Here is a 70,347-nt window from a genome sequence, read left to right as displayed (position 1 = left end):
TTTCCGGGTGGACGTGCCTGGCCTCGTCTGACCGTTGCTGCTGGGCCAAAGGTGGCAGCTGTGCTGTCTCACCTCAGAGATACCTTTGGCCGGCTGGATGCTGCAGCTAGGCACTCGGAACAAATCCAGGCATAGTAGAAACTCAGTTTACCTCTGGTGGAAAAGGTTCAGGCGACAGTGAAGAGAAAAAGGAGAGGATTCTATCAAAGAGTTTTCATCCAGAGTTTTATTCCAGGATGATAGACCTCTGAATCTTGTAACAGCTCCCAACAGAATCCCGACTGCATGGTCCCATCTCCTTTTAAGCCTGGGGACAGGGGGAGGGGAAAGCAGAGGTTGGCACACCTGGGGGGTTGGGATAGGTGAAACAGGAAATGGCATCACACTGCAACATGCGTCAACAGAGAAAACCGGGAGTGCGCAAGTCTCTTCCATCTGTGTCTGTGGTGACCTTTGAGATTAAGTGGGACAAAGTCAATTGCTTGTGGTCCCTCTGTGTATCTCCATGTTTGGTAATGCTGCTTGTTTGGTAAATCTGCTTGTAGCACGGCAGCAGGGGAAAAAGCCTCTCAGCTCTGCAGGTGCGATAAGCTGCCTCTGATGCACAGAAAAACTGCATGTTGTCTTTATGAGGCAGAAAAGAACTGGTTTAGCAGTGAGAGAAGGTGGAATGATTCTTCTGATCTTTCCTTCTGTCTCGTACAGGCAGATCTCTGTGGCTCATAGGTGTGCCCCCGACTGGCAGCAAACGGGGGAATCCCCGGCGCCACAGCCAGGTGGGGCCATGAGATGCCGGGATCCACCGGGAGCACAGCCCTGGGTGGGCTCACCTGCAAAGTGTGGGCAGATTGTGTCTTGGAGGTAGGTGCCACAGGCAAATCCATCAGTTTTGCCTCACTGGTGGCCAGGTCACGGAGGATGCTCTGCGGTTTGATATCCCGCTGCAGGACCCCACAGCTGCTGCAGTCTTGCACAGCCTCAGCACCTGGAGGAACAGCCCCTGCACCACCTCCTCCAACATGGAGCCCCCATGCCAGAAGGAAATCAAAGAGGTCCTGCAACTGCTCAGGGCACTCCATCACCAACAAGAAGTTATTAGGGAGCTCACATCAATCCATGAGCTGAACAACACCATGGAACCCAGTGGACACTTTGTCCAGCAGCTCCATCTCCCTGGGTACATGGGTTCCGTCGGGCTGCAAGAAGACCACAAAGCTGTCAGTGAGGCTGATGCCGTGCCAGGGGTCTAGAAGCCCTCACCCAGCTCAGGATGCTCTGAGCCCTGCACTGAGCTCACACCGCTCTCCCTCCAGGCGTCCTGGCGGCTTCCACTCTGCTGAGCCTGGGCTTACCCTTCCTGTCTTGTGCCGGGTTCTGACGCTGGCCCCGGTCACTCACCAGCTCGCCCTAATGACGGATGCGATCCCGCAGCACACTTTTGATGGCCACCTGCGAGCCAAGGGGAGCAGCAGGCTGAGCTCGGATCCCGCCCTGCTGAGCCCCGTCCTCCACCTCCACCGCCCACCGCCATCCCCTCCACCCACCGGGGTATCGTCCGCCGTCCACATCCCCGAGCAGATGTTGCTGAAGCCGCTGTGCAGCAGCAGCAGCAGCAGCAAACCCAGCAGAATCGCTCTTGCAGGGCCTCCTGCGCTTTCTCTGCGGGTGAGACGTGGCTGTCGGCGTTCGGGCCGGGGCTGGGAATGGTCCCCGGCACCACCCTACGGCTCCCCAAGCGCCCCGGGCTGGGCTTCCCCATCTGAACGGGACACCGGCGGCTCGGGGCGGGCGGCTGCTCTCTCCAGCTGCGGAGCTCGGTCCGGGCAAAGCGCTGCCGACTCCTCTATGGACTTCATCATTTGAGCAATGCTGCTCCAATCCGCAGACCATGAAACAAAAAGGGAAAAATCACCCACTTGCAAGAATGCCCAGAGTGTGCAGTGAAAAGAGGAAAAAAATGGACCCTTGTACAAGTCCCAGACTTAGATGCAACTCAAATGGAAAAATAAAGACGCTTGCATGACTTTGCAGGCTGTGCAAAAAAAGGAGAACGGAAGGACACTTACACTAGTTCTCAGACTGTACAGCAAAACAGGGGGGAAAAAAAGGGACACCTGCACAAATCCCCAGACTGTACAAGAGAAAGGAAGAAAAAGGGAGACCTGCATGTGTCTGCAGACTCTACAATCGCAGAGAACAAAAAGGATGCCTGCACACACCCTGCTGGGCAAGAGACACCCCCTTTTTACCTGAAGCTTTTGGCAGGAGCTTTACCAAACATTTGGCATCTTTATGCCATTTTGGTTTCAATAAGCTGCCCCAGCAAAAAACTTCTACTTACCCGTCGCACCATTAAAAACTTTGTGCGATAACACCAACAAGAAAGCCCTGCCAACTGCTCTGTGGGTTCACTCCATCATTTGATCAGTGCTGCTCGAGTCTGCAGGCCAGGAAACAAAATGGAACAAGAACCCACTTGCACAAGTCCCCAGACTGTGCAAGGAAAAGGGGAAAAAGGGGACACCCGCAGCAATCGGCCAACTGTAGAAGAAGAAGGCAAAAATAAAAGACACCTGCACATATCTGAAAACCCTACAATCACAGAGGATGGAAAAAAGGATGCCTGCATTTGTCCACAGATTTTACAACAGTAGGCGACACAAAGGACTCCTTTGGCAGGGCGCACACTGTCCCAAAGCAGCACAAAACCTGCTTGCAGTGCATAACCCATAGCTCAAAGGATCCAAGAGTAACACAGAACAGGCACCAAGCCCACACCCCCTGTACTTTGGCCACCAGTGCTTCTGACTAAAACTAGTTCCCTAAATTGGAATGCCTGTCATTCCTGCCCATTTCCTGCATGGACTAACATCAACCAGCACATCCTAGGGCTCCCTGAAGGAAGAACGACTTTCTGCTGGGGAAAAAATGCTGACCTACAAACCACCCATATGTGTTTGCAGGACACTGGAGCAGCGTTTGTGTTGTCAATATGGCAGGGACATGTCCTCTGCATGGGGCAGTGCCCATGTCCTGTGCATGGCAATCGGTGCCCTTGGAGCAGCCCTCACAGTGGGGCTGCACCCATGGGTGCATTTGCCCGTTCTCTCCTCTTCCACCAGCTCCCAAGTCAGCCCTTCTCTTGAAAAAGTTCTCTATCCAACACTGAGCTCGTGGTGCCTTTGCAAAAAACCCACTTCCTTTGGCTTGTGGGAAACCTGCAAGTTCAGATTCCTCCGTGGATGTCGGTTTGAAATCTCTGTCATGCCCATTTTGGATACCTGCTGCACAGTACTGCATTTTTCAGTCATTTGCTGCACTCTCATTTCTGGCCTGCAGGAGCTGAGTCAATTGATCCTGGTTTTCCTCAGCTAACTTAGTCTTTTCTTTTCTGGCCTGCACAGCTCACTGAACCCCAAACTCCACATCTACCGAGGACAGCTGCAAGCACCAAATGGGGCAGACGATCCCAAGTGCAGGTTCTGTGGAATTCTCCTCCATCATTTCGTTCTAGACCTCCTCAGAACATGCCTCAGGCGCCAGCCTCACGGGTAACAGGAGAAGGCCGCAAGTCAAGAGCAGCAGTTCAGCCAATGGCTACAGGAAGCAGAGGAATTTGGAAGGCAGGTGAGTGCTGGAGATGGTGGAGGCCTGCCAAGCTGCCTGCTCTTGTCTTCCTGCTGAAATCCTGAACTGCAGTGATCTTGAGAGCACTACTTGAGCCTAATTCCCACTGGAATCAGCATTTCTTACATGGATTGGCATTTGCTGAGGAACAGCTTATACTGCTCATCCTCTTGGCAGCTAACCCGGGCCATGTGTTAGAAAGGAGGAAGCTAAGTGAGTCTGTGGCGTTTCCTGGCAGGAACAAAGCCCTGTGACAGCAAGCAGCATTCTCAGGCTGCTCTCAGGGGAAAATCCCAACAAGCTGAAGACACCTGGCTAAAGGACTGAATACGATTGTGAGCTATGCTGGCTTGCAATAGCAAGGTCCTAAACATGAAGGTAAGGGGCACATAGTGTCCTCGTGTCCACTTTCTGCATCTTTCTGGGAAGCAGAGGAATCCTGCCTCCGCCTGTGAGGAATTCAGCCTGGGAACTAATAGTTCCCTTCTGGTTTGGCTTTTGTCCTTTCTTCTTTTGGACAGCATTGCTTTGTAACATCAGCTGAGCCTGTCCCCAGGGTGCCTGATTTGACCCTGTCAGCAAAGGAAATGCAGGAAGCCTGGAGAGGAGCACCTGTGCTTGAGGAGGCTGTGTGGCCTGCTAGCTCAGCACAGGACTGGGAATGAAAACAGCTAAATCCTGCACTCCATGGGAAGGTTCCCTTGCCGGTCAGCGTGCGCTGAAGCTGTGCTTTGCCCTGGCGCTGTGCCTTGCGGACGGACAGTCCCGTGCGTGGCTGTGCAGCTGCCCGAGGCTCTCCTCCCTCACAGAGGGGCCCAGCCCCGCCCCGGGCGCCCCCTGGCGGCTGCCCCGCCCCGCCGGCCCCGCGCAGGGGCGCTCCCTTCCCATGGCGCCGCCCAGCGGCAGCCGCCCCTCACTGCAGGCAAGGAGGAGGGACCGGGCCCTGCTGCTGCTCCTGTCACGTGTCTCCTTTCTTTTCCAAGACAGAAGAAGGCTCGAAAGGAAGCGTTTTCCAGCTGTGTCCCTCTGCTTTACTTGGTGGGGGCCGACAGTCTCCCCTGAAGGTGGCCCTAGTGCATCCATAAGTGCTGGTGCAGGAAAAGGCGCCCTCCTTCTCCCACCAGCTGTCATTAGTGCCTCAAAAGCACCGCCCAGCTCTGGAAGGAGAAACAGCCCAAGGCACAGTGGTGCCATCCCTGCTCAGCCGGGGCTGTCTCGCACAGCAGCAGCAGCAGCAGCAGCAGCAGCAGCAGCAGCAGCAGCAGGGCTTGCCTTGGCTTCACCTGGGAAGCCAGAAGCCTCTGTAAATCAGCACGTTCCCAGGCTGCATCAGCTCCTGATGCTGGGTGAATCCTGCTAGCTCTGACCATTTCCAAAATGTTATAGAGGCAGAAGTGTAGACATACATGCAGAGCAACCAGCGTCCAATAAATGTGTATAACTATGGGGGTTTCTGTGGCATTATTAGGGCTTTCATGCTGATAGTGCCTCCTGCACAGCCTGTGTGCAATGCCATTGCTTCCTCCCCAAGCTGTCACCCCCATTCTCTGGCTGTGGTTGCATCTCAAAGCACAGTTGCCCAAGTTCCTGAGTTCCAGCTCTCAGGCTGGAGCACCAATCTGTGCTGTTGCACATGAACAAATGATATGTCTCCACTTCACTTTGCTGACAGAGACCACTTTTGCTAAGACTATATAGGATGTAGAAAGTAGAGGAAAAAATTGGTTGGAAACTCTTGGGGTGGGGGCAGGCTGCTAGAGCTTTCTGTTGCTTTCCTTTGAGGAAACGGCAGTGTTTTGTCAATGGCGGGCAGAAAACGGTATGCATGGCACTGGGGACAGTTTTAAGAGTGCTGCATACGTGAAACTCTTCCCTGATCTCTAGCCTAGAGGAAATTGAGGTCACCCAGCAACATTTTAAAGCTTGGGGATTATGACACCAGTAAGGCGCAAATGTGCTGTCTGTAGATCCAAAGGTGTTCCCCATCTAATCAGAGATTTCTTGAGAATTGTCCTGACTTTCAGTCTGACACACAGAGGGAATCTGCATCAGGACAATATGCAGCCTCCCACATGTCACATGTGGTGCCTGACCAGCTGCTCACTCCGCTACACTTGCTGGGCTCATGCCAGTGGTGGTCCTGGGGCTGGGAAACACCTGGACTTGTGTAGAGCCCTTCCAAAATGCTACCATGGCTGCAAAAGCAGGCAAAGAGCAAAAGCCCAGATCTTTCTCCATTCTTTTTAGTTTTTAACAGAGAAAGAAAATCACTGGTGGTTTTCCAGGCACTTGCTGCTAATGCTGAAGCAATTATTTTTAGGAGGGAGACAAAAACTGGTTTCAAGGGCAGAGGAGAGGAGGGGGAAAGAAGCTTCCGAACTTTGGAAAGCTTGTGGTGGCTCTGTTTTCCTGAGCCTGCCTTCCTCAGGTGTGCCCACCAGCGGAGCTATTTGGTCTCTGCCTCATAACTCCCTTTTAGCTGGGACTTGCCCATTTTGGTGCACTGGTTTCCTCCCCCCACCAGCTTCTACGTCGTCCCACACTGGGATTTAACGTTCTTTTCCTTCTTCCTGTGCATCCATTAGAGTCAGATCCCTGTGACTGCCAGATGCCTACTGCAGGGAAGCTGCCAGAAGTGAGGCACAGGCCCCAAAAGCTTCTTTGAGGTGCTGTCATTGTGCAGCAGCAGTGTGCTGCATGTGCAGCAGGTTGGTTACTTGGCTTTTTCTCCCCACTTAGGTGTCATTCTTCCTTCAGCAAGCCCTACAATTTCCTGGTTGATGTTAGCCATGCAGCAAATGGGCAGGAATGACAGGCATTCCAATGGAGGGAACTCTCTGGGATATGAGCAAAGCACAATTTCATCCACAGAATTTAAGCAATTCTTCTTGGTTTTAGTCAGAAGTGCTGCTGGGCAGAAGGGCACGTGGCCTTTGGTTTCCTCACATCCTGGCTCTTTCTCAGTGTTCAGCTTGGCATACAGGCTGTATGGGCTTGGTGCCTGTTTTGTGTTACTCTTGGATCCTTTCAGCTGTGGGTTACGGACTGCAAGGGGGTTTTGTGCTGCTTTGGGACAGAGGAGAACTTTCCGAGCTTTTCTTTTGCGTTAGCTGTAGAGAAGGTTTGGTTGCTATGCATGAATTCACAGACCAGCCCAGAGCAGCTGCTATTGTGATGTCAGCAGTGGGCTGCCACGTCACAGCCTTGTCAGCAGGAGGTTGTTCTGCTGCCTGCAAGGCCTCAGCGTCCAGAGCAGCTCTTGGCATGCTCGATGCAGGAGGATCACCTCGACTGAGCTGTTCTCAGCTTACAGCGGGTGTCCTTTTGTTCCTGTATTTTCTTGCACAGTCCGTGGACTCGTGTCTTGTTTTTCCCCTTTTTCCTTGCACGGTCTTAAGACCTGTGCAAGTGGGGTTTTTTTCCATTTTGTTTCCTGGCCTACGGACTCGAGCAGCACTGCTCAAGCGATGGAGCGAGTCCGTAGAGCACTCAGCAGCGCCTTTTCATTGGCGGCTTCTCGGAAAGCCTTTCGTCGTTTGACTGGTAAATAGAAGATTTTTTTCCCCTTGGGGTAGCGTGTTGGATCAAAAATGGCATCAAGATGCCATAGGTTTGGTAAAGTTCCTGTCAACAGCTTCAGCTGCAAAAGGGGTGTCTCTTGCCGAGCAGAGTGTAGGATCTTCCAAAATGCAGACTGGGAGAGCTTTGCAGGCATCCTTCTAAAAACTGTGCGCTTCTCTGCAGAGCTGAGGAAGAGCATCTTTTTTCTGCATTCCCTCCTTAAAGGATGTGCCTGTTTTACTGGGCCCCTCTGTGTGCTACAAGAGCCACTGGCTTTGCACTGAAGGGCAAAGTGCCGAGCAGTTTGTGTGTGCTCCTGAAGCCCGGAGCTGGGCCTGTGCTGTGTCCCAACAGCGCTGCAAGTGCTAAGAGGGGTTTGCTGGAAGCTTTTGTGGGCAATTGTTTACAGCAACCACGTGGGACATCCTGCAAGCTTTTTACAAAGATTAAAAGCAAATCCAGGAAAGAGAGGAGAAAAAAGCTGCTTTAGCTGTAGGCTGGACAATGAGCTCCCATGTAGGCACTGAATGCAAAGGAACAATTTGCATCTTCATGACCAAGTTCCTAGTTCCTTAGTGGCAAAGCCGAGCAAAAGGTAGACACAGCCTAGGGTACTGGTTTGCAGTCCTGCTTGCTGTGCTAAAGAAGTGTTGCTCCTGGAGGGATGTTGTGAAAGGAAAATGCTCTCTGCTTGGGTGGACTTGTTCTGTGGGATTCCTCAGCACAAACAGTTTTCTAACAGCACTTGGTTCTTTTTCCCTTGCCCCTGGCAGGTCGCCTCAGACGTGGAAGGAGTGAAGGGCAGGGTTTGGTGAGTGGGATGGGCACCCTTGACATTCCTGGTGTCTAAGGATTGTGGAGAAAGCTGTGGGCATGGCCTGTTGCAGTGGAGTGCCAGCCAGGCAGGCCAAAAGAGAGTCCACCTTAACGTCTGCATGAAGACTACCAGAAGGATTCCATCAGTTTCCTCCTTTTCACCTGAAGAGCTTTGAACTAATGAAAGTCAAGCTTTGCAGACAGGAGGCTGCATGCTGATTGATGCCAGGCTGAAATATCTCCTTCAGAAGCATGTGCAATCCTGTCTAAACATTCGTCTCATTAGCCCACTTGAATTGAGTTTTAATGACTGAGCATCCCACTTTTATCCAAATTCATGACTCCTGCTCAGGACAGCTGGGAATAGAGCTCAGGAGAAGTCAGGTTCCAAATGACAGGTTCCTCCCTGTCCCTCATGCTGCTGCCTGTCTGCAGAGCAGCACCGCAGCAGCAGAACCTGCTCTGGCTCGCTCTCTTCCTCCAGAGGCTAAAGGGGAGGCAAAGGACAACAAAGGTGTTGTCAGTCCAGGGCCTGAGCATACTGCAGCAATCAGTGGCAGCTTTGGTTGGTTCAGTGCAAAGCTTTGGTGCAGTGCAGGGCTGCAAGTTTCTGAGCAGGCAGCACTTGCCCTTTGTGGCTGAGGATGCTGTGGGCTGGAGTCCTGCCATGACCTAGCTCTTCAGCCCAGCCACGGACCACCCACGTGAAATGGCATCTGAACTTTCACATGCAGGCATCATTGTCCTGGCATTCTCACAGGGACTGTGAACTTCCCTTGGTGTCAGATATGCGGTAGCATGATGTCCTTTAGGGCCACTGCTGTGAAAGGCAGCCCCTTTGTGCCCAGAGTCTGTGCAGGCTCCCTGCTGTCAGCAGAGAGAGAGGTCCCAAGGCGCAGTTCACAGCCTTGTGGGGTGTGGAGGAGCCACTGTTGCCTGCAGGGACCTACCCCTCTCCACGCCCTATCTAGGTAGCTACAGGCACTGCTTCAACTGCACCCTTAACTTGGACGTGACCCACGTTTGTTGAGAAGACTCCTGAGCAGCTCTGCGTGGCAGAGACAAAGTCTGTCTGTGAAGGGCTGGAATGCAGTTCCTATTGGCTGCTCTCTAAGGCCTGAAATCCTGAGGGGAAGCCACTTGAGCAGAGCAGAGCAGGGGAATGTTCCCTGCTTCTACTCAGACACTTCCAGAGCAACTCAAGGGTTAGTTGGGACATAAACACCACATAAATACCACATGAACAGCCCCACACATGAGCTTTTGCCTTCAGGTGAGCTGTGTCACTGCTTGCTGCTTCTGCTAGCTCTCAGGAGCCAACTTGCCTGCTCCTTATTGCTTGTTTGTGCTTTTTCCCTGCCCATTCCTTGCAGGCCCCACTAGGAGAGGTTCTTGCCAGTCAGGACTCCTCGGCCCAGGCAGGAAAGGCGGAGCGGCAGGAGAGCACGGATGCGGTGCGCGGCATCCAGGAGTTCAGGTGTGTGTTAAGCTTTTTCGCTTTCTCTCAGCAAGGGTGGGCATTGCTGGGCTTTAGGAAGCCAAGTGTCAAAGAACAAATTTGGCTTTCTCATCCTTTGACTTGCTCAGCACAGACAGGGGAAGGCAGCCCAGGGCAGGTCTGGCTGCTGACCCAGCTAGAGCAGAGCTGCCTGCTGGGACTCACTTCTTAAACCTTGACAAAAAGCATTCTGAACTAGACCAGAGTAAAAAGCAAGGGAGGTTCAGGCTGCCCTTAAGGACAGCAAAGCATTGAACTGCAAAGGCAGTCGTGCAGCAGAACAAGCACCTCAGAGAGCTTGTGCAGATTCCACCCCTGGAAATTCAAAAGTCCCAGATGGACAGAGCCTTTAGCAGCCTGTCCAGATGCTAACCCCAAGTGCTTGGAACTGAAGACTGGGCTAGATGCTTCCTAGGGTCTCTGCCAGCCTAAACCATCCTTTGATAATTGGATTGGAAAATCACACCCACCTCCTCCCCAAGTTATAGCTTGCAGGCTCTTTCCTTATTTCACTAGTGAGAGCAATAGGAATTGTGGGAGTATTCATCTGGACTTCCCAAGTGTGTCTTAGCCAAAGAAAACCTTTTGCAAGTCTGGTATCCACTGTAATCAGAAAGGAGCAGGCAGGAAGCTCTGTAATCAGCAGGCAGGAAGCTGTTATACTGAGAGTACCTGAGCTTTCTGGAAGTGTTCTGTGGCTTCTGGAAGCTAGTTTGACTTCCTCAGTGGTGACTCTTTCACCAGCACGAATGACAGAGATGCTGGTCTAGGGAGGGAATTGCAGCATTCTCTTGAGGTGGAAGTAGGGGGCTGTTGGAAGCCCCTGAGACTGCCTTACGTGGGACATGGTATGTAGTCGTGGTCTTGCAAGGAGACCGTGTTGCAATTAAAGGCTTGTTTGTCTGTTTGCTTGTCGTAGATGGAAGGAGTTGGCTGCATTTGAGAGACAGTGCCACTCCTCACTAGAAACGATGTCTGAAGTGGTGGCAGAGACGGAGCAGGATGAATGGCAGTCTCAAAGGGATCTGCTGAAGGAAGCCGTTCCTCTGGCAGTGCCAAAGGTATGCTCCCCTTATTCCTAGGCAGCACTTGTGGTAGAGGGATTTGTCCTAGCAAGACCCCCCCCCGCCGAATGCTGCTTCTGGCAGCAAGCTGAGACAGAGACTGTGCTGTTGTTGTTGCTGTTCCTCTTGAAAAATGGTGCCCCCCCACTTCCAGGTTTGCCACCCACAGCGGCCAGCCCGCAGGGGTCTGGAGAAGCTGCTCCAGGAGTTCTCTCGCCAAGGGCACACACTGTCCCAGGTGTGCAGAGAGAAGGCGGTGCTGGCGCAAGAGAATGCTGCCCTGGAAGCCCGACTGGCAGCCACAGAGCGGGACCTACAAGGCCTTTCAGAGCAGCTGGCAGAGGCCAGGTAAGGGCAGGGAGGAGACCCTGGGTGGGACATTATTGAAGGTCTGTAATTACAAAGGTGCTGGGCATGATGTCAGGATTTACAGCCTGCTGTGTGCTCTCCAGATGGTTCTCACATGGAGTATAAAGGAGACACAAGCAAAGAGAAAAGGATACTGTCATCTGAATGTTTTTTTTCCTGCCAGCTCAAGCACTCAAAGCTCTTTTTGGGCACCTGCTTGGGACACCTTGCACATTCCTACACTTTGCACGAGTGCAAAGCAAGCCAACTTGGCAATGAATTGAATAGCAGGGAAACCGAGCAGATGTTTGCAGAAAATGGAAGTTTCCCTCCGGTTTTGCTTTCTTCTTGGGTGCAGCTGATAGTCGATTTTTCCACGACAAGCAGTTTGACATGGGATTTTTTAAATTCAAGGCTCTTCCATGTGAATGTTGTGAGGAGGGTGCTGACGCTTCAGGTGAAGCTGGAGGGTCATGCTGAAAATCTTGACAGCCTTCAGAGCTCACTCTTGTGAAGCATAGTGCCAGAGCAAGATCGGCTTACAAACACCAGCAGCAGCAGAAGGGAAAGGCCTTGTGACTTCTTGACAGTGTCTGGGGATTCTTGATGAGCGCTGATTCTTGCCCACTTGTCCGCCCACCTGTGTAACTTGTCAAGGTCCCTTTGGCTGCTGCTTCTTCCTTTTTAAAGAGTACCAAGATATTTGGGCACTGCTGGCTTAGTTAGCCAAAAATAATGGTAGTGAGTGGTCTTGTTCATCAAATTCCAGTCATTTAAATGGCAGGAAACGGTCCCTACCCTGAGATAGTTCTTGTTCAGATAAAAACCTAGTTCTGCTTCCCTACTCATGCTGCTGAAAGCCGGAGGCTTCACTATATCGTTTGGTGAATTCCCTTAGTCCCTTTTACTCAGAGAGTGCCTGGCAAACAAAGTACCGATCTGTACACAATGAATGGCACGAAACATTGACGAGTCAGCCAGGAGAGCACTGTTCTGTCCCCCTGCAGAGTGACTTGGAAGTGCTGATGAGCTCAGGGCTGTGAGCAGAGGCTGGGCTTTTGCTCCTTTGCAGATACTTGGTGGGCACACCCACGTGTCAGGCAACAGCAATTTGAGCTTTGGCTGCTGAGCTCAAACTCAGCTGGGCTAGGTCATGAGGGAAGGCTGCCCAGTCACCCGGAGGGGCCTGCTTTACTATGTGAAGTGGTAAAATAGTCCTGCTGTATCTGAGTTGCCATGCAAGCCGTTTTCCATACTAAGGTGTAGGGATCTTAAGATACAGGTTACTGGAGAAACTGTCCCTGTGTGCCAGGAACAATTGCTCTTCATCTTCACACCTTGTAGGTCAGAGAAGGAGAGCCTGCAAAGCAGCCTGCTGAAGGCTCAGCAGCAGATATCGGAGCTGGAGATGGCCAGGAGCTGTGTGCAAGCCCAAGTGCGCGCAGCCACGCAGGCCCAGGAGGCCATACTCGGTGAGAGCCTCGTGCACTTTGTTTCTGCTGATGGCCCTGCCTAGTGCAGTTGCTCCCAAGCCAGCTCTGTCCGCAAGGCTCCTGAGGAGTGAAGGAGCTGAGGGCAGGTCCCTCCTTGCCTGAAACAGAAAGGGCTTCACTTCAGCACATTCCTCTGCTTGTGGAGTCTCTGACTCTTGCCATGTGTCATGTTTGCAGAGGATGTGAGGGGCCTTCGTCGTGAGCTGCTGGCTCTAAGATCTCTCAACCAGCAGCAAAGTGAACACATGGCTCAACAGCTCCGCTGGGTAGGGGAGCAGTGCGGGAAGGCTCTGAGACTCTGGCAATCTGCTCAGCAAGTGGAAGAAAAAAAGCTCCTGCAAAAACTGGTAAGAAACACTACACACCTGAAGATTTCAGGCAACTTTGGAGGGCTGGCTTAGCAGAAGAGCAGCCTGAGTATGTGACATGGCCGTAAGCATCTGCTGTGGGCTATACCTTGCTGAGCCAGGCAGCAGGGGGCTTCAAGGGCTCATAGTCCAAGGTCTGTGAAGACCCAGAGGATAATGCTGGGATAGTATATGCAGCCACAGGTTCAGGATGGGCATAACCTGGAGGTTGGTGGACCCACCACCCAAAGCATGGCAGCGAAGGGGCAGGATCTTCCCCACAGCCTCGTGCCATGCAGCAGACGGCTGCTGAGCTTGCTGCCAACTGCAGTGCCAGCAACTGGGTTCCTTGCTTTCTGTCCTTCCATGGTGGACAGAGGTCTTCCCTTTGAGCCTGAAGCAGATGCACCAGGCCCCATGTTGCTGGTGTTTCAGCTGGTGGCCTGCCTAGTGACTGGGTCATCGAGGTGCTGGCCTCGTCCTCGTCCTGCAGTCCATCTGCAGCTCTTCCTTGATCAAAGGGCAGGGGGACTTTGAGAACAGAGCCTCTGAGAAGAGGCAGAAATCCTGAGGAGAGAAGGGCCAGACAACAGGAAGCCAACAGAGCAGGGAAGAAAGGTGGCATCTCCTTCCTTCCACCTGCTGACACTCCCTCTAACTTTTGGTTAGAACAGCATTGCTGGAAGGCACAAAGTCACTACTAATGTGCACTTTTCAGGTGGGGGGGGGGTTGTTGGAGGGTTGAAGCTTCCATTTTTTCTTTGGAGATCCTTGCAGGGACTTCATCTGGAACTGTCTCTCCCCCTCATCAGGAGAGACAACTGGCACAACAGCATTTGGAGGCACTGGAGCAGCTGGAGGAACGGGCCAACTTCCTGGCTGAGGTACAGAGAGAGCAGGAGAAAAGGCTGCTTGAGATGAAGCAGGAAATTGCCATCATGCAAGCTGAACAAGATACCAAGCAGAGCCAGTCAAGAGGCACAGATTGTGGAAAGCGAGTTTGTGTGCTGTTTTGGACTCCTCTGCTCTCCTTATGGGCGCTGCTTCTCTGGACACTGTCTGTCTGGATGGGATTGTCTCTTAGCTGACCCTTCATGAAAATGAGAATGAGAACAAAATGCTTTTGGAAAGCGTGAGCACAGTAGTCTTGCTTGCCACACAAGTGGTGGGTGGGAAGTTTAAAGCTGTCTTCATTTGTGTGCAGGTCCTGCAGGAAGAGCAGCGTCAGAAGGCTGCTGTCCTACACAGGGTGTACTGGCTGCAGAGAGAGCTAAACCAAAGGGAGCAGCTGTGGCAGGTGCTGAAGGAGGAGTGGGAGAATGGGCAGGTGAGCCTGACTAGCCAGCTAGCAGAGGGAAGGGCAGTGATGGGGCATGAACTGGACATCTCAGGCAAGGGGAGGCAAGGACTACTGCAGACACTGGGAGCACAGAGTCTGGCAGGTTCCAGAGGCGCTGAGCACCAGGAAGAAGAGCTAGGATGGAAGGGTTAGAGCTGGGTAGAGAAGAAGAAGAAGTGTCTGAATAGAAGTGCTTTTGAGACTGGAAAAGAGGAAACCTGAGCATGATGGCAGGTGCCAGTAAGATTTCTCCTGATGGAATATGAAGGACAAGCTGCAGGCAGAACTGCAGGAAGCTCAGAGGAAGATGAAGGCAATGGAGAAGAGGCACCAAGAAGAAATGGAAAGGATGCACAAGGTCCTGCTGCAGTACAGGCTGGCTGACCAAAAGCAGGTGAGTGAAAGAGCAGGAGGCACTGCACTCATGCAACAAGTGGTCTCTGCCCTTGTTTGCCTTTCCCCTGCAGAGCAGCAGGTGGATGGGGAAATGTCTCTGAGCGCCATGCTCTGTGGTCTCCATGGCAGCTGGTCAGAAGGACACTTACTGGGCCTCTGAATCTCAGTTGCTGCCCTGGGCAGCAGGGCTGGTGCCTTGGCCGGTGGGCCAGCAATCCTGTGCATGTATTTCTGCTGGCCTCCTAGAGCTTGCTTTTTTTTTTGAGGGGTTTGTTCAGGTGAGCATGGTGACCCACACAGATTCTGAACAAGTTGTCCCTGTCCATGGTGAATGCAGTCCGCAGAACGGGGTGAAATGTACAGTTATTCTTTCCCTGTCACAGTCTCTCCTATGGCTGGCTGTAACAAGCTGTAGTCTCTGACTGCTCTTTAGGTTTGACTTGAGGAGGAAGAGTTGACAGCTCAGCTTGCAGCCTAACACCAGTGTTGTTCCTAAGGGCTTGCCTTTGAAATGCTGTGTCTGGGCCATCGCTGCCAGGCGCCCTTCTGACACAAACAAATTTCTTGTCCCAGATGGACGCAGGATCTGCCATCAAAGCTGCCGCAGCAGCAGCATCCTCTGAAGAAGCCTCCTCTCCGCAGCCTGAAAACCGGAGCATGAGCAGTTCGCCCCGCTCAAGCCAGGAGAGAGAGAAGCACTTCCTGAAGCTGCTGAGTACGTCCTGGGGATTTCTTGTGCAATCCAGCAGTGTATTATAGTGTGTGTGCCTCAGCATGAGCTGTAGCACATGTTCCTCCTCACTCTTGTGTCAGACAGACATTTGCACTCCCTACAGAAGCCAGTGGTGTGCTTGGGGGCAGCCAGGGAGCACTTGGAGGCATTCCTTTTGCCTTTGAGGCAAAAGGTGGGAGTGGGTGGGCTTTGCCTGAGCTTCCCTGTGCAGTAAAGACAAGAGCTGGGATTGTGTCCCAAGCAGCAGAAGGCTGCAGCCTAGCCAATGACTCAGTGAAGGTGTGTGTGTGCTAACTGATGAGAACACTTGGCTTCCTAGATTCCCTTTAGACTCCTGACTGGTAACCAGTCATTGGAGACAAAAGACTTCAGAGAAATCGATTGGCTGTGCAGCTGGTTTAATGCTGGTGTTGTTTCTATGACTGTTGGTACTTCTACTATTCCTTCTACGGTTTGGTTTGATAAGAATTCTACATTTTGGTTAGCCTGACCTCCTTGAAGAGAACATCAGGTGACAGCACAAATAAGAGTGGAAGATGTCTTTTCAGTACCCCCTACAAGTTAAAAAGTTACATTCTTAGAACAATCTCAAGCTATCAGAGAGGAAGAACTGTTTTCAAAGTGCCCCTAAAGAAGAAAACCAGGACACTTTTCTTACAATCCCTAGTTGGTATTTTAGTTGTGTCCTTAGGAAGATGCATCAAAGAGACACATCTATGTGGCATGGTCAGATAAAACTGCCCTGCAGGCAATTCTCAGGAGGAAGCCTGCAGCCCCTCTGCTGCATGTTCCTCCAGTAGCAGGCACTTTGTCACTGCTAATGCCCAGCTGGTAAATATTCTTGGAACACTGAGCATTGGCTCAGTGTTCCAATCCCTGCACAGAGTCCTGCACTCTAGGAAAGCACACCAAGGCTTAGTGACTCTGCAGTACAACCGAGTTGCTTCTTACAACTAGTAAGAGCTGCCAGTGCAGTGCTGTCAGAGAATAACCGGTCAGGTACAGAACAGAGCCCAGTTTACTCAGTGTCTGCCATCAGCTGCTGGGACAAAAGGGGGGTTGGATTGACTCCTCCAGGGGTCTGAATTCAAAGACAACCATGTTCTGTCTTGAGTGGGGTCAGCTGTAGCAGCGGGGTGGGTTTAGATGCTGGTTGCTGCTACCTATTTCCCAATAAGCATCTCCTGGGGAAAAGCCACTTGGGTAAACATTCAGGCAGGCAGTCAAGTCCACACACACCACACTCACCACAGCAAGCTCAGTGCACAGAGGCAGAGAGGCCTTTTATAAGGTCAGTTTCAGCGAGGTTTATTTGAGCACGCCCGAGGGGAACCAGAAGACAAGAGATGAGCCACATCCTCTGCACAAGGTTCCAGTAGGGGCAGGTACGAGGGCGGTACCAAGGGGGAAGGCAAAGGGAATTGGCTCTCAGGAAGAAGGGGCCGTCCACCAGGGGTATCACAACCAATGAGGAAATAGGGGAAGGAGAAACCAGGGAAAGTTGGGACCTATGGGGAAGGGAAGTGGGATGTATCGGTGTTATGCAAGAGTCCATGAGGAAGACTTTTCTGTCTGCCCAGGTAGGGTGGAACTCTATTGTAAGTATTCCTCCCTTCATGGGAGGGCTCTGGGGATTTCCCTGAGGGCCAAGGAATCAGAGGATTCCACAGTCAACAGCTTGTAACACAGCTGGCTCTGGCTCTGGCTTCTTCACAGTGGCTGTCAGTGGCCATTGGTGGGCTTTGCCCAGCTTTTTGTCATACCTGCCCTGCCACTGACAGTGGTGTGACTGCAGAGGCTGCAGCCTTCCTTAGCTGTGAGGTTTCAGCTGCCTTCACCTGGACTCGTGAGAGGATCAGCATCTCATTTGTGCAGGTGTCTGTGTCACGGCAGCGCCTGAGGAGCGGTGCTGTCCTTGTGGCCCGTCTGGGCTGTGCCCTGTGGGAAGATGGGACGCGTGGGTGGTGTCCAAGGGGCCGAGTGCAATGCTAGTGACTGCTTCTGCTGCTAGTGACTGCTTCAGCCCAGGCTGAAGACAAGGACTTGTAGCTCTTCGCTACATGGGGAACAGGCAAAGTGGTCTTCAGAACTTAGCCTGCTCATAAATGAAAAGGGTTCTATTTCTTACAGCCATTGTTCTTGGATGTAGCACAGCATGAGCTGCTGTTCTCTAAAAATGTCAAGGCATTCTTTAAGCAAACTGCTGAGAAGTAGAGAAAATCCCCTCCTTTCCTGGAATTCGCTTTGCAATATTCTTTCTGATCCGAAAAAAAGAGGATGTTGATAAAAATTCGTCCCAGATGTTAGGGTGCATTTAATCCTTGGAAGTATGAAACCTTTTGTTGAATCTCACAAGAGAGTGTTTCTTGCCAAGAAAATGAAGGGTCCAGAGTTTTCAGCCCTCCTTCCCATTTGTAGATGACAACCACTTGCCTTGGTGTCCATTCTTTTCTGGTCTCTGTCTGTTCTGATGGTTTTTCCATGGGCTTAGTTTCCCTTCAAGGCAACCCTCCAAAGGAGTGTGGGAGAATCAGACTCTGTGCAGGCCAGAGCTGCCTGTCTTGCTGGGGCTGCTGTCGTTGTTGTTGTTCTTGTTGATGTTATTGTTAGCCAAGCGACCAGAAATTGCTCAGAGCCCCAGAGAGTGGAGCTGGGTTTCAGCTGTCCAGGAAGTCAGGATCTCTGTTTTGAAGTTTGCTTCTTGCAATTTGTTTCTTTCAGGGCGTGTTGTGAGTGTGGGAGGTCCGGAAAAGAAGTACACGGGATGGAGACGTATTGGCAGTGGGTGAGTGCAGCCAGGCTTACTTCTACAGAACCATGGGCCAGGAAGTTTGGTGGTGCAATATCCCATGGAAAGTCAGGCAAGCTGCAAGCATCTTCAGACCCTGGCTTTAGATTGTCCCTGTCTCAGTGCTGAGGCAGTACAAGGCTTCATCAAAGATTATGAATCTTTGGATGCTGACAATGTCTTGGCTGCCTCAAGGAGCAGGACCTGGAAGCCCTCCCGTCCGTCCAAGATATGCCACCAGATTGCCTGTTTTTCCGGGAGCCATGGTTTTGCATGATTCCAAGTAATATGGCCACACTCATGAAAGAAGAAAAACCTGAGAGAGCAGTTTCCCACCTGATAGCTGTCAGATAACAGCTCTCAGTAGCATTTCTTAGTAGTATTTTGCTGGATATTCAGTGGTCAGGAAAATAAGAAAGGCTGTGTGGTGTTGCCTGAGTTTGGCAGGTAGGATCACAAGAGAGGGGCGAGAAGGCCCGGCAGGACTGTGTGTTTCATTGGCTGGGCAGGCGTGCCACAGGCACAGACACGAGAAGGAAAAGGCAAAGAACACCCCTGCATGCATAATCTAGTGTGTACGTTTGAGATTTGTAGCGGTCCATTTTCTTCCTGTTGGACCCAGCTTTTCTCTGGGACACTCTGCATGGCAGAGGGCTGCTGGGCCGCTGGGCCATTGGCTGAAGAGCAGACAAAGCCCAGTGTTTTAGAGGCACTGCAGGCAGCAGAGAGCTTCTGCCTGGGCTGCCTTTTGTTTCTGAGCACTGAACAACTTCTCTGTTTTTGCCTCTGCTCTTTTTCTAGGGGTTTTGGAACTGTTTATAAGGCCTTCAGTGCTGCCACAGGACAAGCGGTAAGTGCCCACGCGGATTTTGCAGCTCTTGAGTGCTTTCCCTTGGGATGTGATCTGTGGCCAGAGCTTTGGGCTGCCTGTCTTTGCTGCAAAGGCTGTCCCGCAGAAGCAGCCTGTCTAGAGGCAGGCTGCAAAATGCATTTTGGACAGACTTTGTCCTTCCTACCCACCTGAATGAATGCAAAGATGGCAGTGGTGTCTTTCAGAGAAGGACACCCTAGCTTGGACTTACTGGATGAATCTGCATAGATTAGCTGATGGCAAGAGCATTCATTCCGGCCCAATTCCTCTTAAGCACAGGTTCAGACAGATATTTTGTTTTCCATCATGTGGTTCAGTTGGAAAATATCATGCAAGACCTTAAGAAGGAGAGATCTGGTGTGGAGCACAGTTTTGCCTTTCAGTCCTAGGGAACCTAGTTGACATACACGCACACACACAGAGATCAATATGAAGGAGTTGTTGAAGAGCCTTAAATAGTACAACCTTGTGTTGATCCTGTGTGGGTGACATTCCACTAGAGAGATGCTGTCTGTACCGCACAGACATGGCGGTGTCTTGGAGAGTCCTGCTGCTCTTTGGGGCTAAAAGTTCAGAGTCCTGAATTCAGGTTTTTGGCTCTCAGCACATACATTCCATCTTCCTTAATAGTAAGGAATTAGATAACGAAGTTCCTTATCCACCTGCAGTGCTGGGCTCAGGAACTGCACTTGGAGGGAGGGGAGGTCTAGGAGGCGTCCAAAAGGCCTAAGCCCTTAGGTGCTTATAACCTGGGGTGCATCCACAGTGTACCACAGAAAGGGTTATTAATTTATAAACCCACTAAATAATTACAAGTCGAAGCCATGTGCAAGATTGTTCTTTGGAGTTGCGAAACCCAAACTGAAGAAGTTAGGATGTGCTAGGATTGTAACTTACTTTGAGTCACTTTGGAGTTCTTCTTTGGACAGCGTTTTCCCTGTCACATATGTGTTTACTTTGGCACACAATGGAAATGGCAGCCGTCTCTGAAAGGCTGGTCAAAGCCCCTAGAAATGCTAACGTATTGCCAGTGGTTTCAATTTGTCTTCAAAGGAGCAAAATTATTTTTGGCTTGCAAAACATGTGTAAGCGATAATAGTAGTGCTAAGCAAAGTCTATTTGAGAAGTCTGTGGGTGCAGAGAGTGCTGTTAGCACTTTGTGGTTGATGGTTCAGAGTCCCTTTTGACCGAGGTGACAAGGCACCCAGGCCCGTGAGTTCACAGAGAAAGAGGCTCTGGTGATGTCTGTCCCTCACTGCTTTCAACGTCATCATAGGTGGCCGTAAAGCAACTTAATCTCCAGCACCAGGGTTGTGAGGAAGTGGTAAAGGAAATCCTGGTCATGCGGGAACTTAGGAACCCCAACATTGTCACCTACATTGAAAGGTAAGTAGTTCTGACAGAAAATGGATCTTTCAATTAACATCAATCCACTCCTGTATGAGGCATGGCAGGAGATTGCATTTTGTCCCCATCAGTGGTTCCTGGCATAAACAGCTTGAAGATTGATCTCAGAAACCTGGCTCTCTTACTAAGCCAGCAGCCTGTATGTTCACTGGCTGCACGTTTTGCTGTTTTGGGGCGTGATTTTTTCCAAGTGATGGAGGAGAAGTGCTGAGAAAGCATCCCAGAGATGATTTCCCTTGCACCATTCCCATTATTTTTCATTGCCTTGCATGCCAAAAGACTAGGCTAGGAGGCACATAATTTGCCAGGTTTGAAATGGTTTTTCCTGTTTGTACTTTCCTTTCTGCAAAGTGTTCCAAAGGGTGTTGGCAGTGCTGGACACCCACGTGCCCTGAGTAAAAGCTGTGAAAACTGTGTCTCCTTGCTGCTGGAGCTGATGGTGCAGTTTGTGTATGAAGATGATGAAGCAGCTGCTGGGATGCGTCCGCTTCCGGATTTATCTTTGCCCTCACCAAACTGCCTTTTTCCCCTTCTTGCCACCTAAGCCGTCTCGTTTTCCACGGGTGTGCCTTCCTCATTGAGGCAGCACAGATGACGGGGCCCTGGATGGCCTGGGTGGAGTGTGTCTTCATTTGATTCCGTCTTCATTTCCCAGTGACCTGGAAACAAAACTCAGCTGCAGTCTTTTCTTCCATATGGCAATTTAGCTGTGCACATTCAGCTCCACGCTGTTGCTTTCATCTTGCAGCTACCTTGTCAATGAGGCTGTCCTGCTGGTGTTGGAATATATGGATGGAGGCTCCTTAGCTGATGTGGTCAGCCTGGGAAGGATGGCTGTAGGACACATAGCAACAGTGTGTCGGGAGGTAAGGGGTCCTGCTTGTGCTTGGGGATGGCTTGGACGGGCTCGTAGTTCAAAAGTGATGCTAAGTGAGCGATTCCATGTTCAGAGCTTTCTTTCTGTGTTGCTCTCATGCTTCAGAGAAGAAGGGGCATCTGCACTGAACTGCCTGTCAGAGTCCCTGCCCTTACTGTAGTCTGTTCTTTACTCTGAGTTACCGTTGTTGAACTCCCTGTCTCTTTTTCATTTTTATTTTCTGTTCTGCCCTTTTCCTCTCCAAGCCTTTGCCCCAAACCTTTCTGCATTGCCTTCTTTGCCTGTAAGTGCAAAGGTGCTGGTGTGCAAGTTTTCAACCAGCGGCAAAGCCAAAGAGAGACTCACCTGTCACAGGTCTCCACTTCAAAGGATGGCATAGCACCCAGCATGGTGCTTGCCGCTGAAAACTGACAAATGAGCTACTTCCAGGTTCTGTCGAGGCAGACATATAACCCTTGTCCTGCAGCCTCCCGCCCGACAGTGATCCCCTTGGTACCCAAGGCAGGGACTTTTTCTCTTTTGGCAAACCCTTGTTTGTCCTCCAGATAGGGAGAGAGCATCCGCTGCAGCAGCGGTCATTCTGACTGCCCTTGCAGGGGACAGTCTCCAGCAAGGACTGACATTTCCCCGTCAATAGCTAATATGCCTCCTTTGGAAAGATCCTGCTCTCCGAGTCTTGCAGCAGCAAGCTCCTCCTCTTTCCTGCACTCGCTGCTCCTTTGAGATCTGTGAACCTTCAGGAGCAGCCTCCATTTGCGTGTGATGCAATCAGATCAGGCTAACTTTTGGCTTCCTGTTTCTTTTTTCTCTCACAGTGCCTGCAAGGCCTGGCTTTCCTTCATGCCAACCAGGTGATCCACAGAGACATCAGAAGTGACAACATCCTTCTGGGCCGGGATGGCTCCGTCAAGTTGGGTGGGTATTCCCGGTCAGGCGCAGCGCTCCGGGGAGGCGGTGTGGGGCTGCTTGGGAGTGGCTGCCGGGTGCCCAGCAGTGGCGCTGGTGAGAGTGCAGGGAGCACTCTGCAAGCCCAGGGCACAGCTGGAGGGTGCCGGGTGGTCTAGAGGGCAACAAGGTGCCAAGAGTAACTCTGGTTTCTGTGTGTGTTCCTTCCAAAAGGAGAGAGTTACAGTGTAAACGTCCAGGGGAATGAGGAAAAGCCATGGTGGGAGGGTTGTTAAGTGGACAATTGCCCATGTCCTTGGCTGCAGCCCTGAGGAAAGAGAGCCCAGCTGCTTTTCCAGCACGATTCAGCACTGCATTCTGGGACTTAGAGTGAAGAACTCTTTTCCTTGGTCTCCTACTTGAAGCAGTGTTTGTTTTTCTCCTCAGCTGATTTTGGCCTCTGTGGTCTGCTCAGCCCTGAGCAGAGTAAACGGAGGTCAATGGTCGGCACCACCTGCTGGATGGCACCCGAGGTGGTGAGAGGAGAGCCCTACGGCCCCAAAGTGGACACCTGGTCCCTTGGCATCGTGGGAATTGAAATGGCCAAAGGAGAGGCTCCCTATATTCGGGAAACCAGTGACAGGGTAAGGTGCAAATATGCTCAGTTAGCCGTGTCCTTCTGGTCCCTGTCTATTAGACAAAATCCTATTTCCACAGCTTGAAGTGCTTCCAGCAAGGCCCACTTCTAAAACTGTCCCTGGGACTCACATCAGCTGTCAAGGCTAGACCTGGTGCAGCTTGGAATAGCTGCAGCTGCACTGGGACCTTTCTTCCTTTAGGAGAGAAGGCTCATGTCTAACCGTCTGCTAAGGCGAGAAATTGCCACTGTAGATTGCAGCTTAAAAGATGGGGTCTAGGTGAGCACTGAAGGCTATGGAAGAATCACGTAGAATCTCCTGTTTCCTTTCACTTCAGGCTAACTACCTGATAGGCAAGCAAGGGGTACCAAATCTGCACCAGCTCAGGCTACCCCGTGGCTTGTGTGAATTTCTGGGCTGCTGCCTGCAGATGGATGTGGACAGGCGAGGCTCTGCCAAGGAACTTCTGCAGGTACAAGGCAAAGGGGCTGCAGGCCAAACAGCTGTTCCCTGTCAGGGTTTGCTCCTTGGCCAAACTCCAGACAATCAGATGGGCTCCCACATAGTAATCTCTGCTCTGGATGCTTTTCAAATGGAAACCAAGTAGGATCCAAGACTGCTTGAGGTTAGAAGGGATCTGTGAATGTCATCTACTCCAAAGCCACGGCCCCTGGCAAGGACATCTTCAAGTAGATCAGATTGCTCAGAGTGTCATCCAACCTTGAATGTTGCCAGGCTTGGGGCTTCTCCCAGCTCTCTTGGCAGGCTGGGCCAGTGTTCCAGCATTCTCCTCATAAACAGCTTCTTCCTTAGAGCCAATGTGAATTGAGTGTCTTTTAGCTTCAAACCGTTGCCCCTTGTCCTCTTGCAATTGGCCCTGCTAAAAGATATGTCCCCATCTTTCTTGGAAGGCCCTACAGCTATGGAAAGGTCTCCATGGGGCTTCCTCTTCTCCAGGCTAAACAAGCACAACTCTCACTGCTGTTCCTTAGAGGAGAATTCCCACCCTCTGGTCTTTTCTGTGGCCCTCTTTTGCTCTCGGCTGGTGTATTCAGGTTTACCTGGTAGCAAAGGAACCGAAGTATTGCAATGCCAGGGACGGGGTTTGAGGAACACAATGAAAGCAATCCCTGCCAAGCGGTTTTAGATTGGTCTGTGGGAAGGCGGGGGCTGTGGGGGAGCTCACTGGGAGCATCTGAGGGCACCCAGCTTGTCCCTCCTGTCGCACTCTTAGAGGTTTCTGCCAGCCAAACGGGGACAGCTGTGCAGGATTTGTGCCAGCCCCATGTGCTGCCTGGCCCGGTCAAGTAGATGAGAATCGCTGTGGCTTTGCTGCCAGGTCTTGTGGCAGACAAGGAGCTGCTGACCAGGACACTTCCTTGGCTGTGCCTGCTGTGAAGGAAGATGCCAGCCGGCACAGGATAGGGGGTGCATGCTGAGGCAGACACTGCTCTTCCTGCAAGCCAGAGCTGAGCATATCTGTGCCCTGCTGCTTGTGTCCTTGCTCCTGGCTTGCTGCTGAAAACCTGCATGTCCAGCGGTTCTGAGAACAACATGTGGGATCAATAATTTTCAGAGGTCTTGGGAGTCTCTTGAGGAATGCCTTAGGCCCCACTTCTCTCTTGGTCACTCAAATAGCCCATGTCTATAGCAAATAGGATCTTGAGTAGGTCTGTTGACTTTCCTAAAAAGAAAAAACCTTTGGACAGCAAGCAGCAATCCCACAGTGATATCAGGATCAAAATCCCAGCAAGTGACGCCACCTTGAGGAATGGACTAGTGCAGTTCTGGGCCATGTTTCCTGCAATAGCAGCATCCTGGACATGAAGGCAGATGTGCTGCTGGTGCCCTCAGTCCGATGTCTGTGTATTTCTGGGCACTAGAGGAATCCAGCCTGACCCTGTTAGGAACTCAGTTTGGAAAAGAATGGCTCCTTTTTCCTTTGTCTCTTTTAATTTGGTTTGTTTTGTTTCTTTTTCCCTTTGGGCAGCATCCATTTCTCCAATCAGCAGAGCCTCTCTTAAGCCTCTTCTGACAGGCTGATTGCTGTCATCCCTGCAGCAAGGAAATGCAGGAAGCAAAGGAGAAGACAAGGACCACTTCAGCACTTGGAGAACAGAGCCTCTGAGAGCAGGTAGAAATCCTGAGGAGAGAGGGGCCAGGAAACAGGCAGCCATCAGAGCAGGAAAGCATGGTGGCATCTCCTTTTCTCCCAGCTGCTGACACTCCCTCTAACTTTTGGATTAGAACAGCATTGCTGGAGGGCACAAAGTCACTAGTGATATGCACTTTTCAGTTGGGGAGTGGTGTGAGGCATGAAGCTTCCACTGATTCTTGGGGGAGATGGCTGAGACTTCATGTGGAAGTGTCTTTCTCCCCTCACCAGGAGCTGGAAGGGCAGTGTTTGGCGGCACAGCAGCTGCTGGCACAAGGGGCAAACCTCCTGGCAGAGGTACAGAAGGAGCAGGAGAAAAATCTGCTTGAGATGAAGCAAGAAGTTGCCACCATGCAAGCTGAACAAGAAGAGGTGCGAAGCAGAGCCAGTCAAAAGGCAAAGGCTGTGAAAAGAGAGCTTGTGTGTTGTTTTGGACTGCTCTGCGCTCCTTATGGGCACTGTTTCTCTGGACACTGTCTGTCTGGGTGGCATTGTCTCTTAGCTGGCCCTTGGTAAACAGTGCTGGAGAGACCTTGGTGCCAAGAGGGCAAGGACCGGTCAGGTGAGAGGCTACCAGAGCGCAGGTTTGAGGAAGGCAGCAATGGCGTTGCAGGCCCAAAGAGAATGGGAAAGCCAGAGCTTTGTCTCAGAAGGAGGGAGGTCCCACAGGAAGCCCCCTGGAGAGCCAGGCTAGAGCTGTGGGAGTGGGCTGCCAGTCAGGCTGCTGAGGAGGTGCCTGAAGCTGCTGAGTACGTCCTGTGCATCCTTTGTCTGATCGAGCAGTGTACCGTGTGGGTGCCTCAGCATGAGCTGTAGCACATGTTCCTCCTCACTTGGTGCTGGACAGACATTTGGACTCTCTACAGAAGCCATTGTGGTGCTTGGAAGCTGGCAGGGAGCACTCGGGGCGTTCCTTTTGCCACTGAGGCAAAAGGTGGGAGTGGGTGGGCTTTGCCTGAGCTTCCCTGTGCAGTAAAGACAAAAGCTGGGATTGTGTCCCAAGCAGCAGAAGGCTGCGACCTAGCCAATGACTCAGTGAAGGTGTGTGTGCTAGTCCTGCCAAACTGATGAGAACACTTGGCTTCCTAGATTCCCTTTAGACTCCTGACTGGTAACCAGTCATTGGAGACAAAATATTTCAGAGAAATTGCTTGGCTGTGGGGCTGGTTTAATGCTGGTGTTGTTTCTATGACTGTTTGTACTTCTGTTATTCTCTCTGCAGGCTGCATGGGCCCCACCATCTAAATCCCCACTTGATGTGGTTTGTTTCTAGAATGTTCTGTTTCCCCCATGTTATGGTGTTAATGGTTCTGCCTTTGTTCCCCTCCCTTCCACAGTTACTTGTCAATCTCCCAACCCCTCCCCGGATGCCCCAGTTACCGATGTATCATTTTAATTCCCCGCCTCTGGCTTCCTGCCAGTCACCCAGCTCTCCTGCCTCTATCTCCAGAACCTTCTAGCCTGTCTGGGGAAGGGTGATACATAGGTGACAGACATAAAGGGAGAACCAATTGTAACAAACTGAGGGAGGGGCCCCGGCCCCTGAACCAATCACCTGACACCCTGGCTAGAAGGTTCTAGAGATAGAGGCAGGAGTGCCAGGTGACTGGCAGGCAGCCGGGGGCGGGGAATTAAAATGATACATCAGCAACTGGGGCCACCGGGGAGGGGTTGGGAAATTGACAAGTAATTGTGCAAAAAGGCAGAACCATTAACACCATAACATGGGGGAGACAGAACATTCTAGAAACAAACCACAACACCCACTCTAAGAGCTTTTCAAATGAAAACAAAGGAAACGTGCAGCGAAGCAATTGAGGAAGCGGAAGAGATGATCAGGACCACTTCAGGATTACTTTCTGCAATGGCAGCTTGGAGCTGGACTGACAATAATAGTCCTACACACCCTCAAGCCTGTTGGAAGATTCCCTTCCTTGTCAGCCAGGGAATAAGGCTCTGCATTCACTTCTGAATTGGCCATTCTTTCTTAAAGATGGAAAGTCCTCCCTAAGGGCATTCTGGTGTGGTTTGGAATTGGGAACAGTCTCCGTTCCTTGATCAGCTCCAACCTACACTGCCTTTGGAATGCTGCCCATTGGCCAGTTTTTGCCCAGCCGAGGACTTTTTCGATGAGGAAGAAAGTGCAAATGCATTTCCAGCCAAAAGCCAGTGAAGAGCAGGGCAGCCTGTGAGAGCCGGTCTGAAGTTCCCCTCATTTGCCTCATGACTGTCTCAAGGACCGACTTTGGGACCCTGAGGAGCCTGATTGGAATCCTGGCCTGCGGTGCTGGATAAAGGCCAGAAATCCTGAGGCCCCTGAGCAGAGTTCTGGCCTGCCAAGCAATTGTTGACAGCTGTGTCTACAGTGACTGCTTCCAGCAGGGCCTGCCAGGGGGCGAGGCGCCCCATGTGCTTGTACCTGCTTGGCGACAATAGCCCAGGAATTTTCCCACTTCTTGGCCCGGTTGGACTTTTCTGGGGTAACCTTTGGTGGTCCAAAGAAGACCACTCATCTGCTTTTCAACCACCGTGACAGACAGACTGAGATGGAAGAAGCCTCTCTCTCAAGGACTGAGACATGAGAAGCTCCCCCCTCCCAAGGACTGAGACTGAAACTCCCAACACGGGGGAGCTGTGTGGGGGAGCCGACCTGACCACAGCAAGATACTTGCCTGCAAGTGTGGCCATTGGACCAAGAAGACATTGCTCCTCTCCTACTGCTGAGAACATGGATTACCTGTTACATCTATTCTTTATTGGATCTTTTTCCCCCTCAGCGGTTTCAATAGACTTTCTTCAAGATCTGTTCCCCCCCCCCCCCCAGCAATGGACTATAACAGAATCTTGAGTTAACCAGAACCTTTGAGAGCTTCCCAACATGACTAGGTGAACTCCATCAGCTGGATTACAAGGACTTTGTCTTTCTACGTTTGCTAGCTATATCCCCTCTCTCTCTCTCCTCTTTTGTCTGTCTTTTTCCTCTCCCTTAATCCCTCTATGGCATTTGCTGTGCTCATTCAATAAAGGTGCTTTTGTTTGGATTAATACTGAAATCCCCACTGTGTTGTGTTTTGCACTCTGAGATCAGGAAAATGACCCATCACAGCTCCCTGCTCGCGTGAGTGGATCGTGACACAGCCAGAACATCCTGTGCAGATCCAGGCTTTCAGCTGTGCCCATGGATGCTTTTGGTTCCTGCTCGGTGTAGCTGGCACGTCTCCCCTGTGACTGCTCCCACCTCCCAGGTGGCCGTGGCTAATAGGTATGAGGCTCTGAGAGTGCAACGAAGAAGGCAGGCACGTCTGCTGGCAGTACAGGGGAGCAGAGAGAAAGTGCCTGGCAGGACCCTGGCCAGCACCTGCTGTACCTGCTCTTTGTCAACAGTACAGGACTGGTGGGTGATGCCGCACTTGAGGTTGTCTGGGGCTCAGCAATGATGGAAAGTCTGTGTGCTTGAGTGGCTTTGTCCCTCTTACTGTGCCTTCTGTTGTCCCTGTGCTCCGCGATGTCTACCCAGGGCTGTGTAGCTGCGTGGCACAGCTGAAGTGCAGGAGAGCCTCATTTGTTTGCCTTTTGAGATGGCTGCTTGTCATCTGTGGAGAGAGACAGGAAGACCGACTCGGTGATCAGAATCCAATTTTCTTGTGGGATACAAGCATTTATATACTATTTTAGGGAGACTAGTACTGTGTACTACAATGATTAGGTTGAAGTCACATACACGAACTTATGCATATAACAGCATCTCTTGCTTGCATTGTTTAATAGGATTTTCTTTTTCTGGTAAACCTGTCTAATTAAATCTTCTTGCTATCTAGATCTAATTTTCAAAGTTCCGTTTGCTTTTGCCAAGGCATTTTATCTATCAATTCTCTTATCCTAATAAGGTCCAAAGTACTCTCTGTCTTGTGCGCCCCAATATCTCCCCCTTCTGTGTCAACCAAAACCACTCCTTTAATGGTCTTATTAATTAATCTCTGCACACATTGAAGCAAGCAAGGTATCATGATTAATATAATTATTATCAAAATTACCACATACATACCCATCCTAAAAAGAATCTTTTAGTTAAAAACTCCAGCCACTAAAATCTCAGGCTTGATCTTTATAAACTAAAAACATTCCTGATGGCAGCTGCATTACTGGATTTAGAAAGTCTGCCAGAAGTGTAATTGTACTGCAAGTTTAATTCTTATAGATAGGGTGATAGGGAGAAGCATTTTTAGACTGATTCCTTCCCATGTATTTAAAATGAAGACAAAAATGCAATTTCACAGAACCCAGGAATTCTAATCCTTGGGGTTCCACCAATGGTGTGGTTCATGAGGTTAAGGGATCCAATTTGATGTGATTTGATCTGCTTTCAAAAAAAAAAAAAATCGTGTAAAGTTCTGGAGGAGCTATATTCCCCCCTGTTTCTTTTGCTTTTTAATAACATGTGTGTTTCTCATTATGAACATGAGAAGGTAACATCAAAGCAAAACAGTATGTAACATAACAATAAACTTTTACTAAGTAAAAATTAATCAGATAATAGATACAATTATAGCACATGAGAAATAGAATGGTGTTTTAAAAGAATACATGATCAATTTCTTGAATATTGTACCATTACTTAGAGTCTGTAGTAATCGGCAAGCTTTATTTTTTTAAAGTGAGGGCTTGAAAAATCATTCTCGGGTAAGATTTCTAAGTTCACCTTAAACGGAGGTTTAGCTGTTCTAGGTCTAAATTTGGTAAGCCACAATTACTTGAATATAATTTTCGTGCAGAAAATTTTCTCTACTAGTTAAAGCTAGGACTTGGCTAGGGTCTAGGCTTTTAACCGGAAGAGTCTTTTTAATATATTTTAGAAACCTCTTAGTAGTTAGAAAAATAATAGATGTCTTATAAATAGTTATAGAACAATAAGTGAAGGTTTGAAAAGTAGCTGGTTTTCTCATTTATCGTTAGTTAAATAGTTAGTTAATGGAACCATAGACAAATAGCAAATGAAAAAAGTAATCTTGGTTATAAAAAGACAGCAAATTCACATCACAAAATCAACACCATAATCAGGGTTACTTGATATATCAGTAAAAATGGTCTTAAGAAATCGAGGTTTTATTTCCCTAGACATATATGACATTAAAGCAAAAAAGTAAAAGAAGGCAATAAATAACTCCTAACTAATTACAGTCCTAATATGGAATTTTCTCATTCTTCAGTATTGCTTATAAAAAATAAAATAGCAAAAACTGTTCTTATTTCTAGAGCAAAATATTTTATCTTGTAATTTAAAGGAGCAAATTTTGACAAAAATTCATTCAGACTTTATGTCATTCACTTGTTATAGCAAAGGAATTATGTCTTATAACTCAAAGAGGTATACTTCAACAAAACTTAAAATCAACTTCACTAAAACTTAACCTTAATCAAGTATCTCTAAAAGAACTTAAAGTTAACATTGCTGAGACTAAACAAAAATCAATCTTAACAAGAATTAACTTTTTTAAACTCTATTATTACAAAAATGTGACTGAAATTTTGTCATATAAGAGTTAAACATCAAAGGGAACAACATGCGAGTAAACAACTGTACTGAAATCTTTACAATAAAATTACCTTGTTAGAACTATGGAGTAAAAAGCAAGCACCTAAAAAAGCCGACAGTGGAATTAAATCTCAAAAAATTACTACAGATAAAGTTCAAGATTTGTCTTGAATGTGAGCTAAAGAATCTTGAATTTATGACTTATCTAATTACTCTCAGTGAACCATGCAGTTTTGCTATGTTATTAATAGGTAAAAAGACAGCACCTCTATACCAACACTAGAATTGTTCTAGTAACAATCCTGTTAAAAATCACAAATCACAAGTTAGAAGGTAAATCTCAACACTGGCTGGTGCCAGGCAGGTGGGGCTGCACCCCTGCAGCAGCTTTTAAAGACTGCTTGGAGGATTGATTGAAGTTTGGCTTCGTAAGAGTAATGGCAGATAAATATTGAAGGCTAAACTAAAAGAGATTTAGTTCTATTGTTCTGAGCAGAAAAAGCTGCCCATTTTTTTAAAGGTTGCAGAGTTCACAAGTTAAAGCAATTGCTGCCAAGTGTGAGTTGTAGCTATTTCTTGTTAATAATTGCATGTTGTAATCTCCTGTTAACAGTTTCCTTTTTAATAGCGCCTCGAGCCAGCCCGCCGCTGCCCCGGCGGGGGCCCCACCTTTCGGCGTGGGCCCGCCCGTGCCGGGGGTGACCCCGGGGAGCGGGGGGGGCGCTCCCGCCTCGGCGCGGGTCCCGGTCGTGCCGGGGCTACCGGCCCGGGTCGCCGTGTCCCGCGGGAGCAGCTGCTGGACGGCTCCCTTAGCCGAGCGTCGCCCTGCTGCTCCCTGGAAGATGGCACCCAGACGCTGGAGGGGAAGGGACATCGAGTCGGCATGCAAATGACCTCATTTCCTGCATGCAACGGGATGGACCCCTCACGAAACAAAGCCAAAAACCCCTAAAACAACGAGCCAACACAAAATGGACAAATCAAAGTGATGACTAGACGTGAGGACAGAATCCAGCATCCACCAAGGCCTTTTTACCCATCACCCTAACCTCAAAGATGTCAGCTACACACAAGACCTCAAATGTTGAAGTAAAAAGCAGCAGATTTCCTTATGTTGTCTTGAGGATGGAACTTCTAGCTCTTGTCCGCGGATCAGTGGACAAAGTTGCACTCTTCCTGCTTTGGTGAGTCGCTCCTGGGAACACTAGTGTTATGAGCATGGAGCCACCCAGAGGTTCTCCCCACCAGAGCTGATCAGTTTTAATAAAGGCATCAAGGAGGAGGAAGGTCCCCTGCCTGTGTTTATTTCAATACAGTACTAAATAGCTGTACCAAAAACTGATTAACAAACACATTGTTAAAAAAAAGGCAAATAACTGGAAAACTGACCAGGGCTAGGTGTCCTTCAGGGCTTTAGATCTGTATGAACTATGGCTTTTGATAGCTGGGCTGCTCCTTCCAATACTTGAAAGTGCCTGGGGCACTTCCGCTGGGGACCATTGTGGGGGTGTCAAGTGTCCCAAATGACTCCTGTACAAAATTTAAATGCATCAAAGTTCTCCACTCTGTTAAAAAATATTTCCCCCACAAAACCAGGGACACAGACATCACAAAAAGTTTAACTGTGGCAATCAGGCCCTGGTATTTGCACCAAGTGTTGGTTTTCCAGGCTTTTGCTCCTTCCATCCACGCTGGAGAGTCCCTGAGTCGTTAATCGCCGCTCATTGGGCTATTGGCTGCTTCAGATAACAGTCACACCGGCTCCTGTATCAATGAGTCCTGTTAGGAGTGTCTCTGCCTTTCAGAGTCCCTTTGCATTGGCATGTTGGACGCTCAGAGGTAATATTTTGTGTCCATAAAATCTGTGGCACCCCTGTAGAACTGAACCCCCCCTCCCTTTATTCATCTATCGGGGATGCAGGCAGGGGTGTTGCAGGAAAGGGTATAAGTTGAGCTATATTGCTCCCGGCCGGGACTACACAGGGCGGATGGGGGTGTCCAAGCCATGATCTTTATTTCCCCTAGGAAATCAGAGTCTATAGCCCCAGGAAGAACAAACAACCCTGTTATCCAGGTGGAAGATCTGCCTATAATCAAAGCATGCATATTCTGTCCTGGCAGTCTGAAAACTCCTGTGGGAAGCAAATGGACAGATGAATCAAGCAATGTTACTGTGTCGGAGGTTGCCAGGTCCGTTCCTGCACTGCCTGGGGTGGCTGGTTGTAAGTCAGCCCCAGTTGCTCGGCGGGCGAGGGCAGGGCCGATTGGAAGTTCATGGTTGCTCCCAGCTGCTGCGTCGGCTGCGGAATTTGCATCCTCGCGCATCGCCGTCCCGTGCTGCGAGAGAAGTTTCCCTGCAGTGGCTGGCCATTGTGGTGGAACTTGGAGTGACATCTATTAGCAAAGTGAGGGCCTTCCCAGCAACAAGGGCATACACCCGGAGCTTTAGGTTTTTGCGTTCTTTGGCAGTCTCTCCAGATTTGCCCATATCTCTCGCAGCCAAAACAAGCCAGCTGTTTCCCAGGGGTTAGTTTCACAGTGGCAAAAGCGTTCGCTATGCCTTGCCCCACGGCTTGATATGTGACTGCTGTGGTGTGTTGTAATGTCCCCAAGCGGTGGCACGCTTGTATCATTTGGAGTAAAATGGGTTCAGGTTCAGGGGGTAAAGATTTTAAAAGCTGCTTACAGTCCAGGTTGGTGTTCTCGACGGCCAGTTTGAGGAGTATAATCTCCCTGGCTTGCTCGCTATTGATTTGTCTCTCCAATGTTGGTGTCAATTTGTCCACAAAGTGCAAGTAAGGCTCTTGCGGACCTTGTTTGATATTCATGAAGGACTGTTGCGTAGTTTTGGCATCAGGAACCTTAAGGAATGCCAGGCGAGCTGCCCTAATATCCTGTAGGGCTTCTCTTGGTAAGGTGGCTTGGCCATTAGGCTTGGTATGCGCCCCCTCCCCCACAAGGTGGTCAATAGTTAAGGCAGCCAGGGCTTGGTTTGCATGCCCTGCATACATTGCAATTAAATTTTCCAGACCTTTTTTCCATTGCGGCATAAATATAGCATATTGTGTTGGTGTGAGCAACAGATTTGCCAAAAACTTACTATCGTGAGGAGTCATGAGGTGAGTAGTAAAGCTTGGTCTTAATAAATTACTAAAGTAGGGGGACCCCAGTCCATATTCCTGCGCAGCGGTACGTATGGCGCAGTTCCTTAATTTCCGAGTGATCTAGGGGCTCCCATTGTGGATTTTCCCCCTTCAGGCCGAATTGCACAAGGGCCACAAAGATTTCTGCAGCAGTGTCAAGGTCTCTGTCCTTAAGGGCTTTCCTTTTTATCCTGAACCAATTGTTACACGTATTCAAAGGGAGTAAGCTCGCATCTTTTTCGGGGCCAGGGTTGAAAGAGTCCAGCTCCCCTTCACTGCTAGAGTCAGTGCCTGCTGCATAAGCGATAAGTGTGTGACGGCTCTGGCATGGCTGGCAGTGTGGTGGTGGGACTGGGGGTGGCGACCGGGCTCTATCCCTGGCACTCGCTGGGGAGGGCGTGCAGACCAGGGATGGAGAGTGGGACCTGGGCAGGTTTCAATCTGGCTGGGGCCGTCTCAGGGTAGCCTCACAGGCTGTAGCCTCACAGTCTTCCCCGCACCCTCCCACTTTTTTAATTGCGTCCATGACCGCCTTCCAAGCAGGAAGCATTCGGAGCTCTGGCTCACGGCCAGGCAGTGTAGCGAGGTCATAGAGCTTTACTCCGACCTCGTCCCGGAAGTGGAGACTAAATACAGAAGAAGGGGTAGCGTCGGGGACCATGTGTGACACCCATCATAAAATGACTTAAGGTTGTGCTTTGGGATGAGGGAGGCACGCCTGTCCAGAAGGGCAAGCACGGTTTCACAGACGTCTCTCTCTTTGAACATTTCCTTTCCCATTCCTTTAGTTCCCCTGGCTCACCTGTCAAAGCGCAGCAGACAGGGATTGCAGGCCCAAACGCGGTTCTCTCACCGTCACGATCAGTTCCAGGGGCTCGCCGCCTCCCCGCCTGTCAGGCAGATTCATTTCCTCACACAGGGCACCAATTGTCGGCGATGGAGATAGACAGGGAGACTGACTCGGTGATAAGAATCCGATTTTCTTGTGGGATACGAGCACTTATATACTAGTTTAGGGAGACTAGTAATGTATACTACAATGATTAGGTTGAAATCACACACACAAACTTATTCATGTAACAACACCTCGTGCTTATGTTGTTCAATAGGATTTTCTTTTTCTGGTAAACCTGTCTAATTAAATCTTCTTGCTATCTAGATCTAATTTTCAAAGTTCCATTTGCTTTTGCCAAGGCATTTTATCTATCAATTCTCCTATGCTAATAAGGTCCAAAGTACTCTCTGTCTCATGCACCCCAATATTCCACTGCAGCTTTGGACTGTTCCAAAGGGGTCTACTTTGGGTTTGTCATCTGCAGGCCATTGCAGAGCAGTGGGCCACAGGCTGCTGCCGGAGCTCCAACACAACACAAGTGTGGCAGCCCAAGAATCAGTGCACGGATCTTCCGGATCTTCGGAGACATTCAGTTGCCAGAGAAACAGCAAGCAGGACCAGAGGAGCTTTGCATCTCCCTGCCACAAAATCGAGGTCAGCCTGCAAATGGAGTCAGAGCAAAGGTAAGCATGCACCCACATTCTAAAGAAGGAACTGCAGCCTACAAGAGTCCTGGAAATTGATTCTCTTTGCTTCTTTTGCCCCCTAAATGTCATTGAAGAAGTTAGGCTTTTCAGAACCAGCTGTGATGCCACCTAGAAGAAGCAGACTTGCTTTCAATCAAAGCTTTTGAGACCAAAAGTCTTGTTTGCTTGCGTTCCTTGGATGCCACTTGGGTTGGCGCATTTTCTGAGTTCCCCTGGGATGCCTTGAGCACTGCCTTATGGGCTGGGAGGACATTTTCTGCTGCTTTATGAGTGAGGAGAACTTGCCAGGCTTTTCTTTTGCATTAGCTGTACAGAAGGTTGCCTTGCTGGGCACAAGAAAGCCACAGAGCAGCTGCTATTGTGAGGTCAAAGGAGCGGTGCCATGTCACAGTGCTGTCAGCACAGCGTTGTCCCGGTGCGCGCAAGGCCTGGTCATCCAGAGCAGCTCTTCCGCTCGCTCCCTGCAGGAGGATCCTCGTGCGCAAGGAGTTCTCAGCGGACGGCCTGCACTCCGAGAGGAGTCTTGGCTTTCCCTTGGGTGGCATTCAGCGTGCAAACCCGCGCAGCACTGCCAACATGATCGGGCAAGTCTGTGCTGCGGTTTGCACTGTCTTTTCTGTTGTCTATTCCGGCTACTACCTGACCCAGCTGACTCGTAAGTAAAGGTTTCTCCTGGGGCTGGCATTGCCCAGCTTTTTTTTCACTCTGCTCTTGATGCCGCACTAGTGACCCAGTTTATTTGGGAACAAAATGGCCATGAAGATGCCACCACTTTGGTCAATGTCCCGCCAGCAGCATCAGCTAAAAAGGGGGCATCTCTACTGGGTGGCGGGTGCAGAGTATTTGCAGTGCAACCTGCAGCGGTTGCCTTCCCTCCCCGGGAGAGTGCGTGGCAGCGGAGTCTGTCATTTCCTCAGCTTGCTGCTTCAAGCAAGACGAGCTGCAAATTGCAGACTCTGAGGAGAGATCCTCAGAAGTACTTCCACCAACTCAGTGGTTCTCTCCAGGAGTGAAGGAAAGCGCCTTTCGCTCCAACATTGCCCCTTAGAGGCCTTGGCTGCATGACTTGACCCTTTGATGGTGTGCCAAGACTGCGATTCCCTTGGCGATGCAGCACAAACTCCAATGCAGGGAGGGTTTGCTGCTGAGCCCAGCAGCTGTTCCTGGGCTGCTTCAGCAGGGAGCTGTCGCAGCCAAGGGGCCCTTTATGGAAGCTTTGCTGGGCTATCATCTTCAGCCAACGAATGGGAATTAGGGCATGCCATTTAAAAGAATAGAGATCTAAAATGCAGGAAAGAGAAGAGGAAAATGCTGCGTGAACTGTTGGGCACAACAGGAGCTCAAACTTTTGAAGAGCAGCGGGCATTTCCACCACTCTGTTTCTAGTTCTCTCTTGGCAAAAGAGACCCAAATGTTGACAGAGCCTACTATAGCGTCCTTGTTGTTCTCTTGCTGGCTGTGGGAAAGAGCTGTTGCTCCTGGAGGCACGTTGGCAAAGTGGCTCTGTGTTGGGACTGCCTCTTGCTGTGGGAGTCGCCAGCACGGGCACGTTTCTAAGGGCCTCTGGTAACTTTTGCCTTGCTCGCTGCAGGTCACCTGACATGCAGGTGGAGACAAGCCAGTCCTTTGCTGAGTGGCAAAGGAAGCTGAGAGGTTGCTGGCGTGTGAGAATTGTGCAGCAATTCTTCCAGCTTGGCCTGTTGCAGTCGAGTGTGGAGTGCCAGCGTGGGAGGCTGAAAGGAAGGCCAACTGCCCGTGGCATCAGCAGTAGCAAAGGGAGCACTGGCCGTTTGCTGATTTTCCGGTGAAGAGCCTTTCAAGAGACGAAAGGCAAACGGGACGGCTCCAAGGTGTCTTTCTGCTTGTAGCCAGCAGGGAAGCTCAAATGCACAGCAAGATGGAGTAGCACCTCATGCAGCCATCTTCCTCGAGTTTTCGTGACTCAGAGTCCCACTTGTATCAAAGTCTATGATTTCCTCTACTTCTGGGTCCTTTCCCAGCTCAATAGAAAGCAGCTCCTAAGGGATTGGCTTTTGCCCATCTCTCTCACTTCTGTCTGTCTGCAGGGCTCAACAGCTGGCTCAGCAGCTCCTCCAGCTGCCTCTGTCATGGAGGAAGAGGCTGAAGAGGAGCAAAGGAACATCAAGCCTCCAGCTGCTGTCCCTCCACAGCCTGAACTTGCAGAGCCAGTAAGTGGCAGCTGAGCTTGGCACTGCCTTTGGTGCAGGGCCAGGCTTCCCGTTTTGGAGCAGCCCTTGTTGTTCGTGGCTGAAGATGCTGGGGGCGGTGTGCCTGCCATGACGTAGTGCTGCTTGAGGAGGGCCAAGGAAGTGCTGGCCAGTGGGTTCTGAAGTTTGACATTTAAGCTGGGATGCTGAGAGGGCCCGAGAATGTCTCTTGGCATCAGACAAGAGGCAGCATTCCATGATTCCCAGCGTAGGAGTCAGCGCCTTGTGCCCACTGTCAGTGCAGGCTGCCCGTGGTCGGTAAGCGGACGGAGCGGCCCAGAGACGCAGCTGACAGCCTTGCAGGGGATCTGGGAGACACTGGGCCCTGGAAGGGACCTGCCCTCTCCTAATAGACTAATTTGCTTCAGGCTGTGCTTCACTTCCAGCCGGTCAGAGCAGAGTTTGGAGAGGAGAATCCCTGTCAGCCCTGCATTGTGAAAGGTGGGTGGGTCTGGGCGGGGCTGGAAGGCGGCTCCAAAGGGCCGCTCCCTAAAGGCTGCCATAGAGAGGGGAAATCCGTGAAACAGATCAGAGAAGGGAGACGCTGCGGGCTTCTGAGCAGACCCTTGCATGCAAGCTCCGGGGTGATTTCATTGCCCAGGAAAAGACAGGAGGAGGAAAGCAACAAGGCTCTGGGGCCATGCTCGGATCTCTTTTTGGATCTTGGCAGCCTCAGTGATACCTTGTTGCCAGTGTCTAGCAGAAAAGCTGCAAATGTGGAGCATGGAAGTGTCCCTGAGGGGCTTGATCCAAGTAGCCTTTGGGCTTTTCCCAAAGTTGCTTTTGAGAAGGGGACATGGGAAACGCCCTAGCTGGAGAGGCCTGGCGGTGGCTGACGGCATCTTCCAAATGGCTTACTTTTGCCGTGCGCTCCGCGGGGCATCTGTGCCAGCCACCCTTCTGACGGGCAATCCTTTCTTGTCCCAGCTCAAGACGGGCTCTGCAATTCAACCTGGTGCCGCTGGACCAGCATGGCCTGCAGCAGCCAGCTCACCCCCCGCTGCTGGCACTTCCTGCAGCAGCGCAGCCCAGTAGCCTGAGATGAGGGAGGAGCAGGGCCTGAAGACACTGAGTACGTCCGGTGCATTTCTTGTCTGCCAGAGCAGTGTGTTGTGTGCGTGTCTGGGTGTAGGCTGCGCCAGAATCTGTCCCTCGGTCTCAGAGGCACTTAGGCCCCTCTACAGAAGCTGTTGTTGTGCTTTGAGGCACTGCGGCACCGCTCAGGGAGTTCCTGCTGCCTATGAGAGCGGCTGGGCCTTGCTTGGCTCTGCCTGGGCTACCTACTGTGCCAAAGACAAAAGCCGAGCTTGTTTCTGCTTGAGCAGAAGGCTGGCACCAAGCAAGTGACTAGGCCCCAGGAAGCTCTCTGACCCAAGCCGTTTTCTGGCTATCCTTCATACTCCTAGTCAGGCTCAGACACTGTGTGCCCCTGGTAGTGGACCTGCCAGTCATTCTGGACACTGGGATATCAAGTGCTCTGGGGATGCCCGGAGGCAGACGAGGAGACCAGGATATCGGTGCAGAGGCTGGGTCTGGCGCTGAGTGCAGAAGGCGGCTGGTCAGGGACAGCCCAGGAGCTGATCCTGCAGCTGCTGCTCCAGCGCTGCTCCAGCAGTGTTCCAGCAAGGGCTGCAGGAGCAGGAGACAACGACAGTTGCTATGGGCACAGCCCAACATTCCATCTAGAACCCCCGGGGGAGCCATGGGACAGAAAGAGGCATGGGCCGCCTCTGCCCCTTGTACTTCTTCTGCTGCAAGTTTGCTCTGAGAAGCTTCCCATTGGGCCTTTTCTCCTCAGTCGTCTGATGAGACGGGCAAAAGCAGTGCAGGGACAGCCCTGGCTCTTCCCGGTGCTTCTCTGCAAGGTGCCTCCAGCTGCAGGTGCACAGGAGCCTGCCTCTGTGCAAGGGCCCAGACCTCATCTCCTGCCCTAGAGAGCCGGAAGGGCTCCTCCCACTGGCTCTCCTCCAGCTCTGAGAGGAGCTGGAATTTGCAAGTTGTCCAGCGCAGAGCCAACTCCAAAGCTTCCTCTCAAAGTGGAGGCATTCATCCTGCCCCCTTTCTCAATTCTCCTTTTGCTGCCCAATAATGTCACTGCATGGTTTCCCTCCTTTGGGCCTCTGAGCTGGTCTCTCACCTCATCACTCCTCCCTTGAAACTTGGAGAAACAGGATGTTTTTCAGGCCAACTGATGGGGACACACACATAAACACAGGGACAGCACACGGGCATTTCTCTAGCAAACATTCAGGCAGAATTTCTAGATCCCTCTTCCAGCTCCCTTGGAGAAGCTCGGTGGTTGTCCCAAAAGGCTCCGGCATTCCTCTAAGGAAGCAACACTAACCGAATTACCTTTGCACACTGCTGGCCTTCACATTGGTTTTAACGCCTAGATCGCCGATATGACAAAAGCCAGGCAGCTTTGCTGCTTTCCTGCCTGTCCTTAAGGAAAAGCAAATCTTGCTTCAGTCCCAGTCTTGCTTCCTTCCCAGCCTGCATGTTACCCACTGGCCAGCAAATTGAGGGGGCAGCTGGAACAAGTCCCACTGCAAGGCAGATACTTTGTAGCCTCCAAAGCCCACCTGCACCGGCTCCATCAGACAAGGGCAAGCTTGCCTCGGCTTCCCAGAAGCAGCCTGGCAATTGCCCCCTCCCTCGCCCCCTCTCCATCCACCCTCCACAGCCCCTGCCACCAAAGCCTTGCTAGGCAGGGCCATTTGCTGGCCTCCATAAAAGAGTGACTTGGATTCTTCTTTGGCGCAAGTGCCCCAGCTGTGACAAGTCAGAGGATAATGATCACACCCGCTCGGCTTTAGCTAAGGAGATTGCTGGAGGCCCAGAGCGGGACACTGGTCTTTTCAGGAGAAACTGCAACTGAACTAGCCATGCCTTTGTGGTGCATGCGGATAGGAATTGGATAGAATCGGAGGGCTTAGAAACGTCCTCCAAGGTGGTCAGCTCCATCAGTCCCCCAAAATGAAAGAAAGCTTTCTGGCTGGGCTCCAAAAAGGACTAAACCCGCTGCTTTTATGCCAGAAAATATGGGGAGACCAGACCACTCATCTAGATGCAATTCAGTGAACTAAACAAAGCCTCCCTTTCCACTCCCAGCTGAGATGTTGAGGAATCAAAGGCTGAAGCCCCAGCATTACGTCACTGGCAGTAAAGGAGACACACCTCACTTAGTCCTGCCAGCTGAGCAAGGGGCTGGGCCTGGGGGAGGTGGCGCCTGCCCAGCTTCTTCTCTCAGGGCAAGTGCCGTCTTTGCAACACCAGGCAAATGGAACAAACATTGCCGGAGTGATTTCATACAGACAAACAGACAAAATGGAACAAACTTTGGTTAAATGATAAAGACCCATTGGCTCTCAACAAAGGCAAAATGACAAAAGGCAGAGCATAGACAACACCCAACCTTTGAAATTTATTGATAAATCTAATCAAACTGATGAATCTCCAATCATACTAATAGATCTTAACTACTAAATTGAGGAGATTCCTATCATGTCAACTAACTAAGTAGAAGATTCAACTACCCTAAAAGCTTAAAAAACAGTCCTATTCCTATCTAGTCCTATTGACACCTAACTCTTTCTAGCCCTGGACAACCTGCAGGGTTGTCTAATTTCAAAATCTTTTCTTCTTGGGGAGAGGCTCTGCTGTCTTCCGAGGCCGATGTCTTCTGCTGTGTTTGTTCCTTTCCTTCATGCTTTCAAACACCCTGCAAGATAGGAAACAAACCATCCATTGCTGACGCTAGTACACACCATGAAAGCAAGTGCCGAGATCTCCGTTTGAGTATGAATTTCTGTCTTTTCGGGCAGTGGCACATTTGTCAATGGATCAGCACCATGAGTCTGATGGTTCTACTTTCAATGCCTTGAAATGTCTTCCTCCTTTTGCTGCATCCTCTTTTGAATTTGATCAGCAGCATCAAACCAAGCTTTGATGGATCTATTCCTACTTGTATCAACTGGGTCTTGTTGGGGCACGGCAAGGTTTCATTGTGAAGGCTGGGTTTTACCTAAGCTCTTTGGGTTTGAGGTGGGTGTTAAGCTTGAGCACGGCTGCCGGGGGCGATGCTGCAAGTGCCCCCCCAGCTTCCCCTGCGGTGCCTTTGAAAAGGGTCAGCCCCTTTTAGTCCAAAGGCGCAGCTTTGAGCAGAAAGAGGAGGAACTTGCGCACCGTTTGCACTGCCCGCAGGGAAAGGGGCCTCCCGCCGAAGGGGGCGGCTGGCGCGGTTGGCAGCAGGGACACTCGGCGCTGCGAGCCCTCTTGCGGCTTCTCTTCCCTGTCTCCCCATTCTCCTTTCTGGGAGGGCTTTTGCTCCTCTTTGCTTTGCCCACACTCTGGAAATCAAAGAGTCCTTATCAATGCTTCCTTCCTCTCACAAAGCTGGAAATCAGAGCATCCAGCACAAAAATCTATCGGCCTAAGCAAATCCTTCCAAAGCCTCAAGAGCTGAGAAAACGGCTGCCTTTGCCAATGGGCTGCAGCAGGCTGCCAACCCAGAGCTTGGAGGAAAATACTCCTCTTTTCTACAGGCCAAAGGGGTGGGATAAAGACCTGGCTATTTAGAGCTCTACATTTCTTATTTCTACCTTTCTGCCTAACATCTCTCTGCTTTTCCTCCACAAATGTCTAGGCAACGGGATTTAAATTCAGTCCAATTAGGGTAGACACATGCTTAGCCATTTTCTAGTCCCCAAAATAATCTCCCTCCCTGTCTCTCTCTCTCTCTCTCTCCCTCACATGATGGGAAGCAAATTGCTCTTTGCCGGTAAGGAAGGTTTTAGGGGAGCCACAGCACCAGCAGCTCCTTCTTGGGGACTATGCTGGGATGCTAGAAAAACTCCCTGAAAATCTGCAGCATATCCATAAAGGCAGCCTGGACTGCTGATGTCAGCAAGCAGTGGGGAATTTGGGGTCTGATTGGAGTCAGCGAGGGTGCCAGCCCTTGAGAAGCCCATCTGTAGAGAGTCAAAGCCCATTTTGGTGGCGGTGCTGCTTTCTTGGGTCAAAGTTAGGCTCCAGAATTGCATACTTCAGGGCAGCAGCACAAGGAAGGCCCGGGCAGCATCTGTTGTGCCTTTCCCAGCGCATGGGACGACGTGATCCTGGCAAAGGGGCGTCTGGCATGGCTCACCAGCAGCTTTTCTCCCCTTCTCCCAGTTTCTCAACCTTCCTGGCACCTCTCCATTTTCTTGCCCCTCACCTGAGCAAGAGTGCTGGCAAGTTTATGCTCCTTTTTCCAGGAGTAGTAGTACTCCACACACTGGGCCACGGTCTTAGTCTGGATCTGTTGTGAAGAGAAAAAGAAGGAATCGAAAATGGTGTCGGGTGCACTGGGGAAAAAGTAGACTATGGAGTCAACTAGGAAGTAAAAGCATGAAGTAAATGGAGTAGGGTGTAAAATGAAATCAACATGGGGAAAGAGAGGCATCATGCAATGTCTTAAAGCGTGTCTTATGCTAGGTGCTAATACACGCAATGCACAGATCAACAACAAATGCATCTAGCACAGTTCTTCTTTCCCCGCTTCACTCCAGTTGTGCCAGCACAGCGTCTTGTGGAAGCAGCAGCAGACCTGTGCAACAAGTCTGACAGAATAAAGCTTCATCTTCCAAAAGAGCTTGGAGCAAAGGGCTGGAGAGGCAGGATCATCCTTTTGACACAGGCTTTTGATGTCCCCTTTTGTTACTACTTGAAGATACTTGCTCCTTGAGAAGAGAGAGACTGAAGCCCGGTGCTTGTTCCCAGAAATAACCCAGCTTTCCTGCTGCTGATCTGCTCGGGTAAAGAATGTCCCGTGGCTTTACCTGCTTCTGGATGAGATGAAAATCCTTGCCGTAGGTGTGGAAAGCCTTTTGGAAGGACTCCTTCTCCTCAGGTGTCCATCTATCAGAGCCTGGCAATAAAAAGCAGCGGGTAGTAAACAGATCCCTTGATCCACACCAAGTAGATTCCTCTGCCTGCCGAAAGAAAACGGTCGCAGGCCGTCATTCACGTGGGTGTACGTGTCTGCTCCCTCAGAATGTCGTGAAGACAAGAGCAGGCCTTGCCCGGGGAGAAGGATTGGAAAACAAGTAAAGCTGAAGGACTAGATGCTGGTGCTTTCCCCAGCTGCAGAGGAGACAAGACCTTGTGCTGGTGTTAAGCACAATTTCTTGAAGCAGAAACCCTTGCCACAAGAATGAAGGGGACGGCAGCATCTGTCAGGGACGCAAGAAGCTCTGCTTTGCTTACCTGCGTAATGATAATCAGCCATGGGATGGCCTTGAGCTGTTGCAGGCCCCTCTGAGAGCAGCATCTCCAGAGCCTCCTGCAAGATCAAGAGGGAAAAGGCTTTAGTCGCCCCAGCACATTTAAAATGAGCCAAAAAATCACAGGTGCTGCCTTTCAGCTCCTTTGCCTCTCCAGACATTCAAGCGACTGTATCCCATGTGGGTGAAGTTTTTGCTGCCCAACCCTTTGATCCTGGTCCCCAAGAGAGGCCTTTTGCTCACCAAGCTGAGGATTTTGCTGCTCCTGCAGCCAGAATGGCCTCAGCTGACTGAGGCTTCTGGGAATTTCCCCTCCAAATGTCTTAGAGAACTCAGATCTCCAGGCCATTTACAAGGCAGCAGGACCTTCCGCCGCCGCCGCCTCCAGGAGGGAGATTCTCCCTGCTGGAGCCCTTTGGGCTCAGCCCTGACGCAGCTGGAGGAGACCCAGCAGGCAGCAAGTGCTCTGCTCCCTGTTAAGACCCTTCTTCCAAGAGCAGCCAGGAAAGGCTGTCCCAGTGCCCGGGCCTTCTGCATTCCCTGTGCCCTCTCCTCTGCGCCCAAACAGCCGCTTCTTACCGGAACGCTGCCGCGTGCCTGGTGCAGGCAGTGCAGGGCGCGCTCCAAGTTAGCTGCTGCCCCGGGAATGCCACGGGAGCTGGCCATGTCCAACAGTTCTCTTACTGCAAGCACAAGAAAAAACCCACCGAAAGTCAGCCTGGAGGCCAGCAAGGGCAAAGCTTGCCATGCAAGGCAGAAGGAAAGGCCGGCAGCTAAAGACAGCAGCTTGGAGAGAGAGCATGAAAAGGAGAGCAAAGACAGGGCCAGCTGAAGCAAGGGCCCACGCAGTGCTGGCTCTCCCTCCAAAGCAGCTTCTGTAAGAAGAAGTGGGGGCCAATCTCCCCTCTTCCAGTGGCAAACGGCCCTGACCAATTTGGAGAGCAAGGTGCTTGCTCTTTCTCCTGTCTCTAACACTTCTACATGGGAAGATGGGCAAGACAAGGAGAGAAGCAGAGCCTTCAAAAGGCTGCCTTTTTAGGCAAAAGGAGCCTTTTCAAGACCCAAGTAGCTCAGGGCTGGAAGAAAAGCTTGAAGCAAAGCTACCTCTGTCAGGTTTTTCCATGTCAGAGTCATCCTCCCCCCAGGGCTTCCAGACCAGGCTTGCAGGCTCTTCATCCTCACTTGCTGCTCTGCTCTGCAGCTCTGGGAGCTCAGCCTGAAAGTCGCTGCCAACATTGATGCGTCTAAAGGAAGAAGGAGGTGGAGGTGAGAAAGGCAAGTGGTCAAGAGAGCCTTGCTGTGCACCCACAGGCTTGAACCAATCCCAGCCTGACTCTGAAAGAGCAGTTCTCCTCCTCGCCATTCCTCCAGTTTGCTGTGCTTTAACCCTAGGCCAAAACTCACGGCTGAATCTGGGCTCTTGCTTTCCTTTTCATTGTGCCTCTCCTTTCAACCTGAAAGAGATCAAAGCAATGCTCCAGTTCAAAATCCTTCTGCCAAGGATGTGTTGGTAGCCTTCCTTCTCATCCTCATCATTGCAAAGCCCGAGCTCCTGTGTCCCAGCTCCTTTCTCTTTGCTGTCATTGCCGCCTTTTTGACATGGAATGTCCTAGGCAGGACCCTCTAGCAGTCAGCAGCTTCCTCAGGAGGGCAAGCAGAAGGCCATGCACTACTCTCTTCTATCCCGGGGCCACGGAGAAGAGCCAAGAGAATGGCAGGGGAGATGTGCCAGTGCAGGCTTAGGTTGGATAGAAGGAAAAGCTTCTTCAGCCAGAGGCTGCTTGGGCACTGCAACAGCCTCCCCAGGGAAGGGGGCACAGCACCAAGGCTGACTGAGCTCCAAAAGTGTTTGGACACTGCTCTTGGGCACAGGCTGTGATTGTTGAGGCTGCCCCGGGCAGGCCCTGCAGTTGGGCTCAGTGATCTTTCAGAATCCCTTCCAAGCCAAAAAATTCTGTGCTACTGTGATTGTGCTCTTGAGGAGATGGCATTTGACGGCCGCCCCTGAGCATGAGGTAGAACCAGCCCTACATGCACTGAAAAAAGAATCTCTAAAGATCTTAAAATAGAATGGATCTAGAAGCGATGGAACTAGGTAAGTAGATAAGAATTGCTGATCCCAGATGGTTTTTAAAGTTGAAAGCCTGTGTTTGAGGAGAAGCCCAGTCAAATGCTTCCATGCCCTGAACGACAGGGATGCCAGAGGAGAAGTGCCATCATTGTGCTGTTTGAAGCTTTGGAGCGGGTGTGAGCAGAGTCAGGGCATAAGGGGATTTGTTGACACTGAAGCCCTGACCTGCTCAGCCAGGAACAATTTGTTTAGGGGTCAGCACAAGATAGTTTGAGGACTGAAATGGGTGCTAAGAACGTTTAATCAGGTGATGCGTGGACGAGGATCTGCAACTGCACTGGGACACCTCTCTAGGTCCTCTGTGGAAAGGTCTGTGTTTCCCCTGGAGGCAAGACGATTCCTTCAGAAGCTGCACCCTGCTTTCACGTGGAAGCTCGTCTGGGGAAAGTGAGCACGCAGCCTGTGTGTCGTGCTTGGTGGGAGAGCCAGCTGGAGCCTCCTGCCCTTGTGCTAGTGCTTTGAGGGCAAACGGGGATTTTCTTACCTTGGAGGGTTCCCAAGTGCTCTGGGGATGCCCGGAGGCAGACGAGGAGACCGGGATGTCGGTGCAGAGGCCGGGTCTGGCGCTGAGTGCAGAAGGCGGCTGGTCAGGGACAGCCCAGGAGCTGATCCTGCAGCTGCTGCTCCAGCGCTGCTCCAGCAGTGTTCCAGCAAGGGCCGCAGGAGCAGGAGACAATGACAGTTGCTATGGGCACAGCCCAACATTCCATCTAGAACCCCCGGGGGAGCCATGGGACAGAAAGGGGCATGGGCCGCCTCTGCCCCTTGTACTTCTTCTGCTGCAAGTTTGCTCTGAGAAGCTTCCCATTGGGCCTTTTCTCCTCAGTCGTCTGATGAGACGGGCAAAAGCAGTGCAGGGACAGCCCTGGCTCTTCCCGGTGCTTCTTTGCAAGGTGCCTCCAGCTGCAGGTGCACAGGAGCCTGCCTCTGTGCAAGGGCCCAGACCTCATCTCCTGCCCTGGAGAGCCGGAAGGGCTCCTCCCACTGGCTCTCCTCCAGCTCTGAGAGGAGCTGGAATTTGCAAGTTGTCCAGCGCAAAGCCAACTCCAAAGCTTCCTCTCAAAGTGGAGGCATTCATCCTGCCCCCTTTCTCAATTCTCCTTTTGCTGCCCAATAATGTCACTGCATGGTTTCCCTCCTTTGGGCCTCTGAGCTGGTCTCTCACCTCATCACTCCTCCCTTGAAACTTGGAGAAACAGGATGTTTTTCAGGCCAACTGATGGGGACACACACACACACACACACACACCCAGGGACAGCACACGGGCATTTCTCTAGCAAACATTCAGGCAGAATTTCTAGATCCCTCTTCCAGCTCCCTTGGAGAAGCTCGGTGGTTGTCCCAAAAGGCTCTGGCATTCCTCTAAGGAAGCAACACTAACAGAATTACCTTTGCACACTGCTGGCCTTCACATTGCTTTTAACGCCTAGATCGCCGATATGACAAAAGCCAGGCAGCTTTGCTGCTTTCCTGCCTGTCCTTAAGGAAAAGCAAATCTTGCTTCAGTCCCAATCTTGCTTCCTTCCCAGCCTGCATGTTACCCACTGGCCAGCAAACTGAGGGGGCAGCTGGAACAAGTCCCACTGCAAGGCAGATACTTTGTAACCTCCAAAGCCCACCTGCACGGGCTCCATCAGACAAGGGCAAGCTTGCCTCGGCTTCCCAGAAGCAGCCTGGCAATTGCCCCCTCCCTCGCCCCCTCTCCATCCACCCTCCACAGCCCCTGCCACCAAAGCCTTGCTAGGCAGGGCCATTTGCTGGCCTCCATAAAAGAGTGACTTGGATTCTTCTTTGGCGCAAGTGCCCCAGCTGTGACAAGTCAGAGGATAATGATCACACCCGCTCGGCTTTAGCTAAGGAGATTGCTGGAGGCCCAGAGCGGGACACTGGTCCTTTCAGGAGAAACTGAAACTGAACTAGCCATGCCTTTGTGGTGCATGCCGATAGGAATTGGATAGAATCGGAGGGCTTAGAAACGTCCTCCAAGGTGGTCAGCTCCATCAGTCCCCCAAAATGAAAGCAAGTTTTCTGGCTGGGCTCCAAAAAGGACTCAACCCGCTGCTTTTATGCCAGAAAATATGGGGAGACCAGACCACTCATCTAGATGCAATTCAGTGAACTAAACAAAGCCTCCCTTTCCACTCCCAGCTGAGATGTTGAGGAATCAAAGGCTGAAGCCCCAGCATTACATCACTGGCAGTAAAGGAGACACACCTCACTTAGTCCTGCCAGCTGAGCAAGGGGCTGGGCCTGGGGGAGGTGGCGCCTGCCCAGCTTCTTCTCTCAGGGCAAGTGCCGTCTTTGCAACACCAGGCAAATGGAACAAACATTGCCGGAGTGTTTTTATACAGACAAAAAGACAAAATGGAACAAACTTTGGTTTAATGATAAAGACCCATTGGCTCTCCACAAAGGCAAAATGACAAAAGGCAGAGCATAGACAACACCCAACCTTTGAAATTTATTGAGAAATCTAATGAAACGAATGAATCTTGAACAATACTAATGGATCTTAACTACTAAATTGAGGAGATTCCTATCATGTCCTATCACTAACTATGTAGAAGATTCAACTACCCTAAAAGCTTAAAAAACAGTCCTATTCCTATCTAGTCCTATTGACACCTAACTCTTGCTAGCCCTGGACAAGCTGCAGGCTTGTCTAACTTCAGAGTCTTTTCTTCTTGGGGAGAGGCTCTGCTTCCTTCCGAGGCCGATGTCTTCTGCTGTGTTTGTTCCTTTCCTTCATGCTTTCAAACACCCTGCAAGATAGGAAACAAACCATCCATTGCTGACGCTAGTACACACCATGAAAGCAAGTGCCGAGATCTCCGTTTGAGTATGAATTTCTGTCTTTTCGGGCAGTGGCACATTTGTCAATGGATCAGCACCATGAGTCTGATGGTTCTACTTTCAATGCCTTGAAATGTCTTCCTCCTTTTGCTGCATCCTCTTTTGAACTTGATCAGCAGCATCAAACCAAGCTTTGATGGATCTATTCCTACTTGTATCAACTGGGTCTTGTTGGGGCACGGCAAGGTTTCATTGTGAAGGCTGGGTTTTACCTAAGCTCTTTGGGTTTGAGGTGGGTGTTAAGCTTGAGCATGGCTGCCGGGGGCGATGCTGCAAGTGCCCCCAGCTTCCCCTGCGGTGCCTTTGAAAAGGGTCAGCCCGTTTTAGTCCAAAGGCGCAGCTTTGAGCAGAAAGAGGAGGAACTTACGCACCGTTTGCACTGCCCGCAGGGAAAGGGGCCTCCCGCCGAAGGGGGCGGCTGGCGCGGTTGGCAGCAGGGACACTCGGCGCTGCGAGCCCTCTTGCGGCTTCTCTTCCCTGGCTCCCCGTTCTCCTTTCTGGGAGGGCTTTTGCTCCTCTTTGCTTTGCCCACACTCTGGAAATCAAAGAGTCCTTATCAATGCTTCCTTCCTCTCACAAAGCTGGAAATCAGAGCATCCAGCACAAAAATCTATCGGCCTAAGCAAATCCTTCCAAAGCCTCAAGAGCTGAGAAACCGGCTGTCTTTGCCAATGGGCTGTGGTGGGCTGCCAAGCCAGAGCTTGGAGGAAAATACTCCTCTTTTCTACAGGCCAAAGGGGTGGGATAAATACCTGGCTATTTAGAGCTCTACATTTCTTATTTCTACCTTTCTGCCTAACATCTATTTCTCTCTGCTTTTCCTCCACAAATGTCTAGGCAATGGCATTTCAATTACGTCCAATTAGGGTAGACACGTGGTTAGTCCCCAAAATAATCTCCCTCCCTGTCTCTCTCTCTCTCTCTCTCTCACATGATGGGAAGCAAATTGCTCTTTGCCAGTAAGGAAAGTTTTAGGGGAGCCACAGCACCAGCAGCTCCTTCTTGGGGACTATGCTGGCATGCTAGAAAAACTCCCTGAAAATCTGCAGCATATCCACAAAGGCAGCCCGGATTGCTGATGTCAGCAAGCAGTGGGGAATTTGGGGTCTGATTGGAGTCAGCGAGGGTGCCAGCCCTTGAGAAGCCCATCTGTAGAGAGTCAAAGCCCATTTTGGTGGCGGTGCTGCTTTCTTGGGTCAAAGTTAGGCTCCAGAATTGCATACTTCAGGGCAGCAGCACAAGGAAGGCCCGGGCAGCATCTGCTGTGCCTTTCCCAGCGTACGGGACGATGTGATCCTGGCAAAGGGGCGTCTGGCATGGCTCGCCAGCAGCTTTTCTCCCAGTTTCTCGACCTTCCTGGCACGTCTCCATTTTCTTGCCCCTCACCTGAGCAAGAGTGCTGGCAAGTTTATGCTCCTTTTTCCAGGAGTAGTAGTACTCCACACACTGGGCCACGGTCTTAGTCTGGATCTGTTGTGAAGAGAAAAAGAAGGAATCGAAAATGGTGTCGGGTGCACTGGGGAAAAAGTAGACTATGGAGTCAACTAGGAAGTAAAAGCATGAAGTAAATGGAGTAGGGTGTAAAATGAAATCAACATGGGGAAAGAGAGGCATCATGCAATGTCTTAAAGCGTGTCTTATGCTAGGTGCTAATACACGCAATGCACAGATCAACAACAAATCCATCTAGCACAGTTCTTCTTTCCCTGCTTCACTGCAGTTGTGCCAGCACAGCGTCTTGTGGAAGCGGCAGCAGACCTGTGCCACAAGTCTGACAGAATAAAGCTTCATCTTCCAAAAGAGCTTGGAGAAAAGGGCTGGAGAGGCAGGATCATCCTTTTGACACAGGCTTTTGATGTCCCCTTTTGTTACTACTTGAAGATACTTGGTACTTGAGAAGAGAGAGACTGAAGCCCGGTGCTTGTTCCCAGAAATAACCCAGCTTTCCTGCTGCTGATCTGCTCGGGTAAAGAATGTCCCGTGGCTTTACCTGCTTCTGGATGAGATGAAAATCCTTGCCGTAGGTGTGGAAAGCCTTTTGGAAGGACTCCTTCTCCTCAGGTGTCCATCTATCAGAGCCTGGCAATAAAAAGCAGCGGGTAGTAAAGGGATCCCTTGATCCACACCAAGTAGATCCCACTGGCTGCCGAAAGAAAACGGTCGCAGGCCGTCATTCACGTGTGTGTACGTGTCTGCTCCCTCAGAAGGTCGTGAAGACAAGAGCAGGCCTTGCCCGGGGAGAAGGATTGGAAAACAAGTAAAGCTGAAGGACTAGATGCTGGTGCTTTCCCCAGCTGCAGAGGAGACAAGACCTTGTGCTGGTGTTAAGCACAATTTCTTGAAGCAGAAACCCTTGCCACAAGAATGAAGTGGACGGCAGCATCTGTCAGGGACGCAAGAAGCTCTGCTTTGCTTACCTGCGTAATGATAATCAGCCATGGGATGGCCTTGAGCTGTTGCAGGCCCCTCTGAGAGCAGCATCTCCAGAGCCTCCTGCAAGATCAAGAGGGAAAAGGCTTTAGCCGCCCCAGCACATTTAAAATGAGCCAAAAAATCACAGGTGCTGCCTTTCAGCTCCTTTGCCTCTCCAGACATTCAAGCAACTGTATCCCATGTGGGTGAAGTTTTTGCTGCCCAACCCTTTGATCCTGGTCCCCAAGAGAGGCCTTTTGCTCACCAAGCTGAGGATTTTGCTGCTCCTGCAGCCAGAATGGCCTCAGCTGACTGAGGCTTCTGGGAATTTCCCCTCCAAATATCTTAGAGAACCCAAATCTCCAGGCCATTTACAAGGCAGCAGGACCTTCCGCCGCCGCCGCCTCCAGGAGGGAGATTCTCCCTGCTGGAGCCCTTTGGGCTCAGCCCTGACGCAGCTGGAGGAGACCCAGCAGGCAGCAAGTGCTCTGCTCCCTGTTAAGACCCTTCTTCCAAGAGCAGCCAGGAAAGGCTGTCCCAGTGCCCGGGCCTTCTGCATTCCCTGTGCCCTCTTCTGTGCGCCCAAACAGCCGCTTCTTACCGGAACGCTGCCGCGTGCCTGGTGCAGGCAGTGCAGGGCGCGCTCCAGGTTAGCTGCTGCCCCGGGAATGCCACGGGAGCTGGCCATGTCCAACAGTTCTCTTACTGCAAGCACAAGAAAAAACCCACCGAAAGTCAGCCTGGAGGCCAGCAAGGGCAAAGGTTGCCATGCAAGGCAGAAGGAAAGGCCGGCAGCTAAAGACAGCAGCTTGGAGAGAGAGCATGAAAAGGAGAGCAAAGACAGGGCCAGCTGAAGCAAGGGCCCACGCAGTGCTGGCTCTCCCTCCAAAGCAGCTTCTGTAAGAAGAAGTGGGGGCCAATCTCCGCTCTTCCAGTGGCAAACGGCCCTGACCAATTTGGAGAGCAAGGTGCTTGCTCTTTCTCCTGTCTCTAACACTTCTACATGGGAAGATGGGCAAGACAAGGAGAGAAGCAGAGCCTTCAAAAGGCTGCCTTTTTAGGCAAAAGGAGCCTTTTCAAGACCCAAGTAGCTCAGGGCTGGAAGAAAAGCTTGAAGCAAAGCTACCTCTGTCAGGTTTTTCCATGTCAGAGTCATCCTCCCCCCAGGGCTTCCAGACCAGGCTTGCAGGCTCTTCATCCTCACTTGCTGGTCTGCTCTGCAGCTCTGGGAGCTCAGCCTGAAAGTCGCTGCCAACATTGATGCGTCTAAAGGAAGAAGGAGGTGGAGGTGAGAAAGGCAAGTGGTCAAGAGAGCCTTGCTGTGCACCCACAGGCTTGAACCAATCCCAGCCTGACTCTGAAAGAGCAGTTCTCCTCCTTGCCATTCCTCCAGTTTGCTGTGCTTTAACCCTAGGCCAAAACTCACGGCTGAATCTGGGCTCTTGCTTTCCTTTTCATTGTGCCTCTCCTTTCCACCTGAAAGAGATCAAAACAATGCTCCAGTTCAAAATCCTTCTGCCAAGGATGTGTTGGTAGCCTTCCTTCTCATCCTCATCATTGCAAAGCCCGAGCTCCTGTGTCCCAGCTCCTTTCTCTTTGCTGTCATTGCCGCCTTTTTGACATGGAATGTCCTAGGCAGGACCCTCTAGCAGTCAGCAGCTTCCTCAGGAGGGCAAGCAGAAGGCCATGCACTACTCTCTTCGCTCCCGGGGCCACGGAGAAGAGCCAAGAGAATGGCAGGGGAGATGTGCCAGTGCAGGCTTAGGTTGGATAGAAGGAAAAGCTTCTTCAGCCAGAGGCTGCTTGGGCACTGCAACAGCCTCCCCAGGGAAGGGGGCACAGCACCAAGGCTGACTGAGCTCCAAAAGTGTTTGGACACTGCTCTTGGGCACTGGCTGTGATTGTTGAGGCTGCCCCGGGCAGGCCCTGCAGTTGGGCTCAGTGATCTTTCAGAATCCCTTCCAAGCCAAAAAATTCTGTGCTACTGTGATTGTGCTCTTGAGGAGATGGCATTTGACGGCCGCCCCTGAGCATGAGGTAGAACCAGCCCTACATGCACTGAAAAAAGAATCTCTAAAGATCTTAAAATAGAATGGATCTAGAAGCGATGGAACTAGGTAAGTAGATAAGAATTGCTGATACCAGATGGTTTTTAAAGTTGAAAGCCTGTGTTTGAGGAGAAGCCCAGTCAAATGCTTCCATGCCCTGAACGACAGGGATGCCAGAGGAGAAGTGCCATCATTGTGCTGTTTGAAGCTTTGGAGCGGGTGTGAGCAGAGTCAGGGCATAAGGGGATTTGTTGACACTGAAGCCCTGACCTGCTCAGCCAGGAACAATTTGTTTAGGGGTCAGCACAAGATAGTTTGAGGACTGAAATGGGTGCTAAGAACGTTTAATCAGGTGATGCGTGGACGAGGATCTGCAACTGCACTGGGACACCTCTCTAGGTCCTCTGTGGAAAGGTCTGTGTTTCCCCTGGAGGCAAGACGATTCCTTCAGAAGCTGCACCCTGCTTTCACGTGGAAGCTCGTCTGGGGAAAGTGAGCACGCAGCCTGTGTGTCGTGCTTGGTGGGAGAGCCAGCTGGAGCCTCCTGCCCTTGTGCTAGTGCTTTGAGGGCAAACGGGGATTTTCTTACCTTGGAGGGTTCCCAAGTGCTCTGGGGATGCCCGGAGGCAGACGAGGAGACCGGGATGTCGGTGCAGAGGCCGGGTCTGGCGCTGAGTGCAGAAGGCGGCTGGTCAGGGACAGCCCAGGAGCTGATCCTGCAGCTGCTGCTCCAGCGCTGCTCCAGCAGTGTTCCAGCAAGGGCCGCAGGAGCAGGAGACAATGACAGTTGCTATGGGCACAGCCCAACATTCCATCTAGAACCCCCGGGGGAGCCATGGGACAGAAAGGGGCATGGGCCGCCTCTGCCCCTTCTACTTCTTCTGCTGCAAGTTTGCTCTGAGAAGCTTCCCATTGGGCCTTTTCTCCTCAGTCGTCTGATGAGACGGGCAAAAGCAGTGCAGGGACAGCCCTGGCTCTTCCCGGTGCTTCTTTGCAAGGTGCCTCCAGCTGCAGGTGCACAGGAGCCTGCCTCTGTGCAAGGGCCCAGACCTCATCTCCTGCCCTGGAGAGCCAGAAGGGCTCCTCCCACTGGCTCTCCTCCAGCTCTGAGAGGAGCTGGAATTTGCAAGTTGTCCAGCGCAAAGCCAACTCCAAAGCTTCCTCTCAAAGTGGAGGCATTCATCCTGCCCCCTTTCTCAATTCTCCTTTTGCTGCCCAATAATGTCACTGCATGGTTTCCCTCCTTTGGGCCTCTGAGCTGGTCTCTCACCTCATCACTCCTCCCTTGAAACTTGGAGAAACAGGATGTTTTTCAGGCCAACTGATGGGGACACACACACACACACACACACACACAGGGACAGCACACGGGCATTTCTCTAGCAAACATTCAGGCAGAATTTCTAGATCCCTCTTCCAGCTCCCTTGGAGAAGCTCGGTGGTTGTCCCAAAAGGCTCTGGCATTCCTCTAAGGAAGCAACACTAACAGAATTACCTTTGCACACTGCTGGCCTTCACATTGCTTTTAACGCCTAGATCGCCGATATGACAAAAGCCAGGCAGCTTTGCTGCTTTCCTGCCTGTCCTTAAGGAAAAGCAAATCTTGCTTCAGTCCCAATCTTGCTTCCTTCCCAGCCTGCATGTTACCCACTGGCCAGCAAACTGAGGGGGCAGCTGGAACAAGTCCCACTGCAAGGCAGATACTTTGTAACCTCCAAAGCCCACCTGCACGGGCTCCATCAGACAAGGGCAAGCTTGCCTCGGCTTCCCAGAAGCAGCCTGGCAATTGCCCCCTCCCTCGCCCCCTCTCCATCCACCCTCCACAGCCCCTGCCACCAAAGCCTTGCTAGGCAGGGCCATTTGCTGGCCTCCATAAAAGAGTGACTTGGATTCTTCTTTGGCGCAAGTGCCCCAGCTGTGACAAGTCAGAGGATAATGATCACACCCGCTCGGCTTTAGCTAAGGAGATTGCTGGAGGCCCAGAGCGGGACACTGGTCCTTTCAGGAGAAACTGCAACTGAACTAGCCATGCCTTTGTGGTGCATGCCGATAGGAATTGGATAGAATCGGAGGGCTTAGAAACGTCCTCCAAGGTGGTCAGCTCCATCAGTCCCCCAAAATGAAAGCAAGTTTTCTGGCTGGGCTCCAAAAAGGACTCAACCCGCTGCTTTTATGCCAGAAAATATGGGGAGACCAGACCACTCATCTAGATGCAATTCAGTGAACTAAACAAAGCCTCCCTTTCCACTCCCAGCTGAGATGTTGAGGAATCAAAGGCTGAAGCCCCAGCATTACATCACTGGCAGTAAAGGAGACACACCTCACTTAGTCCTGCCAGCTGAGCAAGGGGCTGGGCCTGGGGGAGGTGGCGCCTGCCCAGCTTCTTCTCTCAGGGCAAGTGCCGTCTTTGCAACACCAGGCAAATGGAACAAACATTGCCGGAGTGTTTTTATACAGACAAAAAGACAAAATGGAACAAACTTTGGTTTAATGATAAAGACCCATTGGCTCTCCACAAAGGCAAAATGACAAAAGGCAGAGCATAGACAACACCCAACCTTTGAAATTTATTGAGAAATCTAATGAAACGAATGAATCTTGAACAATACTAATGGATCTTAACTACTAAATTGAGGAGATTCCTATCATGTCCTATCACTAACTATGTAGAAGATTCAACTACCCTAAAAGCTTAAAAAACAGTCCTATTCCTATCTAGTCCTATTGACACCTAACTCTTGCTAGCCCTGGACAAGCTGCAGGCTTGTCTAACTTCAGAGTCTTTTCTTCTTGGGGAGAGGCTCTGCTTCCTTCCGAGGCCGATGTCTTCTGCTGTGTTTGTTCCTTTCCTTCATGCTTTCAAACACCCTGCAAGATAGGAAACAAACCATCCATTGCTGACGCTAGTACACACCATGAAAGCAAGTGCCGAGATCTCCGTTTGAGTATGAATTTCTGTCTTTTCGGGCAGTGGCACATTTGTCAATGGATCAGCACCATGAGTCTGATGGTTCTACTTTCAATGCCTTGAAATGTCTTCCTCCTTTTGCTGCATCCTCTTTTGAACTTGATCAGCGGCATCAAACCAAGCTTTGATGGATCTATTCCTACTTGTATCAACTGGGTCTTGTTGGGGCACGGCAAGGTTTCATTGTGAAGGCTGGGTTTTACCTAAGCTCTTTGGGTTTGAGGTGGGTGTTAAGCTTGAGCACGGCTGCCGGGGGCGATGCTGCAAGTGCCCCCAGCTTCCCCTGCGGTGCCTTTGAAAAGGGTCAGCCCGTTTTAGTCCAAAGGCGCAGCTTTGAGCAGAAAGAGGAGGAACTTACGCACCGTTTGCACTGCCCGCAGGGAAAGGGGCCTCCCGCCGAAGGGGGCGGCTGGCGCGGTTGGCAGCAGGGACACTCGGCGCTGCGAGCCCTCTTGCGGCTTCTCTTCCCTGGCTCCCCGTTCTCCTTTCTGGGAGGGCTTTTGCTCCTCTTTGCTTTGCCCACACTCTGGAAATCAAAGAGTCCTTATCAATGCTTCCTTCCTCTCACAAAGCTGGAAATCAGAGCATCCAGCAGAAAAATCTATCGGCCTAAGCAAATCCTTCCAAAGCCTCAAGAGCTGAGAAACCGGCTGTCTTTGCCAATGGGCTGCGGTGGGCTGCCAAGCCAGAGCTTGGAGGAAAATACTCCTCTTTTCTACAGGCCAAAGGGGTGGGATAAATACCTGGCTATTTAGAGCTCTACATTTCTTATTTCTACCTTTCTGCCTAACATCTATTTCTCTCTGCTTTTCCTCCACAAATGTCTAGGCAATGGCATTTCAATTACGTCCAATTAGGGTAGACACGTGGTTAGTCCCCAAAATAATCTCCCTCCCTGTCTCTCTCTCTCTCTCTCTCTCACATGATGGGAAGCAAATTGCTCTTTGCCAGTAAGGAAAGTTTTAGGGGAGCCACAGCACCAGCAGCTCCTTCTTGGGGACTATGCTGGCATGCTAGAAAAACTCCCTGAAAATCTGCAGCATATCCACAAAGGCAGCCCGGATTGCTGATGTCAGCAAGCAGTGGGGAATTTGGGGTCTGATTGGAGTCAGCGAGGGTGCCAGCCCTTGAGAAGCCCATCTGTAGAGAGTCAAAGCCCATTTTGGTGGCAGTGCTGCTTTCTTGGGTCAAAGTTAGGCTCCAGAATTGCATACTTCAGGGCAGCAGCACAAGGAAGGCCCGGGCAGCATCTGCTGTGCCTTTCCCAGCGTACGGGACGATGTGATCCTGGCAAAGGGGCGTCTGGCATGGCTCGCCAGCAGCTTTTCTCCCAGTTTCTCGACCTTCCTGGCACGTCTCCATTTTCTTGCCCCTCACCTGAGCAAGAGTGCTGGCAAGTTTATGCTCCTTTTTCCAGGAGTAGTAGTACTCCACACACTGGGCCACGGTCTTAGTCTGGATCTGTTGTGAAGAGAAAAAGAAGGAATCGAAAATGGTGTCGGGTGCACTGGGGAAAAAGTAGACTATGGAGTCAACTAGGAAGTAAAAGCATGAAGTAAATGGAGTAGGGTGTAAAATGAAATCAACATGGGGAAAGAGAGGCATCATGCAATGTCTTAAACCCTGTATGATGCTAGGTGCTAATACACGCAATGCACAGATCAACAACAAATCCATCTAGCACAGTTCTTCTTTCCCTGCTTCACTGCAGTTGTGCCAGCACAGCGTCTTGTGGAAGCGGCAGCAGACCTGTGCCACAAGTCTGACAGAATAAAGCTTCATCTTCCAAAAGAGCTTGGAGAAAAGGGCTGGAGAGGCAGGATCATCCTTTTGACACAGGCTTTTGATGTCCCCTTTTGTTACTACTTGAAGATACTTGCTCCTTGAGAAGAGAGAGACTGAAGCCCGGTGCTTGTTCCCAGAAATAACCCAGCTTTCCTGCTGCTGATCTGCTCGGGTAAAGAATGTCCCGTGGCTTTACCTGCTTCTGGATGAGATGAAAATCCTTGCCGTAGGTGTGGAAAGCCTTTTGGAAGGACTCCTTCTCCTCAGGTGTCCATCTATCAGAGCCTGGCAATAAAAAGCAGCGGGTAGTAAACAGATCCCTTGATCCACACCAAGTAGATTCCTCTGCCTGCCGAAAGAAAACGGTCGCAGGCCGTCATTCACGTGTGTGTACGTGTCTGCTCCCTCAGAAGGTCGTGAAGACAAGAGCAGGCCTTGCCCGGGGAGAAGGATTGGAAAACAAGTAAAGCTGAAGGACTAGATGCTGGTGCTTTCCCCAGCTGCAGAGGAGACAAGACCTTGTGCTGGTGTTAAGCACAATTTCTTGAAGCAGAAACCCTTGCCACAAGAATGAAGTGGACGGCAGCATCTGTCAGGGACGCAAGAAGCTCTGCTTTGCTTACCTGCGTAATGATAATCAGCCATGGGATGGCCTTGAGCTGTTGCAGGCCCCTCTGAGAGCAGCATCTCCAGAGCCTCCTGCAAGATCAAGAGGGAAAAGGCTTTAGCCGCCCCAGCACATTTAAAATGAGCCAAAAAATCACAGGTGCTGCCTTTCAGCTCCTTTGCCTCTCCAGACATTCAAGCAACTGTATCCCATGTGGGTGAAGTTTTTGCTGCCCAACCCTTTGATCCTGGTCCCCAAGAGAGGCCTTTTGCTCACCAAGCTGAGGATTTTGCTGCTCCTGCAGCCAGAATGGCCTCAGCTGACTGAGGCTTCTGGGAATTTCCCCTCCAAATATCTTAGAGAACCCAAATCTCCAGGCCATTTACAAGGCAGCAGGACCTTCCGCCGCCGCCGCCTCCAGGAGGGAGATTCTCCCTGCTGGAGCCCTTTGGGCTCAGCCCTGACGCAGCTGGAGGAGACCCAGCAGGCAGCAAGTGCTCTGCTCCCTGTTAAGACCCTTCTTCCAAGAGCAGCCAGGAAAGGCTGTCCCAGTGCCCGGGCCTTCTGCATTCCCTGTGCCCTCTTCTGTGCGCCCAAACAGCCGCTTCTTACCGGAACGCTGCCGCGTGCCTGGTGCAGGCAGTGCAGGGCGCGCTCCAAGTTAGCTGCTGCCCCGGGAATGCCACGGGAGCTGGCCATGTCCAACAGTTCTCTTACTGCAAGCACAAGAAAAAACCCACCGAAAGTCAGCCTGGAGGCCAGCAAGGGCAAAGGTTGCCATGCAAGGCAGAAGGAAAGGCCGGCAGCTAAAGACAGCAGCTTGGAGAGAGAGCATGAAAAGGAGAGCAAAGACAGGGCCAGCTGAAGCAAGGGCCCACGCAGTGCTGGCTCTCCCTCCAAAGCAGCTTCTGTAAGAAGAAGTGGGGGCCAATCTCCCCTCTTCCAGTGGCAAACGGCCCTGACCAATTTGGAGAGCAAGGTGCTTGCTCTTTCTCCTGTCTCTAACACTTCTACATGGGAAGATGGGCGAGACAAGGAGAGAAGCAGAGCCTTCAAAAGGCTGCCTTTTTAGGCAAAAGGAGCCTTTTCAAGACCCAAGTAGTTCAGGGCTGGAAGAAAAGCTTGAAGCAAAGCTACCTCTGTCAGGTTTTTCCATGTCAGAGTCATCCTCCCCCCAGGGCTTCCAGACCAGGCTTGCAGGCTCTTCATCCTCACTTGCTGGTCTGCTCTGCAGCTCTGGGAGCTCAGCCTGAAAGTCGCTGCCAACATTGATGCGTCTAAAGGAAGAAGGAGGTGGAGGTGAGAAAGGCAAGTGGTCAAGAGAGCCTTGCTGTGCACCCACAGGCTTGAACCAATCCCAGCCTGACTCTGAAAGAGCAGTTCTCCTCCTTGCCATTCCTCCAGTTTGCTGTGCTTTAACCCTAGGCCAAAACTCACGGCTGAATCTGGGCTCTTGCTTTCCTTTTCATTGTGCCTCTCCTTTCCACCTGAAAGAGATCAAAACAATGCTCCAGTTCAAAATCCTTCTGCCAAGGATGTGTTGGTAGCCTTCCTTCTCATCCTCATCATTGCAAAGCCCGAGCTCCTGTGTCCCAGCTCCTTTCTCTTTGCTGTCATTGCCGCCTTTTTGACATGGAATGTCCTAGGCAGGACCCTCTAGCAGTCAGCAGCTTCCTCAGGAGGGCAAGCAGAAGGCCATGCACTACTCTCTTCGCTCCCGGGGCCACGGAGAAGAGCCAAGAGAATGGCAGGGGAGATGTGCCAGTGCAGGCTTAGGTTGGATAGAAGGAAAAGCTTCTTCAGCCAGAGGCTGCTTGGGCACTGCAACAGCCTCCCCAGGGAAGGGGGCACAGCACCAAGGCTGACTGAGCTCCAAAAGTGTTTGGACACTGCTCTTGGGCACTGGCTGTGATTGTTGAGGCTGCCCCGGGCAGGCCCTGCAGTTGGGCTCAGTGATCTTTCAGAATCCCTTCCAAGCCAAAAAATTCTGTGCTACTGTGATTGTGCTCTTGAGGAGATGGCATTTGACGGCCGCCCCTGAGCATGAGGTAGAACCAGCCCTACATGCACTGAAAAAAGAATCTCTAAAGATCTTAAAATAGAATGGATCTAGAAGCGATGGAACTAGGTAAGTAGATAAGAATTGCTGATACCAGATGGTTTTTAAAGTTGAAAGCCTGTGTTTGAGGAGAAGCCCAGTCAAATGCTTCCATGCCCTGAACGACAGGGATGCCAGAGGAGAAGTGCCATCATTGTGCTGTTTGAAGCTTTGGAGCGGGTGTGAGCAGAGTCAGGGCATAAGGGGATTTGTTGACACTGAAGCCCTGACCTGCTCAGCCAGGAACAATTTGTTTAGGGGTCAGCACAAGATAGTTTGAGGACTGAAATGGGTGCTAAGAACGTTTAATCAGGTGATGCGTGGACGAGGATCTGCAACTGCACTGGGACACCTCTCTAGGTCCTCTGTGGAAAGGTCTGTGTTTCCCCTGGAGGCAAGACGATTCCTTCAGAAGCTGCACCCTGCTTTCACGTGGAAGCTCGTCTGGGGAAAGTGAGCACGCAGCCTGTGTGTCGTGCTTGGTGGGAGAGCCAGCTGGAGCCTCCTGCCCTTGTGCTAGTGCTTTGAGGGCAAACGGGGATTTTCTTACCTTGGAGGGTTCCCAAGTGCTCTGGGGATGCCCGGAGGCAGACGAGGAGACCGGGATGTCGGTGCAGAGGCCGGGTCTGGCGCTGAGTGCAGAAGGCGGCTGGTCAGGGACAGCCCAGGAGCTGATCCTGCAGCTGCTGCTCCAGCGCTGCTCCAGCAGTGTTCCAGCAAGGGCCGCAGGAGCAGGAGACAATGACAGTTGCTATGGGCACAGCCCAACATTCCATCTAGAACCCCCGGGGGAGCCATGGGACAGAAAGGGGCATGGGCCGCCTCTGCCCCTTGTACTTCTTCTGCTGCAAGTTTGCTCTGAGAAGCTTCCCATTGGGCCTTTTCTCCTCAGTCGTCTGATGAGACGGGCAAAAGCAGTGCAGGGACAGCCCTGGCTCTTCCCGGTGCTTCTTTGCAAGGTGCCTCCAGCTGCAGGTGCACAGGAGCCTGCCTCTGTGCAAGGGCCCAGACCTCATCTCCTGCCCTGGAGAGCCAGAAGGGCTCCTCCCACTGGCTCTCCTCCAGCTCTGAGAGGAGCTGGAATTTGCAAGTTGTCCAGCGCAAAGCCAACTCCAAAGCTTCCTCTCAAAGTGGAGGCATTCATCCTGCCCCCTTTCTCAATTCTCCTTTTGCTGCCCAATAATGTCACTGCATGGTTTCCCTCCTTTGGGCCTCTGAGCTGGTCTCTCACCTCATCACTCCTCCCTTGAAACTTGGAGAAACAGGATGTTTTTCAGGCCAACTGATGGGGACACACACACACACACACACACACCCAGGGACAGCACACGGGCATTTCTCTAGCAAACATTCAGGCAGAATTTCTAGATCCCTCTTCCAGCTCCCTTGGAGAAGCTCGGTGGTTGTCCCAAAAGGCTCTGGCATTCCTCTAAGGAAGCAACACTAACAGAATTACCTTTGCACACTGCTGGCCTTCACATTGCTTTTAACGCCTAGATCGCCGATATGACAAAAGCCAGGCAGCTTTGCTGCTTTCCTGCCTGTCCTTAAGGAAAAGCAAATCTTGCTTCAGTCCCAATCTTGCTTCCTTCCCAGCCTGCATGTTACCCACTGGCCAGCAAACTGAGGGGGCAGCTGGAACAAGTCCCACTGCAAGGCAGATACTTTGTAACCTCCAAAGCCCACCTGCACGGGCTCCATCAGACAAGGGCAAGCTTGCCTCGGCTTCCCAGAAGCAGCCTGGCAATTGCCCCCTCCCTCGCCCCCTCTCCATCCACCCTCCACAGCCCCTGCCACCAAAGCCTTGCTAGGCAGGGCCATTTGCTGGCCTCCATAAAAGAGTGACTTGGATTCTTCTTTGGCGCAAGTGCCCCAGCTGTGACAAGTCAGAGGATAATGATCACACCCGCTCGGCTCTAGCTAAGGAGATTGCTGGAGGCCCAGAGCGGGACACTGGTCCTTTCAGGAGAAACTGCAACTGAACTAGCCATGCCTTTGTGGTGCATGCCGATAGGAATTGGATAGAATCGGAGGGCTTAGAAACGTCCTCCAAGGTGGTCAGCTCCATCAGTCCCCCAAAATGAAAGCAAGTTTTCTGGCTGGGCTCCAAAAAGGACTCAACCCGCTGCTTTTATGCCAGAAAATATGGGGAGACCAGACCACTCATCTAGATGCAATTCAGTGAACTAAACAAAGCCTCCCTTTCCACTCCCAGCTGAGATGTTGAGGAATCAAAGGCTGAAGCCCCAGCATTACATCACTGGCAGTAAAGGAGACACACCTCACTTAGTCCTGCCAGCTGAGCAAGGGGCTGGGCCTGGGGGAGGTGGCGCCTGCCCAGCTTCTTCTCTCAGGGCAAGTGCCGTCTTTGCAACACCAGGCAAATGGAACAAACATTGCCGGAGTGTTTTTATACAGACAAAAAGACAAAATGGAACAAACTTTGGTTTAATGATAAAGACCCATTGGCTCTCCACAAAGGCAAAATGACAAAAGGCAGAGCATAGACAACACCCAACCTTTGAAATTTATTGAGAAATCTAATGAAACGAATGAATCTTGAACAATACTAATGGATCTTAACTACTAAATTGAGGAGATTCCTATCATGTCCTATCACTAACTATGTAGAAGATTCAACTACCCTAAAAGCTTAAAAAACAGTCCTATTCCTATCTAGTCCTATTGACACCTAACTCTTGCTAGCCCTGGACAAGCTGCAGGCTTGTCTAACTTCAGAGTCTTTTCTTCTTGGGGAGAGGCTCTGCTTCCTTCCGAGGCCGATGTCTTCTGCTGTGTTTGTTCCTTTCCTTCATGCTTTCAAACACCCTGCAAGATAGGAAACAAACCATCCATTGCTGACGCTAGTACACACCATGAAAGCAAGTGCCGAGATCTCCGTTTGAGTATGAATTTCTGTCTTTTCGGGCAGTGGCACATTTGTCAATGGATCAGCACCATGAGTCTGATGGTTCTACTTTCAATGCCTTGAAATGTCTTCCTCCTTTTGCTGCATCCTCTTTTGAACTTGATCAGCAGCATCAAACCAAGCTTTGATGGATCTATTCCTACTTGTATCAACTGGGTCTTGTTGGGGCACGGCAAGGTTTCATTGTGAAGGCTGGGTTTTACCTAAGCTCTTTGGGTTTGAGGTGGGTGTTAAGCTTGAGCACGGCTGCCGGGGGCGATGCTGCAAGTGCCCCCAGCTTCCCCTGCGGTGCCTTTGAAAAGGGTCAGCCCGTTTTAGTCCAAAGGCGCAGCTTTGAGCAGAAAGAGGAGGAACTTACGCACCGTTTGCACTGCCCGCAGGGAAAGGGGCCTCCCGCCGAAGGGGGCGGCTGGCGCGGTTGGCAGCAGGGACACTCGGCGCTGCGAGCCCTCTTGCGGCTTCTCTTCCCTGGCTCCCCGTTCTCCTTTCTGGGAGGGCTTTTGCTCCTCTTTGCTTTGCCCACACTCTGGAAATCAAAGAGTCCTTATCAATGCTTCCTTCCTCTCACAAAGCTGGAAATCAGAGCATCCAGCAGAAAAATCTATCGGCCTAAGCAAATCCTTCCAAAGCCTCAAGAGCTGAGAAACCGGCTGTCTTTGCCAATGGGCTGCGGTGGGCTGCCAAGCCAGAGCTTGGAGGAAAATACTCCTCTTTTCTACAGGCCAAAGGGGTGGGATAAAGACCTGGCTATTTAGAGCTCTACATTTCTTATTTCTACCTTTCTGCCTAACATCTATTTCTCTCTGCTTTTCCTCCACAAATGTCTAGGCAATGGCATTTCAATTACGTCCAATTAGGGTAGACACGTGGTTAGTCCCCAAAATAATCTCCCTCCCTGTCTCTCTCTCTCTCTCTCTCTCACATGATGGGAAGCAAATTGCTCTTTGCCAGTAAGGAAAGTTTTAGGGGAGCCACAGCACCAGCAGCTCCTTCTTGGGGACTATGCTGGCATGCTAGAAAAACTCCCTGAAAATCTGCAGCATATCCACAAAGGCAGCCCGGATTGCTGATGTCAGCAAGCAGTGGGGAATTTGGGGTCTGATTGGAGTCAGCGAGGGTGCCAGCCCTTGAGAAGCCCATCTGTAGAGAGTCAAAGCCCATTTTGGTGGCGGTGCTGCTTTCTTGGGTCAAAGTTAGGCTCCAGAATTGCATACTTCAGGGCAGCAGCACAAGGAAGGCCCGGGCAGCATCTGCTGTGCCTTTCCCAGCGTATGGGACGATGTGATCCTGGCAAAGGGGCGTCTGGCATGGCTCGCCAGCAGCTTTTCTCCCAGTTTCTCGACCTTCCTGGCACGTCTCCATTTTCTTGCCCCTCACCTGAGCAAGAGTGCTGGCAAGTTTATGCTCCTTTTTCCAGGAGTAGTAGTACTCCACACACTGGGCCACGGTCTTAGTCTGGATCTGTTGTGAAGAGAAAAAGAAGGAATCGAAAATGGTGTCGGGTGCACTGGGGAAAAAGTAGACTATGGAGTCAACTAGGAAGTAAAAGCATGAAGTAAATGGAGTAGGGTGTAAAATGAAATCAAGATGGGGAAAGAGAGGCATCATGCAATGTCTTAAAGCGTGTCTTATGCTAGGTGCTAATACACGCAATGCACAGATCAACAACAAATGCATCTAGCACAGTTCTTCTTTCCCCGCTTCACTGCAGTTGTGCCAGCACAGCGTCTTGTGGAAGCGGCAGCAGACCTGTGCCACAAGTCTGACAGAATAAAGCTTCATCTTCCAAAAGAGCTTGGAGAAAAGGGCTGGAGAGGCAGGATCATCCTTTTGACACAGGCTTTTGATGTCCCCTTTTGTTACTACTTGAAGATACTTGCTCCTTGAGAAGAGAGAGACTGAAGCCCGGTGCTTGTTCCCAGAAATAACCCAGCTTTCCTGCTGCTGATCTGCTCGGGTAAAGAATGTCCCGTGGCTTTACCTGCTTCTGGATGAGATGAAAATCCTTGCCGTAGGTGTGGAAAGCCTTTTGGAAGGACTCCTTCTCCTCAGGTGTCCATCTATCAGAGCCTGGCAATAAAAAGCAGCGGGTAGTAAAGGGATCCCTTGATCCACACCAAGTAGATCCCACTGGCTGCCGAAAGAAAACGGTCGCAGGCCGTCATTCACGTGTGTGTACGTGTCTGCTCCCTCAGAAGGTCGTGAAGACAAGAGCAGGCCTTGCCCGGGGAGAAGGATTGGAAAACAAGTAAAGCTGAAGGACTAGATGCTGGTGCTTTCCCCAGCTGCAGAGGAGACAAGACCTTGTGCTGGTGTTAAGCACAATTTCTTGAAGCAGAAACCCTTGCCACAAGAATGAAGGGGACGGCAGCATCTGTCAGGGACGCAAGAAGCTCTGCTTTGCTTACCTGCGTAATGATAATCAGCCATGGGATGGCCTTGAGCTGTTGCAGGCCCCTCTGAGAGCAGCATCTCCAGAGCCTCCTGCAAGATCAAGAGGGAAAAGGCTTTAGCCGCCCCAGCACATTTAAAATGAGCCAAAAAATCACAGGTGCTGCCTTTCAGCTCCTTTGCCTCTCCAGACATTCAAGCAACTGTATCCCATGTGGGTGAAGTTTTTGCTGCCCAACCCTTTGATCCTGGTCCCCAAGAGAGGCCTTTTGCTCACCAAGCTGAGGATTTTGCTGCTCCTGCAGCCAGAATGGCCTCAGCTGACTGAGGCTTCTGGGAATTTCCCCTCCAAATATCTTAGAGAACCCAAATCTCCAGGCCATTTACAAGGCAGCAGGACCTTCCGCCGCCGCCGCCTCCAGGAGGGAGATTCTCCCTGCTGGAGCCCTTTGGGCTCAGCCCTGACGCAGCCGGAGGAGACCCAGCAGGCAGCAAGTGCTCTGCTCCCTGTTAAGACCCTTCTTCCAAGAGCAGCCAGGAAAGGCTGTCCCAGTGCCCGGGCCTTCTGCATTCCCTGTGCCCTCTTCTGTGCGCCCAAACAGCCGCTTCTTACCGGAACGCTGCCGCGTGCCTGGTGCAGGCAGTGCAGGGCGCGCTCCAGGTTAGCTGCTGCCCCGGGAATGCCACGGGAGCTGGCCATGTCCAACAGTTCTCTTACTGCAAGCACAAGAAAAAACCCACCGAAAGTCAGCCTGGAGGCCAGCAAGGGCAAAGCTTGCCATGCAAGGCAGAAGGAAAGGCTGGGAGCTAAAGACAGCAGCTTGGAGAGAGAGCATGAAAAGGAGAGCAAAGACAGGGCCAGCTGAAGCAAGGGCCCACGCAGTGCTGGCTCTCCCTCCAAAGCAGCTTCTGTAAGAAGAAGTGGGGGCCAATCTCCGCTCTTCCAGTGGCAAACGGCCCTGACCAATTTGGAGAGCAAGGTGCTTGCTCTTTCTCCTGTCTCTAACACTTCTACATGGGAAGATGGGCAAGACAAGGAGAGAAGCAGAGCCTTCAAAAGGCTGCCTTTTTAGGCAAAAGGAGCCTTTTCAAGACCCAAGTAGCTCAGGGCTGGAAGAAAAGCTTGAAGCAAAGCTACCTCTGTCAGGTTTTTCCATGTCAGAGTCATCCTCCCCCCAGGGCTTCCAGACCAGGCTTGCAGGCTCTTCATCCTCACTTGCTGCTCTGCTCTGCAGCTCTGGGAGCTCAGCCTGAAAGTCGCTGCCAACATTGATGCGTCTAAAGGAAGAAGGAGGTGGAGGTGAGAAAGGCAAGTGGTCAAGAGAGCCTTGCTGTGCACCCACAGGCTTGAACCAATCCCAGCCTGACTCTGAAAGAGCAGTTCTCCTCCTTGCCATTCCTCCAGTTTGCTGTGCTTTAACCCTAGGCCAAAACTCACGGCTGAATCTGGGCTCTTGCTTTCCTTTTCATTGTGCCTCTCCTTTCCACCTGAAAGAGATCAAAGCAATGCTCCAGTTCAAAATCCTTCTGCCAAGGATGTGTTGGTAGCCTTCCTTCTCATCCTCATCATTGCAAAGCCCGAGCTCCTGTGTCCCAGCTCCTTTCTCTTTGCTGTCATTGCCGCTTTTTGACATGGAATGTCCTAGGCAGGACCCTCCAGCAGTCAGCAGCTTCCTCAGGAGGGCAAGCAGAAGGCCATGCACTACTCTCTTCACTCCCGGGGCCACGGAGAAGAGCCAAGAAAATGGCAGGGGAGATGTGCCAGTGCAGGCTTAGGTTGGATAGAAGGAAAAGCTTCATCAGCCAGAGGCTGCTTGGGCACTGCAACAGCCTCCCCAGGGAAGGGGGCACAGCACCAAGGCTGACTGAGCTCCAAAAGTGTTTGGACACTGCTCTTGGGCACAGGCTGTGATTGTTGAGGCTGCCCCGGGCAGGCCCTGCAGTTGGGCTCAGTGATCTTTCAGAATCCCTTCCAAGCCAAAAAATTCTGTGCTACTGTGATTGTGCTCTTGAGGAGATGGCATTTGACGGCCGCCCCTGAGCATGAGGTAGAACCAGCCCTACATGCACTGAAAAAAGAATCTCTAAAGATATTAAAATAGAATGGATCTAGAAGCAATGGAACTAGGTAAGTAGATAAGAATTGCTGATACCAGATGGTTTTTAAAGTTGAAAGCCTGTGTTTGAGGAGAAGCCCAGTCAAATGCTTCCATGCCCTGAACGACAGGGATGCCAGAGGAGAAGTGCCATCATTGTGCTGTTTGAAGCTTTGGAGCGGGTGTGAGCAGAGTCAGGGCATAAGGGGATTTGTTGACACTGAAGCCCTGACCTGCTCAGCCAGGAACAATTTGTTTAGGGGTCAGCACAAGATAGTTTGAGGACTGAAATGGGTGCTAAGAACGTTTAATCAGGTGATGCGTGGACGAGGATCTGCAACTGCACTGGGACACCTCTCTAGGTCCTCTGTGGAAAGGTCTGTGTTTCCCCTGGAGGCAAGACGATTCCTTCAGAAGCTGCACCCTGCTTTCACGTGGAAGCTCGTCTGGGGAAAGTGAGCACGCAGCCTGTGTGTCGTGCTTGGTGGGAGAGCCAGCTGGAGCCTCCTGCCCTTGTGCTAGTGCTTTGAGGGCAAACGGGGATTTTCTTACCTTGGAGGGTTCCCAAGTGCTCTGGGGATGCCCGGAGGCAGACGAGGAGACCGGGATGTCGGTGCAGAGGCCGGGTCTGGCGCTGAGTGCAGAAGGCGGCTGGTCAGGGACAGCCCAGGAGCTGATCCTGCAGCTGCTGCTCCAGCGCTGCTCCAGCAGTGTTCCAGCAAGGGCCGCAGGAGCAGGAGACAACGACAGTTGCTATGGGCACAGCCCAACATTCCATCTAGAACCCCCGGGGGAGCCATGGGACAGAAAGGGGCATGGGCCGCCTCTGCCCCTTCTACTTCTTCTGCTGCAAGTTTGCTCTGAGAAGCTTCCCATTGGGCCTTTTCTCCTCAGTCGTCTGATGAGACGGGCAAAAGCAGTGCAGGGACAGCCCTGGCTCTTCCCGGTGCTTCTTTGCAAGGTGCCTCCAGCTGCAGGTGCACAGGAGCCTGCCTCTGTGCAAGGGCCCAGACCTCATCTCCTGCCCTGGAGAGCCGGAAGGGCTCCTCCCACTGGCTCTCCTCCAGCTCTGAGAGGAGCTGGAATTTGCAAGTTGTCCAGCGCAAAGCCAACTCCAAAGCTTCCTCTCAAAGTGGAGGCATTCATCCTGCCCCCTTTCTCAATTCTCCTTTTGCTGCCCAATAATGTCACTGCATGGTTTCCCTCCTTTGGGCCTCTGAGCTGGTCTCTCACCTCATCACTCCTCCCTTGAAACTTGGAGAAACAGGATGTTTTTCAGGCCAACTGATGGGGACACACACACACACACACACACACCCAGGGACAGCACACGGGCATTTCTCTAGCAAACATTCAGGCAGAATTTCTAGATCCCTCTTCCAGCTCCCTTGGAGAAGCTCGGTGGTTGTCCCAAAAGGCTCTGGCATTCCTCTAAGGAAGCAACACTAACAGAATTACCTTTGCACACTGCTGGCCTTCACATTGCTTTTAACGCCTAGATCGCCGATATGACAAAAGCCAGGCAGCTTTGCTGCTTTCCTGCCTGTCCTTAAGGAAAAGCAAATCTTGCTTCAGTCCCAATCTTGCTTCCTTCCCAGCCTGCATGTTACCCACTGGCCAGCAAACTGAGGGGGCAGCTGGAACAAGTCCCACTGCAAGGCAGATACTTTGTAACCTCCAAAGCCCACCTGCACGGGCTCCATCAGACAAGGGCAAGCTTGCCTCGGCTTCCCAGAAGCAGCCTGGCAATTGCCCCCTCCCTCGCCCCCTCTCCATCCACCCTCCACAGCCCCTGCCACCAAAGCCTTGCTAGGCAGGGCCATTTGCTGGCCTCCATAAAAGAGTGACTTGGATTCTTCTTTGGCGCAAGTGCCCCAGCTGTGACAAGTCAGAGGATAATGATCACACCCGCTCGGCTTTAGCTAAGGAGATTGCTGGAGGCCCAGAGCGGGACACTGGTCCTTTCAGGAGAAACTGCAACTGAACTAGCCATGCCTTTGTGGTGCATGCCGATAGGAATTGGATAGAATCGGAGGGCTTAGAAACGTCCTCCAAGGTGGTCAGCTCCATCAGTCCCCCAAAATGAAAGCAAGTTTTCTGGCTGGGCTCCAAAAAGGACTAAACCCGCTGCTTTTATGCCAGAAAATATGGGGAGACCAGACCACTCATCTAGATGCAATTCAGTGAACTAAACAAAGCCTCCCTTTCCACTCCCAGCTGAGATGTTGAGGAATCAAAGGCTGAAGCCCCAGCATTACATCACTGGCAGTAAAGGAGACACACCTCACTTAGTCCTGCCAGCTGAGCAAGGGGCTGGGCCTGGGGGAGGTGGCGCCTGCCCAGCTTCTTCTCTCAGGGCAAGTGCCGTCTTTGCAACACCAGGCAAATGGAACAAACATTGCCGGAGTGTTTTTATACAGACAAAAAGACAAAATGGAACAAACTTTGGTTTAATGATAAAGACCCATTGGCTCTC

The sequence above is a fragment of the Agelaius phoeniceus genome, chromosome Z (assembly GCF_051311805.1).
Source record: "Agelaius phoeniceus isolate bAgePho1 chromosome Z, bAgePho1.hap1, whole genome shotgun sequence".
NCBI lineage: Eukaryota > Metazoa > Chordata > Aves > Passeriformes > Icteridae > Agelaius > Agelaius phoeniceus.
Note: the sequence above shows the minus strand (reverse complement) of the source record.